The 62,536-nt window shown below is 47.0% G+C and overlaps 10 annotated features.

Moving 5' to 3' along the window:
- Nucleotides 22,403-22,987: an enhancer, noted in NCBI's record as "OCT4-NANOG hESC enhancer chr6:44588544-44589128 (GRCh37/hg19 assembly coordinates)". NCBI's record gives its function as "activates a minimal SCP1, AML or CMV promoter by ChIP-STARR-seq in primed H9 embryonic stem cells {active_cell/tissue: H9 hESC(primed)}" and the evidence as "EXISTENCE:reporter gene assay evidence [ECO:0000049][PMID:30033119]".
- Nucleotides 25,978-26,485: an enhancer, noted in NCBI's record as "H3K27ac-H3K4me1 hESC enhancer chr6:44592119-44592626 (GRCh37/hg19 assembly coordinates)". NCBI's record gives its function as "activates a minimal SCP1, AML or CMV promoter by ChIP-STARR-seq in naive H9 embryonic stem cells {active_cell/tissue: H9 hESC(naive)}" and the evidence as "EXISTENCE:reporter gene assay evidence [ECO:0000049][PMID:30033119]".
- Nucleotides 26,486-26,994: an enhancer, noted in NCBI's record as "H3K27ac-H3K4me1 hESC enhancer chr6:44592627-44593135 (GRCh37/hg19 assembly coordinates)". NCBI's record gives its function as "activates a minimal SCP1, AML or CMV promoter by ChIP-STARR-seq in naive H9 embryonic stem cells {active_cell/tissue: H9 hESC(naive)}" and the evidence as "EXISTENCE:reporter gene assay evidence [ECO:0000049][PMID:30033119]".
- Nucleotides 28,520-29,027: an enhancer, noted in NCBI's record as "H3K27ac-H3K4me1 hESC enhancer chr6:44594661-44595168 (GRCh37/hg19 assembly coordinates)". NCBI's record gives its function as "activates a minimal SCP1, AML or CMV promoter by ChIP-STARR-seq in naive H9 embryonic stem cells {active_cell/tissue: H9 hESC(naive)}" and the evidence as "EXISTENCE:reporter gene assay evidence [ECO:0000049][PMID:30033119]".
- Nucleotides 29,028-29,535: an enhancer, noted in NCBI's record as "H3K27ac-H3K4me1 hESC enhancer chr6:44595169-44595676 (GRCh37/hg19 assembly coordinates)". NCBI's record gives its function as "activates a minimal SCP1, AML or CMV promoter by ChIP-STARR-seq in naive and primed H9 embryonic stem cells {active_cell/tissue: H9 hESC(naive and primed)}" and the evidence as "EXISTENCE:reporter gene assay evidence [ECO:0000049][PMID:30033119]".
- Nucleotides 31,389-32,009: an enhancer, noted in NCBI's record as "H3K27ac-H3K4me1 hESC enhancer chr6:44597530-44598150 (GRCh37/hg19 assembly coordinates)". NCBI's record gives its function as "activates a minimal SCP1, AML or CMV promoter by ChIP-STARR-seq in naive H9 embryonic stem cells {active_cell/tissue: H9 hESC(naive)}" and the evidence as "EXISTENCE:reporter gene assay evidence [ECO:0000049][PMID:30033119]".
- Nucleotides 32,632-33,251: an enhancer, noted in NCBI's record as "H3K4me1 hESC enhancer chr6:44598773-44599392 (GRCh37/hg19 assembly coordinates)". NCBI's record gives its function as "activates a minimal SCP1, AML or CMV promoter by ChIP-STARR-seq in naive H9 embryonic stem cells {active_cell/tissue: H9 hESC(naive)}" and the evidence as "EXISTENCE:reporter gene assay evidence [ECO:0000049][PMID:30033119]".
- Nucleotides 44,259-45,458: an enhancer, noted in NCBI's record as "P300/CBP strongly-dependent group 1 enhancer chr6:44610400-44611599 (GRCh37/hg19 assembly coordinates)". NCBI's record gives its function as "activates an origin of replication core promoter dependent on BRD2, BRD4, P300/CBP, MED14 and CDK7 cofactors, with strong dependence on P300/CBP, by STARR-seq in HCT116 cells {active_cell/tissue: HCT116}" and the evidence as "EXISTENCE:reporter gene assay evidence [ECO:0000049][PMID:35650434]".
- Nucleotides 53,002-53,503: an enhancer, noted in NCBI's record as "H3K27ac hESC enhancer chr6:44619143-44619644 (GRCh37/hg19 assembly coordinates)". NCBI's record gives its function as "activates a minimal SCP1, AML or CMV promoter by ChIP-STARR-seq in primed H9 embryonic stem cells {active_cell/tissue: H9 hESC(primed)}" and the evidence as "EXISTENCE:reporter gene assay evidence [ECO:0000049][PMID:30033119]".
- Nucleotides 53,504-54,003: an enhancer, noted in NCBI's record as "H3K27ac hESC enhancer chr6:44619645-44620144 (GRCh37/hg19 assembly coordinates)". NCBI's record gives its function as "activates a minimal SCP1, AML or CMV promoter by ChIP-STARR-seq in primed H9 embryonic stem cells {active_cell/tissue: H9 hESC(primed)}" and the evidence as "EXISTENCE:reporter gene assay evidence [ECO:0000049][PMID:30033119]".

Here is a 62,536-nt window from a genome sequence, read left to right on the forward strand (position 1 = left end):
TTTTATTGGAATTTCATTAAATTAAAACATTAATTGAGGAAAGATTGACATCTTTTTTTTTTTTTACATTGAGTATTCCTATCCAAGACCCCATATAACTTGACTTTCCATTTGTTTGAAGCTTCTTTTTTGCCTCTCCATCAGTTCTAGTCCTGTTCCAGGTGGAAGGCCCTCAGGACATGGAAACATTTCCAGATCTGCCATGATTTTTAGCTGTTCACATTAACAGCAATAACTAAGGCCCCTGCTTCGTTCCCACTCATCTCCCTCTGAGCCAAAGCTCACTTGCTTTGACCTCAGGTGATGTTTGGATTGGGGTTTGTGGGGAGAGGGGAGGGTCTGTCACCAAGACATTGAAAAAGAGACGAGGGAGGGGACCTCAGAGGTGGGGAGAGAACACCATCTGTGTATCCAGAACTGAAAGTCGGCAATCGGGGACAAAGATAGAAAGACAGAGGCAGGCGCGGAGGCTGTGGGTTACCAGGGAGGCCTGTGGGAAGGAGGGGAGGAAGAGAAACCAGGAGGGAAGGGCAAGAGCAAGGTGCTGGGGAGGAGGAGGCCTCTGGGCAGGAGAGTGGTCCAGCAAGGCCTAGGAAGCAGGTGCAGTGGGGACAGATGAGACTGGTGGGCAGAAGGGACAGAGGAGAAGGGAGGATGGACAGGCTTCTCAACACTTCTCTTCCCTCTCCCTTCAGCTCCCCCTCCCTAAGGAGACTGCAACCTCTTCAAAGGCTGGGGAAATGTCTTCACTTTCAAATTTATTCTTTTTTTGTAATAAATAATATACATCTAGAAATGCATAAGCATATAAGCACAGCTTACTGAATGGTTACAAAGTCAACTCCTTTTTACCACCACCAAGTCCAAGAAACGGAACATTGGCCAGGCATGGTGGTTCATGCCTGTAATTCCAGCACTTTGGGAGGCTGAGGTGGGAGGATCGCTTGAGGCCAGGAGTTCAAGACCAACCTGAGCACTTTGGGAGTCGAAGATGAGACGACTCCTTGAAGCCACTAGTTCAAGACCAACCTGGGCAGCATAGCAAGATCCTATCTTTACAAAAAATACAAAAAAAGTTTAGCTAGGTGTGGTGGTGCATTTCCACCTACTGGGGAGGCTAAGGCAGGAGGATCTCTTGAGCCCAGGAGTTCTAGGCTGCAGTGCGCTATAATTGCGCCACCGCACTTCAGCCTAGGCAACAGAGTGAGACCTTGTCTCTTAAAGGAAGAGAGAGAGAGAGAAAAGAAAGGTGGAACATTTACCAGCACCCCAGAAGCTTCCCTCATGTATCTCCCACAGGTAACCATTGTTCTGATCAGAAGAAAATTGCTATTATAATAAAGAAAAAGACGTTGAAGAATGTAAAACCGGGACTGAAATGTGCTAGAACACAGGCCCAGATGAGAGACCTGGAGGGAAAGTCAGGAAACTGAGGCAAAGTGCAGACCTGCAGACAGGCAACTTTTCCTGGGAACATGGGCCCTCCCCTGCACCCCTGGCATCCCTGTGGGCCCCCAGCTGCCTGGTTCAGAGCATGCAGCCCAGGCCAGCCCTGACAGCTGTGGGGAGCAGCTTGATGCACAAGACTTTGGGGCCCGGGCAGGGCCATCATACAGATTATCCTGGTTTCAAGGACTAGAAACCCACTGAAAGCAGACCAAGCCAGAAGGCACCAAGGCCAGGCAGTGAAATCAAGAATATCAATTAGGTTTCTGGAACTCTCTTTCTGGGTTGTTGGTCTTCCTCTTCTACACTTTTCTGTCTATTTCTCTCTTGCTTTCTCAGGGACATCCTCCTCTTACCAAAGGCCCAAGAGAACCCTTCTTTCTACTCCAAAACATTTTGTTTTCAGTTCCTGATCCTTAATGTCCTGCATGTCTTGGTTCCCTTCCCCAAGGGAAGAAATCTGAGAGCTCCTCCTACACTGCATCCACCCTGGGCCTGTGAGTGACACCCATGGGCCCAGACAGCCCACCTGATTCCTGGGGAGGGACCATGAGGGGGCTTTCATAGATTGTCAGACATGAAGGGCACAGGCAAGCAGCTCCCATTTGGTTGGTCCTTGGTGTTCACAGGTAGAACATCTGTAGTTCCTAAGTTTGGTCATCCCCAGGAGTTAAGTAGGAATCTGCTGATCGGGTTTGAATCACCTCTGCCACGGGCAGCATGGAGGAAGGAGCCACCTGTGCAGCCAGCATCCCCTGTTCATCCCTTGTGGGTGCATCTCAGTCCTTTTGTTTCTGGAGAAAAAGAGATCTGCAAAAGAGAAAGTGTTACTGATTATCTAAAGGATGGTTAGCTTAGGGTGTAAAGATAGATTTGGAAAACTCAGGATTCTCAATGACTGGGGCCTGTAAAGACACCTGCTTTTTGGAGTTTGAATACATGTGAATGTCAAGGCCATCTGTGCTTGACCAGTCGGGAGTGAAAAAGGGCATGGCGTACATTAGGGTACAGGTGGAGGGGAGTATAAAGCTGGCAAATGCTGCCAGGTTGGCCAGAGCAGACAAGACAACAGTGAGGGTGCTGGGTGTGAAGGGCTCAGGGCAAGCAGTGAAGGAACGGGAGTGTTCCTGGGGTGGAGGGCCTGCTTGGGTGTGGCTGGCTCCACGGTGAGGGATCCAGCATCTTGACCTAAAAAGATCACAAGGAACAAGGCTGGGGCCCATGCTCTCCCACACGAGGGCATGCAGGAAGGAACTTTATAGTATGTCTTTATGAAACGGAAAGATCAAAGTCATGCAGTCCCTTTGTGTTTCCATGAGGCGAGGCACAATGGACGGTGCTTACAGGCAGGCTGTGAGGAATCTTTGTGGGGTGCTAAGAGCTTCTGTAGATCATCTACCATCTTCCCCATCATCTTTCTAAAATTCTGAAATGCCTATCCAGAGTGAAGTCTTTGGCTTGAGAATGTTACTAGAAGGCCCATCATGAACTGTTCCCATGCTCAAACCACATTGCAGTGAGATCTACCTTGACCATCATATTTAAAACTGCAGTCCTGCCACCCAAAACTTCCTATTTATTTATTTATTTGAGACAGGGTCTCACTGTGTTGACCAGGCTGGAATGCAGTGGTGTGATCATGGCTCACTACAGCCTTGGACTCCCGGTCTCAAGCGATCCTCCTGCCTCAGCTTCCCAAAGTACTGGGATTATAGGTGTGAGCCACTGTGCCTGGCCCCTATTTTATTTTTATTGTACTTTTCACCTAACATACAATATACTTTGCCTATTTATTATTTTCTGGCCCCTCCTACCAGACTGTACGTTCTAGGAGGACAGGCATTTTTGTTTGTTATTACGTTGGTGCGAAAGTAATTGCAGCATGGCCTACATTAGGACGTGGGTGGCCATTACTTTTAATGGCAAAAACAGCAATTACTTTTGCACCAACGTAATATTTCACTGATATAACCCCAGTATCTAGGAACACGTCTAGCATATGGTGAGCACCCAACAAACACCTGTTGAGTGAGCTGAATGTCTATAACTTGAGGATGCTGAGATTTGGATAGGGGCTGTGTGATATTTTAATCCATGATTCCTAACCTTTTTTCAGTAGGGAGGCCGCTTTAAGCTCAAAACATTTCATAGATGCATATGTGATAATAGCTGTACTTGGAAAATACAGTTCTTTAAAATGAACTGTACTTTATTAATCCATATCCATTTGACAAATAGGATGTTACATTCTCTATTTGTATCAATTTATGCAATATACTGACACTACCTGATGCATTATGGATTCACAAAGTGTTTGCAGTTTGTGTCCATTCTAAGGACACAAGGGACCCATAGTCCACAGGTCAGATACCACTGTTTAAAACCATTCTCAACTATGAACAACTTAGTGCTTATTAAGTTATTGGCTTTTTTAATTATCAGAGAGCTAGACTCAAAGGTTTAGAAAGGTTGACAGTTACATTCTGAGTTGGGGAAAGTAGGAAAGAAAGGATTTAAGATGAGCATGGGTTTTGGTGCTAACAGAGATTATTTAAAATTTTCATTCTTACAAGAGCCATCTGGGTGACCAGGAAGTTACCTCTCTCTCTGCATTTGGGTCATGGAGATTGAATGTGATGGTGACTGTGAGGTGCTTAGCAGAGTATCTGGGGCATCTAGCTGCTCAGCAAATGTTACCTCTCCCCAGAAAAAGTCAGAGGGACAGGGTGGTGTCCAGGAGGGTCTGGCACCTGGGGAAGGCACTGAAACAGGAAAGAGGAACAGCTGAAAGTTAGGCTGAGGGTGTCCTGTGCCAGGAGTGGCAGGTGATCGTCGGTGGTTCAGGGAATTAGGGCTCTGGGGAGGTACAGAGGACCAATACTTTCCTGGTTTCTAGAAGAATCAACTTCAGGCAGAAAGACGTAGTCTCTGGATGCATTTGCGATGGGCAAGGGGTACTGCTGTCCGGGCAAGTGGTAACCATGTGTTGGTTGTTGAGTGGCTGATGAGATGCAGTCCCCTAATGAGAGAAAGTCCTGTTTGAAGGCTCAAACTGAGATTCTAATTCTAATCAGCATTCTAATTCCAGTACATTTGGCAAAATGAAAACAGCTGTGAAGAGAGCCAACAGAAAAGACAAGGGCTGCGTCCCTGTCCTTGCCTTTCAACTCTCCAGCTTCCAGAGATGCTTGGCCATTTCCATTGCATTTCCTTTCCTCCCTTCCTTTTTAGACTTGCCACGGAACATGATACCTGCCCACAGGCCTGTGCTCAAATCCTCTCACCCCGGGAGCAAACCCCTGACTGATGCCCATTCTCTTCCTGGCTCTATGCTGGCGTGTGTCATTTCAGACTGACTCTGTGGCAGGACCAATCACACAGACGCCAGCCGCAGGGATGACAGCGGGTCTGTTTTCAAGAGACTGGGCTGTGAGCAAGTCACAAACAAAACCAAAGTACACGACCCAGTGCCCCAGAGTACCACTTTTCACCTACTGATGGGTTTGGCCTCTATCCTCACTGTTTTTGTGGGTCAGCAGAGAAGTGTCCACTTATGTAGGATATAATTTTAAGAGCTCCAAAAGGCCCAACTACCCTTTGGCCTAAAATAGAAATTCTCTTGTAGGAGATAGGCCTTCGGCTCAAGAGGCTCCTGTCAAAAAGCAATAGCTCGCTAGGTGGGGCAGCCTACTCTACCCACTACCAGGCAACCATACCCAAGCAGGCTTTCTTAGGGGGAAGGCAGGCATGGTAAAACCCATGTAACCCAGGACAGCTGCCTTCTATATGGAGGTAGGTACAGGAGAGATCTGTGGCTCTGCCTGGGAGAGATGGCCCAGGGGAGGAAGTTTCTAGTGGGAAGAGCAGTCTGGGGAAGCTGTAGTGAGAAATTCAGAGAGGTGATAAGACCTTAATCTCACTGAGTTCATGGTCTTGGTCAACTGAGAGTGGGTTCAAGGGTAGGTACACATTGATCCAAAATTTCCTGGCACGAATAATTCATTTGTCATTCTGCCAGTGCTCTCCTATTATTTGATGTTCTTCAAGGGAAGTGGAAATCATGCTTCCACCTTCTCTAACACAACCCATGCATCAGGAACAAGGCCTAATAATCCTCTGGAAATGCTCCAAGTTGGAGGGCAAGGAAGTCACTTTGCTCACTTGAACATTCATTAGGGGCTGGGGCGAGTCTGATGCATGCCATTTTCTCATGCTCTCCAGTTGACGAAGGACCCAGCAACATGGTTTTGCTCTGTTCACCAGGGACATTAATTCAATGCAGAGAGCCTAACGAGGCTACGTCCTTCTCTGGTGCTGTAAAGTAGAATACTCTCAAAACAATGGTTGTTTCTGTACTTGAATTGGTTGATAAGAGGAAAGTAAATTCATCAAGCAATAAAAATATTTATAGTTCTCAATATTTCGTGTGTGCAAAACTTTGTGCTATGTATGGTGGGGAAACAGAAGGAACATAAATTGGGGAACCACATGCCCTACTTGTCTGGTGCAGTCCTGGCTTGCACCTGTTGTACTGGTATAATTCTTACTGGCTCCTCCTTTTAGTCTTAGGAGCACCCTGGCTCAGACAATAAGTGATATGTTCACCCTCAACATAAAAATGCTATTAAAGCCTGGGTGAGGTGGCTCACGCCTGCAATCCCAGCACTTTGGGAGGCTGAGGCAGGTGGATCACCTGAGGTCAGGAGTTCAAGACCAGCTGGGCCAACACGGCAAAACCCCATCTCTACTAAAAATACAAAAAAATTTAGCTGGGCATGGTGGTGCGTGCCTGTAGTCCCAGCTACTTGGGGGGCTGAGGCACGAGAATCATTTGAACCCAGGCAGCAGAGGTGGTAGCGAGCTGAGATTGCGTCACTGCACTCACTCCAGCCTGGGTGACAGAGTGAGACTCCGTCTCAATTAAAAAATATATATATACTATTGGAGAGCTCACAATCTAGTTGGAAAAAACAAGCAACTCATGTTTTTGGAATAAGTGAAGTGAGATAAAGCTGGACTGCTGTTGAGGAGTGGCATATTGATATCCATGGGTTTCCAAAGAGTGAACCAATATTCTATTCTCCTTTGCTCTTTAGGTACCTGTAGTATGAAGTGGGCACTCTCAGCAGTAGATCCAGATGGCACAGCTATGAGGCATCACATGCATCCATCCTGTTGGTGTATATTGGTGACACCCTCTGGAGACAACCCTAAGGTCTACGGTAGGAAGGATGCTCCCAGAGTGGTGCAATGCATCACCCTGGGTCTTGAGTTTGGAAGGGGCTGATGTCATTGTCTTATTCTAGTTGTTCACTCTCAGGTGGGAGCTGGCAGGTGGGAGCTGAGGTTGACGGACATGTCTTGTTTACCCTCATGTGCCTTGGGACAGGTTTATGCCATGGAGCAGTCCTCCATAAATGTGGGCTGAACCAAGACACATTTAATGATCAACTCCTAATGTGAGCCCCTCAGAGACCTTTAATGAAGACAGTCTGACCCAGTGGTTCTCAACCATGGCTGGAGAGGCATTTAAGAGGATTCATGTGGGTGAGCTCCTCCTGGGTGTTGGCATCAGTATCCCTGTGGTGGAGCCTGGGCATGAGTGGGGTTCTAATATGTGGGCTGGAGTTGAAACCTCTGGTCTTTCCTCTCCTGGACCTGTAGACTCTGTGGTGACGGGGAGGTCAGAACCTCCTTGCAGGCTGGTTCCATGTTGGATGGCTCTCATGGGGGGTTCGATGACTTCCATTTGCTGAGTTCGCTTCAGAGGTGCTGACTCTGGGTATAGAGAACAAATTCAGGCTATAGGGCCTCTGCTGTGGGCAGGTTGCAATACTGGGAGTTGCTAATGAGAGGGGAGGGGCCTCTTTTTGGGAGAAGATGTGGCTGACAGCAGGAAGGGAATGGGATGTGGCTGTATTGTCTCCTTCAAAGTCCTCACTGAAGATCACCATCACCCGATTAAAATGTTTCCAGCTTGGGCCTCTCCAGCAGGGCCAAGGGCAGGCCAGAGGGGAGCCGTCTGGGAGTATGGGTCTCAGTCTTGGTCTCACACTTAGGCCTTCTGAGGATTGGTTGCAGAGAGATGAACCTTGGGACTAGCAAGGGTTATGAATCAGTTGAGAAAGAGAGCAGGGCTGGTGAAAAAAGGGAGAAGCGGAGACAAACAAGAGCATATCTGATTCCAGGAGAGGTCTTAGGGATACTAATAAAGGGAGGTTTCTCATATAAAGACAAGTGGAATTTGATAAAGCCTTTTGCACAAGATGAGTGGCAGAATCCATAGGGGAGGAGTGGAGCGGACAGAGGGCAGGCAGAGGAGGTGCAGGGCACCCTTTAGATGGCATGAGGCACTGCATGCAGGCCCAGGCTCCTGCCTGACAGAAGGGTGTGTCTGGGCCTCAATAGTTCCTCTCCCCAGCCATGAGAATGAGGCTTCCAGATAGGTCCAGCGAGGCAATGACATGGTGGGGCAAGAAGGAAAATCTGAGAACCAGTCCCAGTGTTTTGATTAGCTTATAAAAATTTATTGCTCTAATTCCCAAAGTACCCAGGGAGCTGCTTCTCTCTACACTGTATCATTTTACTGGTGGGAAGCAAGAAACAGATGGTAAAAGCAGACGAATTTGGACTGAGGGATTTTGGTTCTCCCTAACCTGCTCCTAAAAGTTACCATCAAATCTTATATGCTGGCTTTTGTTCTTGAGCCAAACGATGTGTCCAATCCCTGTTCAGTCGCTTCTATTTGGATGGCCTTGGGCAAGTCTTCCCACCTCTGAGCCTTGATCTTCTCAGCAGTGGACGGCAGGTCTGTGTGAAGCGTGAAGACAATGTGTGTACCTGGCTCTGTGCCAGTCATGTTGTCAGCGCTCGGAGTCCTCCGAGCCAGTGGCTGTGAATATTGGCCTGAGTGATAATAGGAAGGGCTGTCTCAGTGCTCACCAGCATCAGGAGTCCTGCAGAGCAACATCCACATCGCAGCCCATTGTCCCATCAGCCCATTTCACAGATGAGGAAACTGCCATACAGAATGGCCCAGTGGAGTACAGAGAGGTTCTGTATCTTGCCAGTGTGTGGCAGAGCTGGGATCTGAACCCAGGTGGGCAGCTACAGACCCCATGCTTGCTATATAAAATTTTTATCAAGGCTAGAAATAAATCCTATCCCTCCTTGCCCTGTAAAATTGTCACATTGACACAGTTTGCCATGGAGACCTAGTCCTCTCTATTGGACTGTCTGCTTTTCTGTGTGTGTGATGGTCCAGATACCCGGAATCCTTCAACTTCTCCACCGTGGTGCCCCTTGGCTCCTGCATGCCTTGCGTACATTGAGGCCCCCTGATTGCATCTTCTTAGCAAATCCTCCCGGCAGCTCTTCTTTGAATCACCCAACATGGCTTCCCTTCCTCAAGGGTCCTTTATTCTAGGGGAGATTATTCCATGTAAAGGAGCCGTGTGGGTAGAAGCTCTGAGGCATCAGGGCCCTTTGGGGAATCTTTAAGTGTCTCCGTGGGCTATGGTGATCCCGTTAGTCCTCATACCACCCTCACAAGAGCACCTCACACACCTGCCCTGGTTAGAAAGCCTTCTCCTCTACCTCTGGGCCTGCTTTTCAAGTGGGGTCAGGGAGACCAGGCCTTATTTTCCAGCCTCTCCTCTGGATGACAATGGGGGACCACTCAGTCTCCTGTGACTCTGTTTCCCTGGAATGGAATCAATGTAAGTGTGAGGTTAGGTGCTTACTGAGGAGGGCAGCTGAGATCATGGCAGGGGCTTCCTGGGGGAGAGGCGTTGTGTCCAGGTGGTTTCCAGGAGGAGGTGGGCTTACCAGGGGCAACATGGAAGTAACCTGGAGACATGCTGGAGCCAAAGAGGGCTTGTTTCTAAAGGGGAGGAGGACTCTGACAGGGGAAAAAAGGCAGTCACGGCTCCCTCCTCACTCCTACTCCTGGGGTCAGCAAGCTGAGTGAGTCCAAACCACCCGGTCCATTCTGGCCAGCTCCTGTTGAAACTGGTCTCTGTGGGTTTCCTTCCTGGCTCCCCAGAGAGAACTCTGGCCTAGATGGCAAACGTGAACCTGTATGGAATGACAGTGCTCTCACCTTCCAATTCCTCTGAGAATCTTGGCCTCAGCGAAATAGGGTCTCACACCCTAGAGCTGAGGTCCTAGATCCAAATTTTCCAGATTTCTGGTTGCCATTCCTCTACTTTGAGGCAGAAAAAGCTGTAGGTTCTGCAACTTCCAAAATGTCCACAGCCACCCCGCATCTTCTGTCTTGAATGAACACAAGAGTCAGAAGCAGTGGCCCTGGTCCCTTTATCTGGGCTGGGTGGGGCCCACATCCCTGGGGCACAGGCATCCTGGGTGGTGCCTCTGTGTCCCAATTTCCAAGAAAGTCTTGATTTCAAACAGTCGGCTGTGTTGGGAGACCACGTGTCAGGATAGTGCCAGACAAATGTGTTCTGATTTTTGTTTCAGAAAATATGGTCAGCATAATTGGGGAGAGAGAAATTGGAAAGGACAGTAATTGGAGCCCAGTTCTGAGTATGAGAAGGAGACCACAGAGAGGCTTCATTTCAGTTTGCTTAAGCAACAGTAGCTATCATAGCCGATCAGGGTGGAAGGCTGTCAGGGTCATCTGGTTCAGCCTCAGTCTTTCCATAACCATGTCCTGGCCATCCCACGGCATTTTGCACTGGCTCAAAGTCAGACAGATGTAGGTTTGAATCCTGGCCATCCACTTCCTAACAGTGACCTTGGGCAAGTTGCTTAACTTCAATCTCCACAATTGGTAAACCTGGAAAAAGAATGGTACCAATGCCAGAGGGTTGTTTTTAGGGCTAAATAAGAAAGTGAATGGAAACTAATTAGCCCAGCACCTGGCTCAAGGTGAAGCCTTCAATAATAGTGACCATCCTCCTTCTCCTCCTCCTCATGTGCCTGGCACTGTGTTGGGTGTGGGGGCATCAGACAGAACAAGACACAATCCCAGCCTGTAGTACACACTGCTCATTGCCTATGCTTTATCCAGTCCGTCTCCCTCCCTCCCTTTCTCCTTCCTGTTCTTTCTTCTTTCCATGATGAACCATGGGTTTATTCAGTATCCTTCTAAAAACTACATATACCCCCTTTTTTTTGGCTCGTAGAGGTGGCCATACAATACAGTTTGGGCCAATAAGATGTAGGTGGAAGTCATTGGGTGGGATCTACCAAGACTCTTCAAAAGGAGATGATGCTAGAGGTAGGGTATTCACCTGTGACAATGACGAGACAAGCATGATAACAAAAGCCTTATGCTAAGGCACAGCAGCAAGAGAGAGGTGTCCTTAATGGCAGGAGACAGCAAAGTAGGACTCATAGGTCAGATTTTGCTTGTCATCTGATTTGTCAATAAAGCTTTATTGGAACACAGCCATGCCCATTCCTTTGTGTATTATCTGTGGCTACTTTTGCACTACAATGGCAGAATGGAGTAATTGCAAAGAGAATGGGAACTTCCCAAAGCCTAAACTATTTACAATCTGGCCTTTTCAGAAAAAGTTGCTGACTCCCACATAATGGGATTATTGTGTCCTGTACCAACTCTGAATTACTTATCCTAAGTGTCTTAGTGATAAAATCTAAATCTTACTTAAGGTATTTAACTTAGTGTTTTGCTTTCTGATTCTCCAATGTAATACTAAAATGTGCACTGCCCTACAAGGATTGCTTCTGGTTCTGCCCTGAGACTGCAAGTTTCTGCTTAAAGATGCAGTGGGGAGGGTGTTGGTGAAGGGTTACAGGTTGCAAGCAACAGAAACATACTCTAACTGATCTAAGCAGAAAGAAAGTTTTTTGGACAGACAAGGAAAGGTTTGAAAACTGGTCTGGGAAAGGGCAAGAACTAGGCAGCTTGGGGGGATAACAGAAACCAGTCTCTCCCTGAGGCTAGAGGTGGAATGAATCATAGGGCTCTTGGCTATGGGAGGGCAGCACCTTCGTAAATAGTCTCATCTGACAGTTCCATGGGGAGAAAGGTTCAGTCCCCAAAAGGATGTCAGGTGCTACTGGAGTGCTGAGACCATGCAAGTTCATTACAGAGAGGAAAATACCTGCCTCCAAAGTAACCTAGGCAGCACTGTGCAAAGCCTGCTGGTTGCCCCCAGTCAGTTCTCCCCTCCTCTCCCAGGGTAACTTCAGGTTTTAGCAGGTTGCATGGCCACCCAGAATAAGGGTGAGTTTCCCGGTTTCCCTTGCAGCCTGGTGAGGGCATCTGATGAAGTTCTTGTCATTGGGATGAGAGCAAAAGTGGTATATGCATCATCTGGGATATAAACTTAAAGGCTGTGCCCTTCCCCTTGGCAGCAGCCTGGAATGTGGATGCAATGTTGCTCCATCTTGGAACATGTGGGCCACAGCAGCAACCTTGGGGAGGCAGAGCATCAGGGGAGAAGGAGCCTGGGTCTGTGACATCATGGAGTCATCAAACCAGCCCCGGCCTGCTCCCCTGCAGAAGCCATTTACCGTGACAGAAAGACACTTCTGTCAAAGCCACTGTTCACTCTGGTCTCTGTTATCCACGGTTGAATCTATTCCTAAATGATACAATGCAAAAAGCAATTACTTCCACTGAGCCGAGTGCTGAGCGCCTATAGCTCCCCACCTTAGTAGGTTCCCCTTGTGCCTATACACAACATTTCTAAATCCTCTTCCAAACACAGTCCATTGGTGGTTTCCCAACAAGCATGGCATCCCCCTAAGCCATATGCCCACAGCACATCATCTCTCAGCTCCCGATTCTCCACTGCTCTCTGTAGGACCTGCCACTCCCTATGACACCTGTGTTCCATCTGTTTTCCTCCTTTGAGGCCTCACACCATGTACACTCCAGGCCAAGCAGATTGGACACAGGCAGAATGTCACTTACTCTATTTCAGATTTTTCACTTCAAACTTTCACAACCAGCTTTTAAAAGTGGTCAGTGAATCACTTCAGGTCAGCCCTGAATGCTGTCATTTGCAACTTTTCTTCAGCCCCAATAGAATATATAACATATTGTATTCATTTTCTAAAGATGCTGCAACAAATTGCTACAAACGCAGTGGCTTAAATCACCACCATTTTATTGCATTATAGTTCTGGAGGTCATGTAGACCAGAAATCGGTCTCACTGGGCTAAAATCAAAGTGACAGCAGGGCTGAGCTCCTTTCCAGAGGCTCTAGGGGGGAATCTATTCCTTGCCCTTTCCAGCTTCTAGAGGCACCCACATTCCTTGGCTCATCATCTTCTAACATCTTCAAAACCAGCCATAGTGGGCCAGGTCTTTTCACGCCGCCATCTATCTGGTTCTGAATCCTCTTCTGCCTCCCTCTTCTACCCTGAAGGGCCCTTGTGCTAACACAAGGAGCTAATCCAGAGGGCGCCCATATGTTAAGGTCAGCTGATTAGCAACTTCGATTCCATTTGCAATCCTCATTCCCTTTTGCCATGTAGCATAACATATTCATGGGTTCTGTAGACTTCTTTGGGAGGCCTTTATTCTTCCTGAGGGATGTGGTTTAGATGTTTGTCCCCTCCAAATCTCATTTAGAAATGTGACATCCAATGTTGGAGGTGGGGCCTGGTGGGAGGTGTTGGATCATGGGGGCAGATCCCCGGATCCCTTGTGAATGGCTTTGCATCATCCGCTTGGTGATGAGTGAGTTCCTACTCAGTTCATGAGAGATCTAGTTGTTTACAAGAGTCTAGGACCTCTTCCTTCTCTCTTTCTTGCTCCATCTCACTGTGTGATGTGCCTGTTCCCACTTGGCCTTTCACCATGAGTAAAAGCCCCCTGAGGCCTCACCAGAAGCCGAGCGGATATTGGTGCTGGGCTTGTGCAGCCTGCAGAAGCCTGAGCCAATTAGACCTCTTTTCTTTATAAATTATCCAGTCTCAGGTAATCCTTTATAGCAATGGAAGAATGAACTAACACACTGACACAGATATTGATGATGGGGACAATGACTATTATTTATTGAGGCTTTCTGAAGGCCATGCACTGAACTAAGAACTTTATATGCAGTGTCTTATTTAACCCCATAGCAGCCCCAAGGTATAGATAATATTATCTCCTGTGATAGGCAGAATTTTAAGATGGCCCCAAGAGTTCTGCCCCCTGGTGTGCATACCCTATATAATCAATGCGCTCCTCTCAAATGTGTGGGCAGGGCCTATGTATAAGATGGAATTTCACTCCAGTCATTAAGTAACATGGCAAGAAGGCAAAAATGATGAGATAGGCTGGGCGCAGTGGCTCACGCCTGTAATCCCAGTACTTTAGGAGGCTGAGGTGGGCAGATCATGAGGTCAGGAGCTCGAGACCAGCCTGGCCAACATGGCGAAACCCCGTCTCTACTGAAAATACAAAAATTAGCTGGGCATGGTGGCGGATGCCTGTAATCCCAGCTACTCGGGAGGCCAAGGCAGGAGAATCGCTTGAAACCAGAAGGTGGAGGTTGCAGTGAGCCAAGATCTCGCCACTGCACTCCAGCCTGGGCAAAAGAGCAAAACTCTGTCTCAAAAAAAAAAAAAAAAAAAAAAGTGATGGGATAGTTGCACTCAAAATTAAGTTATGTAAGACTTCATCTTAGCTGACTGGGAGAGAGATTCCGCTGCTGGCTTGAAGAAGTAAGCCATTGTGTTGTGAACTACCTGTGGAGGGGACCACATGGCAAGGAGCTGAGGGCAGTCCAGTCCAAGAGCCAGCAAGAAAATGAGGACCTCAATCACACAGCTGCTACAAGCTGAATTCTGCCAATGCCCGAATGGAGCTTGGAAGCAGATTCCTTCTCAGACTGGCCGACACCTTGATTCTAGTCTTATAAATCCATGAGCAGAGAGCTCTGCCTGGATTCTGACCTACAGAAACTGTGAGATAATAAATGGGCTTTTTAAAGGCTGCTGCTTGTGGCAATTTGTTAGGCAGCAATGGAAAACAGGTACATCTCTATTTGAGAGAATTGGAGCTCAGAGAATTTAAGAAAACCACCAAGGTCAGAGAGCTAATAAATGGCAGAGCTGGGATTCCAACTAAAGTCTACCTCCAAATCTGCATTTTTAACCATTACACTCTACTGCTTCCCAACTGACAAGCATGAATAATACATTCGATGTTATTTTTTATTGTGAGTACTCCATTTGTGCCTGATAGAAGGTTTTTTTTTTCCTGGCATTAGGAGATGAAATTATGACTTTTATCTGTGACAAGGTACCTCGCCTGTTCTGTACCATGTGGGGTGCTAATTCTTGGCATTTATGAACTTCTTCTGGGCTTTCCATTGTAAAGTGATGCTGTGTTTTTTAGTGCCGTGGCACCAAAACTTAAATTCTGAAACAAGCTGGGTGTGTGACCAGTCTTAAGGTTAGAAATGTTCGTTGTTTCAACCAATCTTCAAATTCATGAAAGCTACAAAGCAGCAGCAATGGGTTCACTAAATGACTCCAGCATAAGCAGGCCCATGTTTTGATGGAGACTAGAGAAATACTGTTATTGCACTTAGGCACATGACAAACGTGGGTCCTGTTGAAAGCAAGCCACCATTAATCAGTTGAAACATGTTACTGAACTTTTAGTAGTTTTTCATCTTTAGGAATTTTGTCTACCCCAGATATAAAAAATATAACTACTATCAACAACTTCTGCATTGAAAATGGATCCTGGTAGTTGAAAGCTGGGAGCCCCGACTCCTCCAGGGGTGCTCTAAGCTCACCTCTGCTCTCACAGCCTGCTGCTCTTCAGGAAAGTACAGATGTTCTGACGATCTTGGGTTCTTCTCTCTGTGGCATATGCCTTTCCTCTTTGCAGACTACTTCTATAGGCCCTTCTGATACCAACAGCATCTCACAGTCTTCTAAAAGGGAGGTTTGAATGAAGTTGTTGGGTCATCCTGAGTGATTTGTGGTTCACCTGTCGGGCTAATTATAAAGCAGGTGGTGGAGCAAAGTTGCTGGGCTCCTGGCTGTCAAGCCCTATTAGGCAATTAATTGGCACTCTGGGTAATGGTTAATTGTTGGTTTCCAGCTAATTCTCCTGGGCCTGAGGAAGGGGAAGGTTTTGGGTCAGAGGTAGCTTACGTGGAGTCTTCTGTATCCAAGGCAGATCAGGCTAAACACTAGAGTAAGATTTTCCTGCTGCTGGGTGGTCAGTCTTTGATCAGAAAATCCCAGAATTCTTAGCAGAGAAATGGACTTCCACCACCCCAAGGAACTGAGGATGGGAGCTGCTTCCAGTGTTTACAAATTTACAGAGGAGGAAGACAGGAAGAGTGAATTCTCACCCTGGCTTTGACACCAGATATTTGTGTGGCTTCAGGCAAGTCATTCTACCCCATGAGCTTAGTCTTCTGGTGTACAATGTGGATAAGCTCTGTAGGGAGAATCTGTAGAGCTAATGTGCCCATATTTGTTCTCTATTACTGCATAACAAGACCCCACATACTTAGTGGCTTACAAAACACATTTATAATATCAGTTTTTGTGGGTCAGGAGTCTGGACATGACTTGGCTAAGTCCTCTGCAAAATTTCACAAGGCTGCAATCAGGATATTGGCTGGGGCTCAGTCTCACCTGAGGCTTGTTTGGGGAAGGATCACTTTCATTCAGCTCCTTGCAGCTATAGGAGTGAAGTCTTCAGCTTCTTGCTGGCTGTTAGCTGCAATCTATCCTCAGTTCCTAGAGGTCACTCTCAGTTCCCTGCCACATGGGCCTTCCAACATAGGCAGCCCACAACATGGCAGCTTGCTTCTTCAAAGCTGGCAAGGAAGTGAGAGACTCCAGCAAGACAGCTGTTACAGTTTTATGTAATGTAACTCTCGTAATCACGTACATGTAACCAAAACAAGCTATCATGTTTACTGTATTCTACTAGTTAGAAGCAAGTCGGCCAGGTGTGGTGGCTCACACCTGTAATCCCAGCACTTTGGGAGGCTGAGGCAGGTGGATCACCTGAGGCCGGGAGCTCGAGACCAGCCTGACCAACATGGGGAAACCCCGTCTCTACTAAAAGTACAAAATTAGCTGGGCATGGTGGCGCACCCTGTAATCCCAGCTACTCGGGAGGCTGAGGAGAAGAATCTCCTGAACCCAAGAGGTGGAGGTTGCAGTCAGCCGAGATCACACCATTGCACTCCAGCCTGAGCAACAAGAGCAAAACTCCATCTCAAAAAAAAAAAAAAAAAAAAAGAAGCAAGTCACAGGTCCCACACTGAAGGCGTGGAGGTCACCCAAGAACATGAATACCAGGAGGCAGCAGGCACGTGGACCACCTTATGAGTCTGTTCTCCATAGCCCCCAATCCTCTCCAAGCCAGGAAGTGTGTTCAAACACTGAACACCATTTCTTCCTGATGAAATCAAAGCCTGATCCTTCTCATCATCAGGCCCTCCAGGGACATGGTCAATAGTTACCATGGCCCATTCACTTGTTCATTTGCTGACCAGTTTAGCACTTACTGTGTGCCAGGCTGTGAGTAAGGCACCAATCCTAAATCCTTTTTTCCTACCTTCTCTTTCCTAAACTGAATGTCAGACAGAGTTGAGGAGCATATAGATCTAAGAACATGGGGACACAGTGAGAAATGTATCTTTTGGAAACAGAAACTATAATTACATGTATGTGATGGTTCATCTCGAGAAAATGTTCTCAGGAACAGCCCACCTTAAGATATGAATCAGGATTTGAGACCACTTTAGAACATTAGAAGAAGTCACAATTTAAAATGTGATTATTTTAAGATAAACTGTGGTTTACCTCATATTAATTAAATAGACTCAAGTGAAGTTATAGATTTTGATTATTTGTGGTAAGGATTATTTGTGGTAATTGATATTATCATTTCCAGTTATTTGCCACTTGCCTGTACGAGAACTATAAATCTATATTTGTTGCCAGGTGGCACACGGTGTCCCCTTTGGGAGAAGTATAATACCTGGCTTCGTTGTTGGGCCTGGCCATGTGACTTGCTTTAGCCAATGGAATGTGAGTAGGAAGTGGTGTATACTATGTCTGAATGGAAGACTTAAAAGGCATTGCCTGGTTTGGTTATTGTGTTTTTCCCTCTACCACAAGAATGGCATGTTCCAGATGGGGGCTTCTCCTTCAACCTGAGCCCTGGAATAAAGACATGTGGAGCAGGGCTACACCTGCAGGTACATGAAATGTGAGTGAGAAGTAAATCTCCTTGCTTTAAGCCAGTGAGATCTTGGGCCATTTATTCCCACACAAAACTTAGTAAAATGTGACAGAACATAATGCTGAGTCAATTGTGCTCTCCGTATACATAAGAGAGTGCTAGTTGATGGTGTCTCTGTTATCTCTGAGTTTCTGCAGATGCACTGGAGCAGAGAGGAAGAAAGGCAGAAGTTTGAATTGATGAGAAATTAATTTTTGGGGTTAGGTTGTATGGGATTTTTTAACAATTGAAAATGAGACTGTTATGCTTTCTAATGATTTCTTTATTTAAGGGATGGGGTCTCACTGTCACCTAATCTGAAGTGCAGTGGCATGATCATAGTTCACTGCAGTCTCGAGCTCTTGGGCTCAAGCAATCCATCCGCCTCAGCCTCCAAGTAGATGGGATGACCGGCATGCACCACCATACCTGGCTACTTTATTTTATTTTTTTGGAGACAAGGTCTCTCTCTATTGCTCAGGCTGGTCTCATACTCCTGGCCTCAAGCAATCCTCCCACTTCAGCCACCCGACTAGATGGGAAAGAGGTGTGCACCATTTTGCCTGGCTAATATATTTTATTTTACATTTTTAGAGACCAGGTCTCGCTATGTTGCCCAGGCTCCCGGCCTCAAATGATCCTCCCCACTCAGCCTCCTGGGTAGACGGGACTATAGGCTCAAACCACCACACCTAAGAGATTGGTAAACTTTCTAAAGGGGACAAGAAGAGCCGTCATCTAGGGTTGGAGTACTTAGATCTGAGAGACTGTGACTAAAGGCAATAGCAATGAGAGAAATGGAGCTCTTTCCTGATGGTGCCAAAGTTGGCTCATTTCATTTGCTACTTTATTTGCTATGTATTTCCCTCCTTATGGAGAACTGTTGGTGCAGCTGCAGTGCCCTACAAACAGGTGCCTTGTTCTAGAGAAAGGCCCCTCCACCATGTGAGGATGCAGTGAGAAGGTGCTGTCTATGAGAAAATGGGCCCTCACCAGACACTGGATCAGCCAGCGCCTTGATCTTGGACTTCTCAGACTCCAGAACGATGAGAAATTTCTGTTGTTTATGAGTTAAAACAATAAGAATGGAAAAGACTCTAGAAGCTGTAGAATAAACCCCTTTATTTTACCAGTGAGGAAATTAGGATTCTCAGAGTAGAGTTACTTTTCTTAACTCTGCTCATTCAGTGTCTTAGGAATTTGATTTCCAGAGCAGACCTATCCCCTAGGAAGAAAGGGCCAAGCCAGCTACCCTGCCATACAGGGCACCTTGGCATTCACTTTTGTGCCTCCCATCCCGACCTGATTCCCAGGGCCCCTGCGCCTTTGGTGCACTGACAGAATCAAAGTGTGAGCCTGACTGCACCGTGAACTCGTGGGCTTCCCTAGGAAGCAGTGTCCTCGTTTCTCCTCACTGAAGCAGGAATGGGTCACACGCCTTCATCCATCTCTAAGCTCTCCATCCACTTGGCTCTGTTATGTCTGATCTTCCAGCCTCTCTGTTTCATTTCCCTTGACTGTCTGGTGTGTTCCTACAGGATGCTGAAGTGGGAGAGACAAGCACAGGTGATGTCCAGGCCAGCCTAGGGGGACCCTCTGGAGGATGTCTCCCCCAACCCCAGGTCTCATGTTACAGAGACATTGCTTCTGTGGGTCAAGGAGGGCCTGGTGGATGTTCATATCACACACACGTACACACGCGGTCACCCTCGGAAATGTCCCTCCGGCCAGTGCTGGACTCACAGCCCTCCCCTTCCACAGTAGCACCTCCATATAGTCATTTTGTCTGCAGGTTCCTCAAGGACAAGTCACCTCACCAGGATGACTTGTCTGAGAATTAGAAAATCAGAGGTCACTGAACCCTTAGGAGAGGATGTCCTCAGTTACCGGATTTCACTGTTCACTGCTAAAGATTGAATCAATTTGTGGGTAAATTATGACAGCTGTGAGTGAAGACAATGTATGGAAGTTGTTACCTCTGGTGCCTTCTATTTCTGGATCTGTATTGACCCAGTCTGTGGCTCCATCCTGCAGGTATGGGCTTGTTACTTTGCACTTGTACATGATTTAGTCCCTGGGCTAAGTCCCAAGTGTGAGGCCAGGGCAGGTTGTGGTACAGGCCCCACAGGCAGCTCTCATGAATGCAGCCCAGTTCCTGGCACACAGCAAGGGCTCAGTAACTCCAGCTCAGGGGCTTAAGCTTCTTAATGTGAGTGAAAACAGAACGGAAAACGCACCTGAAGCACAACAGGCCCTGTCTTTCACCCACAGTGGGGTAAGGACTTGCTCCTTGAGGACTCAGAGGCATTAACGATAATGAAGGGTTCCAACCCAGCTGAGTTCTCTGGTTTTTGGTTCCTCTGTTTAGAAATGCCATGTTTGTGGCTTCAAATAAATCAAGAGATTTGAACCCAAAAGATGGGCAATTTGGCAGGGTTTCAAACCCACTTAAAACTACAGCTCCAAATTTAGATGTGATCTGGGAACTTGAGTTTCAAGTTCCCCTTGACTTGGGCAAAGCCTGAATTTCAATCTACTGCACATTTTAATTTATCCGTTCTCATCTTTTTAACTTCCCCAAATTTCGCTCTCCCTTTTTGGAACTCATCACTCTGGTTGTGTTTCTCACGTGGCTGTTGCTGTGACTTCTCTTGCGTTGTTTTCTGTTATCATCACACAGACCTTATACTCTGCCTTTCAGTCTTATCTCCTGGGCTGGGCTGGAGACACCTTCTGGGCAGGGGCTGTCCTCAGGCCTCTTTCCTTTCCCCTCCGTGAGACTTGCCCAGGGTCCAATACTCATGGGTCACAGTTAAGGACTGAGGGTTGCTCCGTTGTAAAGCTAGGAACTGGAGGAGGTTATGTTCCAACCAGATTTCCAGAGCCTTGGCTTCTGATTTGGTTAAGTATTCCTTGGAAATAAACAAATAAGCAATGCAAACATCTGAAGAGCAGTGGTTTGAGTTAAGGAGTGTACAAAATTTAAGAAAAGTCTGATGAAGACAAAGCCATGTGCTGGGCAAAATCGAATCAATCCATAATAGCTTTCTGTCACTCCTGCCATGCCAATACTGCCTGAATTGTTTGTCTACAGCTTGTGGGAGGCTAAAAGAGTCAAAGGTTAGAATTTGGCACATGAGATAGAACTAGAGTTCAGATCACATGCACCTTTTCACACCTTCACACTTTTGGAGAAACAGTGTATTTGTTTGGTTGGGCTGCCATAGCAAGGTACCACAAACTGGGTCGCTTCAACAACAGAAGTTTATTCTCTCACAGTTCTGGAGGCCAGATGGCCAAGATCAAGTTGTGGGCAGGGTTGGCTCCTTCTGAGGGCTGTGAGGGAAGCCTGTTCCTCGCTTCTGGTGGCTTGCTACGACCTTTGGTGTCCCTTCGCTTGCGGACCTCTGCCTTCGTCTTCACATGGTCATCTCCCTGTGTGTGTCTGTGTGTCTGTCTGTGTCTAAATTTCCTCTTTTATAAGGACATTGATCATATTGGATTACGGGATCATCATACTCTGTAGTATGGCCTCATCTTAACTGATCACATGTGCGATGACCCTATTTCCAAGTAAGATCATATTCTGGTGGTACTAGGGGTTAGGATTTCAACATTAATTTAGTGGTGGTGGGTGAGCATATTTAACACAGTGCAACAGCCTTCTTATTTGAATTTATTGTTCTCCAAATCAGGGTTTATCCATAGAATTCAGTCTGTGCCATACCTATGGATTGGATAATAAACATCTAGAAGAAGCTAAAGGCAGGAGTCCCTTTTCTCCTTTTCTACCCAGTGATCCATCCATCCATCCATCCGTTATCACACACGTGCACACACACACACACACTTTATATAGGTGAGACTCTAGGGGTTCCTTACTGGAAGCCCCTGTCATCCAGGGACACTACTTGATGTCTTACTTGCATGGATTTGATGAGCTGCCTCAGAGGAAGAGCTATAAGGACTCTGAAGTAAGGCCTGGGTTCAGAATCCAGCCCTGCACTTACTGGCTCTGTGACATCAGTGACACCTTCCTCTTTGAGGCTTGGTTCTTCATTTGCAATATAGCAAATACTAGAGCAGACCCTATAGGTCCCTGAAAAATGGTGGCATTTATTGACGTTATTATTGTTGAGTGAGCCAAGGAGAGAGGGACAGAGTGGAGGCATGGCCTATCTTCCAGCTTCCAGAAGCTCACCACCAGGCACTCCTGGGGGCGCAAGTCCAAAGCTGTCACAGAGACTGCCTCATCTGGACTGTCTCCCCAGTTCCAGAGCTGTGGTTCTTAATCTTTTGGGGAACTGGATCCCTCTGGAAATCTAATACAATCTGTGGACTCCTCCCCAAATAGCACCTGTGCATGGAGTGTCCTCAGAAGCTTGCGTGTGATTGTGGCAGGTTTGCGTCTCCACTTGAGACCACCCACGGAGGCTAAAGTTTCCACTTCAGAGACAACAACCTGAGAAATTCATTTGCTCATCCAGTAAACATTTCTTGTGTGACTGTCACATGCCGGGTGCTTTGTGGGGGACCAGGATGTCACGGAAAAGTCAGATAGGAGACCTTTCCCCAAACTGCTCACAGGCAGCAAAAACCATAATGAAAAGTAGAAATGATTCAATATTATAGCAGACATATGGCTATATTTTTTTTGTCCCAGTTCAGAGGAGGACATTATTTCTACCATGGAGGGTGTGAAATAATCAGGCAGGTTCAGTGGAAGGAAGGATATTTGAGTTGGAAAATAACAGGTGAGTTAAATTTTGTTCTTAAAGGACATATTGGTATTCCCAAGGTACCCATCCCGACAGTTGACACAAGTGCACGAATATCTGTCTGCTGGTGTTTGCCTTCACCTGAATGTAACTTAGCTGCTAGATTCCTAAAACGCTGCACCTCTGATAAGAAGCCAGTTCGTGTTCTTTTCTTCAAATATGGGCTTCCAATTGTATCACTTCTATAACACAAAGCACAGTTCATTCATTTACATGAAACAAGAAGACATTGACATTCTGCCTGTCTTCAGTCCTTACCTTTGTTATGAAGGAATCTTTGGTGTCTCTGACCCTCTAGGGATCCCAGTCCTCCACCCAGCTGTGGAGGATGGAATGGGAGGTGCACATCTGGGAGTAGTTAACCACTATCTTCTACTTTCTTTCTTCCAGGGGAGGTGCTTCTTCACCCCACTCCTCTCTATCCACATCACTAATAGCCAAGAGCTCAGCCTTCCCGGGGTCAGACAACGTTGTGATCTGCTGGATCCTGTTCTGCTTCAGCTGTGTTGAATGCATATCCATTTGGTTCTGGTTCATAATTCTTCACTATCAATTTTTCTGAAAGACTTCAGTTCCTTTTGTGGTTCAGTGAAAAGTTTGGTATTTGGGGTTGGGTACAGATTAGGTTTAGCCTAGGGTTGAGATCTGCTGTGGTTTGGGTTTTGCAGGGTGGTCATTTCGTAAATGCTATCTCAACCCTTCCCAGGTGGAAGGGGCAGGGAAATGTGGCCTGGGAATCCACATCATAAAGAATTTTCAATAAATGATCTGAGAGGAACACAGTGTGTTCTCTCCCTGGCAGCAGCATCAAGCAGTCTCTGGAAGACACACTGAGCATCATTCTACGCTGTATGGTTGTAGGTTCACTGTCAAAATGAGCTTGATCCAGCAAGAATTTAGGAAAGTGACAAGTGGTTCAGGCTTAGCCACAGACTTGCAACGTGACCCTGGGTAAATCAGTTCCCCTCTCTGGGACTCAGTTTCCTTATGTGTAAACAAACAAACAAAGGAAATTGGACGAGAAACTAGGTGATGGTGAAGGTGACTTTCAGAGCTTAAATGTTATGATGCTGTGAACACAACAACTTTATTTTAAATTAACTGTGCCTCTAAGGAAAGGATTCAAAGGCTCTTTCATTCATTGAACTGTATCTCTCCCACGTTCCACTCCCTGGTCATTGCTCAAGAACAAACATGAGAGCATCCAGCCCTCCTGGAGAACGTACATACTTCAATGGAGGCCTTGGCTGCCTGCCTGGGGCTCCCTCAGCAACCAGGCTGTGTAGTAGCATGGTGGGCCCATGGGGTCACAGAACCTTCTCTCCCCTTCCTTCCCTCCTTTTTTCCTTAGAGGGAAGGAAGGGGACAAAAGAGGACAGTATTAGACCATATCCACACTTCTAAGGCTTTAGGCTCCAGAAGGGAATGTACCTCTTTAAGGTGCCTGCAGGCAGGGCCTATCCAGCCAGCAGGGTAAGGCAGAGGCCATCCCAGCCCCTCAGGATCCCCGTGGGGTGTGTCTGCTGAGGTTCTAAGGAACTTAATTAACATGGACTTTCCTCACTTATTCACCGCCTACCCCTATAAGGTGTGCTAGCTAAGTAGTTTTTCCACACACCTGAATTTTACCCTTTAAATAATAAAATAGTTTTAATCATTTGAACAATTTTATTTATTTATTTTTGAGACAAAGTCTCACTCTGTCACCCAGGCTGGAGTGCAGTGTCATGATCTCAACTCACTGCAACCTCTGCCTCCTGGGTTCAAGTGATTGTCATGCCTCAGCCTCCCGAGTAGCTGAGATTTACAGGCATGTGCCACCACGTCAAGCTAATTTTTGTATTTTTAGTATAGTCAGGGTTTCACCATGCTGTCCAGGCCGGTCTTGAACTCCTGACCTCAAGTGATTCGCCTGCTTTGGCCTCCCACAGTGCTGGGATTACACGCATGAGCCACCGCACCTGGCCCATTTTCACCATTTTAGATGGGAATAGATACTTTTTGTTTCTTGCTTCTCAGCCCTCTCAGCTGGGTATCATGAACAGAGTCAAATCTTCATCCTAACGAGTATCAATTGTCCTGCCTCAGGTTTTCATGGGTAAACTGAGGAAAAGCATATCTCCCTCACAAGGTCCGTGTGATTATGTAAACAAAGGGCTAGCCTGGAAAGAAGGACATGCTTAGTTAATAGCGATTATTATTTTAATTGTCAGTTGATTACATGGTGATATATTCAGAGAAGATTGATTTATGAAGAGCAATTTGCCTTTCCAGGAAATGGCCCCTGGACTGTTAGGCATTTCGATTTCTTGGGCATGAATTAAATAGTTTCTCTTCCTCTCCCTTGTCACCAGTTGCATGGCTGGCTTGCACCTGACTTAGTGACCCTCCCTTCCTTTCTCCCTCCCTTCCTCCTTTTTCTTCTTTCTCTCTTCCTCTTTCCTTATTTCTCTTTTTAAAGTTTATTGGGAACTTTTCTCTATAAAATGCTCATTACAGAAAATTTGAAAAAAAGAAAACAAAAAAACAGAAAGAAAACAAAATCACCTATGACACCTTGAGAAAACTACGTTTTGATATATTTCCATTTTATCTCATTTTTCAGTTTTGAGTGTTGTTTGTTTATTGCACATGTTGAAGTTACACCATAGATATAATTTTGCACCCTGCTTCTTTTTAGTTATAATGATAACATAAGCACTTCCCCATGCTAATTTTCAATTCATCACCAACAACATCTATATTGGCTGCAAATATGGCTGGTCATGGTCCCGTGGTTTAACTTACGCATTTCTTTAAGATTGATATGAAAAGATTGGCATGAATTTCTTTCTAGTTTGTTGTTTCTAAGAGGGTGTGGCAGGGAGACCACTCACCAAGTGTGTTAGAACTGTACGTTCTCAGGAAGAGTTAATCAGTCTCAGAATCTTGTGGGAAGGCTGGAGAGGTTTTCCTCAGGAGCCTTTGGATATGAATTTTTTTGACGCCTCTTATACTTTACTCTCTCAAAGGATCCTTTTACTTGTGTTTTCGGTTCTTGATCGAGGTCTGAATAGTTGAGATTATCAATTCATGGACTTCTTGATAAGTGAGATATGACTGCACTAGTAAAAATGATAAAATCTACTTTTCTACCAGCAAGGTAGAATGGTGTCATTGTTCAGAGCTGCCTGCGTTCAAATCCCAGTTCTCCCTCTTTCTAGTTGGGAGCCATCAGGCAAGTTTCAGTCTCTGTGCCTCAGTCCCCTTGCAAAATGGAATCATCATAGTGTCCACCTCACAAGACCGCTGTGCGTATGAAATGAATGAATGTCTGGAAAACACTTAGGACTGTGTCTGGCCCTTGGTAAGCTCTAGTGAGTATTTGCTATTTTTATGTTCTAATTATGTTATGAGGGCATTTTAAAGTTTCTTTGAAACATTTTTGACCTACTCTTTCAGAATTTTTGTCTTTTACAGAGGCTCAGGAGCAGAAGGAGACGGCTAGGGCTGGAAGGGACAGCAAGGGAGTGGCACAGCTGAGAGCAAGGCTGACACCAGGTGCCCAGGCACCGCCTCCACCCCCAAGGCCAGGGAGAGCCGGCAGGGCCCCCCAGGCACAGCCTAGCTGGGCCAGGAGTGGGACAGGAAATGAGAGAGAAAGTCCAGAGTGGGGGTGGTGTGGAGCTGCAAATGAGAACCTGAAGGAGGAGGGGGCTGGCGGGGGGTGGGGTCACCTCTCTCCCCAGATCCCAGCCTCAGGGGTAGGGCCATGGAGTCCGCAAATAGAACCTTCAGTTCCTGAGGGGAAAAAGAAAGTCTAACTTTAGAATTTACAGTTTTCCTTAACAAGAGGTACAGCGCAGTTGCGTTCTGGTAACGGAAGCAAAATTAAAAATATGAGCAGGAAATAAATTAATTTTAAAATATCTAAAAACATGTATTCTGTGGTTCCATCCACCTGGCCAGCATTGACTGGCTTGTTTTTCCCTGGGAGGGACTGATTAATAGGACAGAAATGAGGAGGTGTGAATTTATTTTGGACCTGGGTGGGGAGCCAAGAGAGGTTGGCATCAGCCCACTTAGGCTAAATCTGCATTTTAAAGTCCACAAGGGTGACCACCTACTGGATGCCCTGGAGGGTGGGGAGTTGGGAAGGGAGGTATTGCAGGCTGAGCTCCTTCTCAGCAAGCTTCTAAAAGCAGTTTATTTTCCCCCCTTTTGAAAGTATAGTCATGCAGGCCCAGAGGCAGCCCTATGACCAGGGGACTCTCTGGGCCTTTGTCGGGAGAAGCCAACGACACAGAGCAGGCCTGGGACAGTGAATGCAATGCGGGTTTTTGAGCCCAAAGTGTTCCCTGGGAAGAGGTAAGAGGACAGAGCCCAGCACTCAGAGAAATAAAATCCCTCTGGGCTGTTTTGTGCACCAAGCATGGAGAATCATTTAGCAGGATGAAAGGTGGTTGAGAAGCAATAAATAATCTTCAAATGGGGGAGAGGCCACTGTCTGGGAGGTAGAGAGAAGGCTGCAACGCAGAGCATTTTATCTGAGTTTAAAACGCAAGAGTGAGGCCGATTTCACTGTAGTTCAAGACATGGATAATTAAAAACAAAGACATCTTTAAGACAGATCTAAGGAGGCCTCCCATCCCATGCCCTCACCCTATAAATCCCCCATCTCCGTGCCCTTCCCCCATCTCCTTTTCCCAGAAAAGGCTGGGAACACCCTGAGAAGTAAAATCATCCTAACGAGAGAAGACATGTTCTTGAAGAAATTTTGACTTATGGCTTGCAGCTTTATAAGCATTTCAGTAGAAAGATGTCCCACACTCAGGCACTAAGTCAAGGACGCATAGTTTCAATGCTAGCTTGGTCTTCTGTGTGATTATTTTTACAACATTTGCAATTAAATGCAGATTTTCTGCTGCCAGATTCTGACTGGACAAGGGGCTTCAGTGCTGCTGGGTCCCCCGGCACACAAGCTCAGACACACCAACCTGCACGAGGACACACACTTGGGTGGGAGGAACAGCCCGCCGCTGCACGCACACCAGTGTAAACCACCCAGGACACACACGTGCCTGTGCAAGCTGCCTTTCCCCAAACTTTCTTCATTAGAAACAGATCTGCTCTGCTTCTCTGTTACTTTATTTTGATGATTGAAATTTTCCTCAACCAAAAGTGTAGGCATAATGACCTTTTTCTTAAGACTTCAGAATTGTAGAAGAAAATATGATTATATAAGTTCATATATTTTGGTTTTGAAAGGAACTGATTGCTCTGTGTGTGTGCGTGTGTTTGTGGGTGAGTGAGCGTGCTTGTATGTGTGCATGTGGGTGAGTGTGCATGTGTGTGCTGGTGTGTGCATGTGGGTGTGTGTGCTTGTGTGTGCATGTGTGTGCATGTGGGTGTGTGAGTCTGCTTTGTGTGCATGTGTGTGCATGTGGGTGTGTGAGTGTGCTTGTGTATGCATGTGTGTGCATGAGTGCTCAAGTATGTGCATGTGTATGAGCATGCTAGTATGTGCATGCATGTGCTGTGTGTGTGTCAGTGTGCTTGTGTGTTCATGTGTGTGCATGTGGGTGGGTGTGGGTGTGTGGAGGGTAGGGATTCTGGGAAGGAAATAACAAGGAGGCTCTGATGAGATGAGGAGAAACACAGTGGGTCTGATAGCAGGCACGAGGAAACAGTAGTTGCCACCTTAGAAGAGAAACAATGACAGGAGATGAAGTGTGGTTTGGGGTACTCCAACAATCCCCTGTGAACTCAGGAATTTAGTGGGTTTCCAGAAAGTTCTATATTGCCTTTTCTCCTGGGATGGCCAATGCTGCCCAGCATTGGTCAGGAGCAACTTGCAGGAAGAGAAAAGGTTGATTTTTAGGCCTGCAAATACCCACCTCTGCGTAATTTCGCCTATTGTGAGATTTACGTTGTTATTTGCTTCTTCGGGTTGGTTTAAGAGGCGGTAAGGAAGGCAAAGCTTGCGTGAGGTCAGAGTCCACTCCACCTCACCTCAGCAGGCAAGCAGGGCAGGTAGAGGAACAAAGCAGGCCTTGAGGGAGAGAAAGGCCTGAACTAGAATCCTGCTGACCTCTCTCAGCCTGAGTTTTCTCATCTTTAAATCGGGGCCAATGACCTCCTTGATGTGCAGTCCTTGTGAGGCTGCAAGGAGGCAGTGTGAGCACAGAGGCTGGTACGGGCGGGTGCTCAGGGGAGGAGAGGGCCCGTGCTCTGGCCTCCCACCAAGGCCTCCTGTGTGCTGTTGGAAATGGACTTGGCACAAGCAAGGCTTTGTTTCCTTTTAGAAAGCCACCCCAGTGCCCCACTCCCAGGCTGCCTCTCCGATCCTCCCCTCAGCACGTGGAGCTGGGGCTTGTCACTCAGCCCAGGAGGGACCTAGAGCAGGTCTTCAGTACTGGAAAGAGGAAGAACTCCCCTTGCGGGGAGGCTCCACCCAAGCAGGGCATGAAGCAGGAGGTGGTGGGCCGGGCACAGGAGACAAACCCCGCCTGCTTCCCAGTTTTGCTCCGAGAGTTAGCCTTGGCTAAGTGGAGCTCACCAGCCTCCCACACAGTGAACCCAGAAGTCTTCAGCCCTCAACATCCCCGTGTGTGTGTGTGCACGTGTGTGCGTGCGCATGCGTGCGTGTCCATATGCATGTGTGCACGTGTGTGCCCGTGTGTGCGCATGTGCATGTGTGTATGTGTGCATGTGTGTGCCCGTGTGTGTGGCGTGTGTGTGTGTGTGTGTGTGGTGTACTTCCTGCTTCCTCTAGAGCTCTTTCCTTGTTTCACTCTGACACTGTCTTTGACCGCCCTGAGCCGCTCCCCCTCCCCCTCCCCAGTGGTTCTGATGCTGCCCCTTAGCAGGTAGCTTTTTCAGATTCCTTCACTCTTTTCCTGGGTCTGCCTCTTTGCCTCTTGCCTGATTTCCCCTGGAGCCCCGGGGGATCTACGCTCCTGCAGGGCTGTGCCAGCCCTGTGAGAAGGAAGCCAGAAGTAAGAATCACCACCTAGTGCTAAGGGCAAAACATTGCGCCCAGTAGGTGCTCAGGCCAGGTCTGTGAGGGCGGATTTCAAGGATGAAAGCGGAACCGTGGACATTGAAATGTACATTGTGATGTATTTTCAACTCTTCTTTCTTCAAAGAAAAATAATTGGATGTAAAACGCTCCTCTCGCCCCTCACCCAGACTTCTCCTTTGACGCTGATTTTCCCAGCTCAGAATCAAGTATAGCATCGCTGAAGATCACCAAACTGCTACTTAGACATTTTAAAGATGCAATTTGAGTTCCAGGCAGGGAAAAGGGGTGGATAAAAGAGATTATATGATAATGACATGGCTGTGGGAAGCCTGTCAAATAAAGTGCATTTTCTCTGGTGGGCAGGCTATTTCTGGAGCTGTACGTGGGTCCCTACACTGAGGGGTGTGTTTATCCTAATGGGAAGCAGGACTGAGCTAAGCCACAGCTCCCTGTACAGTTTTTAAAGTCTTAAGATACCACAAGAGACATTTGCATTGTCCAGAGGACACATTTAGTCTGCCCTGGCCCGTTTAATGTGTGCTGACTTGGCTCTGACAGGGGCTGGAGGAAGGCAAAGGGAATTCTTACAGCAGAAGTGGGGAAAGGTGCATCCATCCAAATGTGCCCATTAGGATGCTTTTAGATACAAGAAAGAGAAAAGTCAATACTAACTGACTAAAATCGTAAGGAGTGCATTAGATCATCTCAAAGTAGCCCAGAGTTAGGGCTTCAGGTAGGGTTTGATCAGGGTGCCAATTCTGTTTTCCTGTGACCTTGTCTGCTCTGCCCCCTTCTAGTTCTTTGTCCTTAGGCTGACTTCCCTCATGGCTGCAAGATAGCTGCTGGCAGCAACTCAGGCAGTTGCTTCTTTGGTCACGTCCAGGGAGAAAGAGAGGAAAACATTTTCCTTTTGGTCTGAATGGGTCAACTGAAGCCACGAACTGGACAATTGGAGCCACTAGGCTAACATCTTCTGCCCTTGGCTTGCCCAGAGTTCTGAACCCCACCCAAGCAAGGAGGTTTGAGTGACTCTAACTGCTGGGATTGGATTCCCACGAGGCACAGGTGTCACATAGGAGGGTCAGGCCCAGGCCCAGACTGGACTCTGCTAGGAAAGTGGGGGAAGGTGGGTTGGAAATGAAAGCAGTCAAGCAACTAACAGCTTTTCCAGCCAGAAACAAGGGAGCCCTGTTGTAGCAGAGCCTCTTTTGTGGGCTGAGACACTGTCAGCCTGGCCTTTCTGCCTCTCAGAGCTGTTGGGGATCATGGAAGATGATGGAACGGTAGCAAGGCAAAATAGACATATATATGTATGTATAAAATATATGCCTATAAATATCTCGTGCCTCAGTTTTCTCCTCTGTAAAATGGACATAGCAATCCTGCCTTATCCTTCACAAGGAGAAATTTCATGTACTATTTTCAGTGCTCCTAGAGACCAGCTAGGCTAGCCAGATTGGGCTTGTTTTCCCCCAGAGAGGAATGATGACAACTCCAGCCCCTTGGTACCCTCTCCCTCTCCTCCCATCTCACCCTGTTCTAGGTTGGTCTTGGCAACATTTCCTCTGGAAAATAAGAAAAACAAATTTTCCCGGGGTTATCAATCACTGCCCCGCTTGACACATTGGGGCTGGGCTTCCTAGATCTGAAAGGGAGCACATATCGAAGCCCACCTGAGCTTGTGTGCCAGGTCTCTCCAGGAGCCCTGGGGCAGCTGGTCAGGGACAGTCAGAGGGGTGAAGCCTGCCTGGCTGGAGCCTGAGACAGGAAGGGAGAGGATGGGGTTGGAGCCTGTCCTCCAGGCCAGGGGCAGACCAGAGGGGTGGGTGAGCAGGGGTATTCTAGAAGGAACAGGGTCTGCTGGGGTGCTGGGGAGACACGGTGGGTTTCTGTACTCTGCTGTCACAGACAATGCAAGTTTCACCTGGAGCTGAAACCTCGGCCTTGAGGCTGCCGATTTCAGTCCGGAGGGAGCCCTTGGGAAGCGGAACTGATCATTTCCCAAGGCCTGGCCTCACTTTTCACGAAGATAAGGCAGCACTTCAGCTTCCTCTGAGGCCGGCAGCCCAGGAGCTCCTCTGTCCCCCTCCCTCCTTCTACAGGTCTTGTCTGCAGCCTGTCTCTTCTAGTATGGAAAAAGACAGAGAAACATGCAAGCCCAGAAACACACATGCAGCACATGCATCTCTTTCTCTCTCCCTCCCTCCCTCCCTCTCTCTCTCTCTCCCTCCCTCCCTCCCTCCCTCTCTCTCTCTCTCTCTCTTTCTCTCCCCTCTTCCAGGCCTTCTGTGCCTGGGCCCTCTGGCCACATGTGGAAAGGCTGTATTCTGTCTTAATGTAATGGAGGCAAGGCACAAAAAGCCATTTTCCTCTGCGGGCCCTCTTGCTCACTAAGATGGAGGAACTGGGAAATGCCCTGAGGAAGGGCCATGGGGTTCCTCCCCACTCAGGCCCGTTCAGAGCACATTCCATGCCCAGTGCCCTGCGGGGAGAAGCTGCTCCTGGTCCCCTACAGTGCCTTAAACAAAATAGTGACTACATACATAGCATGTAAGAGCTGGAAGGGATCATAGGGGGTTGGATGGTGAGGCCAGGACAAACCTGAAGTTTGACAGAGGGACAGGGGCCCAGAGAAGACTCTGCTGCAGCTACACAGGGCCCAGCCTCCCAGGAGACATGTCTAGCAGCCTAGGGAAGGGCTGTGTTCCCCAGAGCCCTCAGGAGCCCGCTGAGAAAAGCCTGAAGTTGCCAGAGCTCAGAAGCTCACCCCTGCTGACCACAAGATGGCAACAGAGCTTTGTATGAGCCCCAAGCTCGGGCGGGGGCCGGGGCGGGTCCAGCTTGCTGGGAGGAACGGACCCACATCCTTACCTCCATGGTCTGAGTATTCTTCTGATGCCTTCAGATCAGGATGAGAGTTAATTTAATGTGGGTCTGGGTGTGTCTCTTTTCCTGTTTTATTGCCTTGAGCTCAGTTCCAACTGTACCTGATGAGCGGTTCTGATCTTTCCTCTGTCCCTTTTACCTATTCTATAAGCTCCATAGGAGGGTGGGGGTGGTAGGAAGATGCCATTCAACTCACAGCACTCTTGAGAAGCTAGGTGGAGGTAAGCCTAAGATATTAAAAACCTGTTAGACAGTATAGATGAATGTGCATAATTTGGTGCTATGTGTGGTGCTGAATTTATATTTTTCATTTTAGAAGAAGAGCTAAAAGTGGCATTTCAACCTGGAAACAATATTGCCTGGAGCACAAAACCCTCTCTCCGGCAGCCTTGCAGGCTCCCTTCACCCCACCCTGTCTGGTGCTCTTTCCCGTCCAGCCATGCCTGGCCCCTGGGTGGGGCTGGCAGCTCTGGGAGAAGGTTGGGAAGGGGAGTGGAGAGTTGGGGGTTCATACCATCCACTGGCCAGGATCCCACTCAAATTGCTCACTCCATGCCAGCGGACTCCTGTGACGTGGCCAGTCGGGTATCCATTCAGGAACTAATTCCCATCAAGCTGTTCAAATAATGGTCATGGCTCCAACTCAGCCTTGGAAGGCTGTGGTGCCAGGGAAGGGAAGAACAAAGCAGAGAAGCCACCGTGCCTCTCAAACCTGCCCTGGTTAAGGATTGATGGAGAGAATGCGGGAGGAGAATGAATGCATTGGCTGCGCGAATGAATGGTGTGAATTAATGAGTGGTATAAATGAAGAAAAGGACGCCGTAGTGAGGAGAGGCAAGCTCTTCATCATATGCCTCTGGCTGGCCTGTGTGTGTTGCCAGCATTTTCGTGCCTCACAGATGGCCATGTGGCTTTGCAGAAAGTGTTCATAGACACCCAAGAAGTCAGCCATTGGATGATAGGACGCTGTGTGAGGAAGGCTTAACATGTTCTCTGCTTTGCTGCTGTCTCTGCCCTATGGAGGTCCTGTTGAAAAGTTGACTCACTCATGTAAAAATGAACATTTCGACCATGTCTGCCTGTCAGAGGCATTGGTTAGAGACCCTCTGCATGCTGCCCAAAAGACAACTTTGGAGGCAGCTCCGTGCATGGTCAAGGGCAAACATTATACATATTTTTATTAAGTATAGAAACTGTGTGTGTGTATATATATATATATGTCTCACATGCATAAATGTACAGTTGATCCTCATTATTTGATAATTCTGTACTTGCAAATTTGGCTACTCACAAAAATGTATTTGTAACCCCCAAATCAGCACATGTGGTGCTTTTGCAGTCATTCTCGGACATGGGCAGAGTAGCGAAACATTTGAGTCACCTAACCGGTGGGTGCATTTCCAGCTGGGGACAAACAAGGTGAAGCTCTGCTTTCTGTTCCAGCTCTCAAACTGTAAATAAGAGTTCTTTCTGTGGTCTATTTAGTGCCACATTTTTCACATTTTTGTGCTTTTCGTTGGTGACTTCACTGTTTAAAATGGCCCCTAAACATAGCACTGATGAGCTGTCTGTGTTCCTGCGCCAGAGAAGGCTGTGATGTGTCTTACAGAAAGTAAGACGTCTTTAAACAGAAACACACTGAAACAAGGTTATGTATTGATCCGTTGACAAAACGTTGTGACCAGAGACTCACAGGGGCCTACCTTGTATTTCCCCTGGAAGCAATGGTTCAGTATTTGCTATTCCAGTGCTTGTGCTGATTTTATAGAATATTGCTACCACAAATAACAAGAACATAAATATATATATTCAGTATCCGAATGAAACAAATATAGGCATAAATAATAAAACATCTCCTATCTACCACTCTCCAGCTCTGCTCCTCTTTCGTAGGGAAACATTGTTAACAGTTTAGGGTGCAGCCTCTGACATCTCTTCTATTAATTTACATACATAAAAATTAATATATATTACATAACATGCATAATTTTTATGGGAGTATTCTATGAAAGGAATTATATATATATAAACTATATATATATATAGTTCACCTTTTATCACTTAGATTAGGGGTTGGCAAACTTTTTCTTTTTCTTTCTGTATTTTTTTGGCTTATAAACAACAGAAAGGTATCTCTCCCAGCTCTGGAGGCTGGAAGGCTGAGGTCAGGTACCAGCACGGTCAGGTTCTGGTGAAGGTCTTCTTACTGGTTGCAGATGGCCAACTTCTTGTCGTATCTTCTCACCAAGACTGGAGAGCAGAGAGACTGGCAAACTCTTTCTGTGAAGGGCTGGAAAGTGAATATTGCTGGCTTTGTGAACCCCATGGTCTCTGTCACATGCGTTGAACTCTGCTGTTGCAGTGCAAAAGCAGCCGTAGACTATATGGGAATGAATGGACATGGCTGTGTTCCGATAAAACTTTATCTGTGGGCATTGAAATGTAGATTTCATGTAATTTTCATGGGTCATGAAATATTGTTCTTCTTTTCATTTTATTTCAACCATTTGAAAATGGGGAAGCCATTCTTAGCTTATAGGCTATTTAAAAACAGGTGGCAGGCTGGATTCAGCTTATGGGGCTTAGTTTGATAACCCCTGATTTACATGGTATCTTGGAAATCTCTCCCCGTTATGACATGTAGATCTACCTCATTGTTTTAATGGCTGCCCAGTATTCCATTGCATGCATTTAGCTCAATTTATATAACCTTTTCCTTATCAATGGACAAGTAGGTTATTCCAAACATTTCACTTAACAGAGTATCTTTGTGCGCATACCTTTATGGATATGTGTATTTCTATGGAGTAGAATTCTAGAATTGGAATTGCTGGGTGAAAGGGTTAAAAGGTACGTACACTTTGAAAGTTGATACATTCTGTGAAGACAGAATGAATACATTCTGGAGTAGGCCAGAAATTTTTTTTTTCTAGATTTATTATCCATCCATAGAGCTGGGCTTCTTGTGAGAAGTAAGTGGTCCATACTCTCTTGCTCTGTCCCAGAACGGAGTACTGCACCTAAGACCTGTCTAAATAAACTCATGTCACAGGGGTGCCGTGGCTCATGCCTGTAATCCCAGCACTTTGGGAGGCTGAGGCGGGTGGATCACTTGAGGTCAGGAGTTCGAGACAAGCCTGGCCAAGATGGTGAAACTCTGTCTCTACTAAAAAAATACCAAAAAACTTAGCTGGGTGTGGTGGTGCTCTCCTGTAGTCCCAGCTATTTGGGAGGCTGAGGCAGGAGAATCCCTTGAACCTAGGAGATGGAGGTTGCAGTGAGTCAAGGTCACGCCACTGCACTCCAGTGTGGGTGACAGAACGAGACTCCATTCTCAAAAATAAAATAAACTCATGTTTATTTTATTAATATTGCTCCATGGCTGCCCTTATTATAGGGTTGGTCAGGAGAGAGAGGCTAATAGCATCCAATCCTGCAGAGATATTGAGTAAGAGTGTCCTGGAAATGGGCCTTACTTTGTTGAAGTAGGAACCAGAGGAGCTCTTGGGGAGCATAGCCTTAGGAAAGAGCTCCAGTGTCCTGTTTTCAGGGTTGGGCAGCTTAGAGGAGCCTGTTTATGGGGTCACACCAAACAGACTGGCCTCCCGTGGGCTGGATGTTTGCCTCAGGGAAGCACAAGGAGCAAAGTCAAAGACTAATAATTCATGCCCAGCTGCTGGACCAAGGGTAAGCTGAGGCCACAAACGGGAAGACAGCCGGGTGAGTGAGGCAGAGGCAGATGGGGACTAAAGTGGGGGGTTGTGATGAGCAATTCAGGGATTCAGGACGGAGGCCGTCAACCCAGGCGAGCAGCATAAGCCATGCCCAGCAGGGCTGCAGCTGAACTCAAGCCAGGTGGCAGGGAATCATGAGTGGGCCAACAGGAAATATCGATAGTGTGGACAGGGCTTCCTTATGAGAAATTCACCTGTGTTAGGACAAAAATATGGCAAGAACTACGTAGGACAGCAGGGCGAGAGAAGATTTCTTTTAACTTCTGTACAGGCTGAAGGAAGCAAACCAGCAGAGAAGGGGAACATGAACGGTCAGGAGCAAGGAGAAGGGGTATTTGGCACCTAGTAGATAATCAACAACACTGGATCATTCATTCAACAAACATTAAACTACCAGGAGCCAAAAAGCACTCCAGGCTCTGGGAAGGCTGGAATGAATATGCCGTGCTCCCACTCTCTGGTTCCCAGTGGAGTGGAAGCAAACAGGCTCTGACACCGAGAGGTTTAATGCATTGCTGCAAAGGCTCTGACCATAACAGGGCAGGGGTGGAGGAACCAAAAAAGGGCAGGGCCAGTTGCAGGGAGGGGAGTGGGGCAACTGCCTGGAGAAAGATAGGTTTTTTGATGTGTTTGTTTGCTTTATATAGACTTTGTTTTTTAGAGCAGTTCTAAATTCACATAGTTACTGAGCTGAAGGTACAAAGTTCCCACATGCCCCCTAGCCCCTCACACACACAGCCTCCCCCACTGTCAACAGCCCCCACTGGAGTGCTACATTTGTTACAATGGATGAACCTACATGGATACATCACTATCACCCAAAGTCCAGGATTTATATTAAGATTCACTCCTGGCGTTGTACATTTAATGGGCTTTGACAAATGTACAATGACATATATCCATCATTATAGTATCCTACGGAGTATTTTCACTTCCCTAAAAATCCTCAGTGTTCTGCCAATTCCCCCCACCCCCCATCCCCTTAACCCCTGGCAACTACTGATCTTTTTACTGTCTCCACAGTTTTGCCTTTTCCAGAATGCCATCTAGTTGAAATCATACAGTTTATAGCTTTTTCAGATTGGCGTCGTTCTCTTAGTAACATGCATTCAAGTTTCCTCCATGCCTTTCATGACTAGATAGCTCATTTCTTGTTGATGTTGAATTCTATTGTCTGGATGCACCATAGTTTATTTATCCATTCACCGCTTGGAACATCTTGTGGCTTCCAAGTTTGGGCAATTATGAATTAAGTTGCTGTCAACATCAGTATGCTGGTTTTTATGTATGTGTGGAAATAAGTTTTCAACTCACTGGCATGGAGAAACCTTTTGTAGAGAAGATAAAACCTGAGCTGTCCTTAAAACAGGAACTCTGTGTTTATTGACTGGTGGGGATGAGAGGACAGAGAAGACTCTCCAGGCAGAGAAACAACGTGAGTGAAGGCGCAGACTGGAGGTTGCTTAGCGGAGCCCAAGGTAGTTGGTGAGGGGTGGGGGGATGGCAGAGCTCTGTGGCTAGTGGTACAGGCTGGGCACAGACCATGGAAGAGCTTATTCAGCCAGCCCAAGAAATCTGGACTTTATACTCACCTGATGAGGAGCCGTTTGAGGATTCAGCATGACCAACTGTCTCTGCATCCCCAGAGTCTTTCTTTTCACTTGCTGAGGAATGGGTCTAATACAGCGAGATTGAAGTGCTACCATGCATTGCTTTCTCCTCTACATTATCCAGTCTTCTATGCAGCAAATAATTGTTGGTCACCTCCAAGGTGGCAGGCACTGATGTTCGTGGGACACACGGCAATGGGTTCCACCTGCCACCCTTGAACATCTCCAGTTCTAGCCTGGTTTTCCCATTACACAACCCCCACCAACTTCTACTGCCTGCGAGTAGGCTAAAACAAAACTTCACTCCTTAAAAGAAGTCCAACACGAAAAGAATTTTCACAGCCTGTCCTTATTGCTGCCAAGAATATATATTACCAATTTCCAGTGGAAGCTCAAATGTCCATTTGTAATCACCCGGCCTCTGAGCACTAAGTTCAAGGGGGTCACAAGTCGAGGCTTCACCTACAAGGCTTGACTGCCTGGCTGCCCGGAGAGAGGTGTGGAGGGGGAGTGCGCCAGAGGCAGAGATGGAGCTTGAGACCCAAGGGGTCTAGATGCATGCTCCCTTGGGTTACAGCCCAGGGTTAAGAAGAAAACATCTAGAGAAATCCTGGTTGGCATGTTTCTAGCCCAGATGGAAGAGAAATAGGACAAGCTCCTAAAGGGTTCCAAAACCAACACATGAGAAGTACTTGCTGCCAGCAAATTCGAGGTATGTTGGCATGCACAGCAGAAGAGAAATGTATTCACCCTGTTGGAAAGGGGAAGACAAGAAGACGGACGGCTGTTGAGAGAAGGCAGAGTGCTCCCTGCCAACTGCGAACCGCCAGCTCTGTGAAGGAAGGCTGCTTCCAAACGACCGAGTGGGGCTGGGGTGAGCCAGGAGGAAGGGGCGCAGACAGCCAGGCGACAGGCATCTTGAGATGGGGGCTCGTGGCCCATCAGTCTGCCTGCCATCCTCTGTGCCTGCAGCCACTCCGCCTGCCTCTCTGCACCACTTAGGGGAGTCAATCTCCTGTCCCAGATTCCTTGCCCCAGACCCTCCTTCACGTTTGTCCCCTTCCCCCTCAGCTTCGCCTCCATCCTGTGTTTATTCTAACTCTACCCATCTTTGGGGGACATTTGTCACCTGCTGGGACCCATCTCTGCATACCCTCCCTGCATTTCAGATATCCCCCACATTATGAACCCCACATTATGAAGGGAGAAGCTAGAAAACTCACATCTCTAGACCCCGTTGCCATGTATTGCATTGTGACATGTCCACAACAGAATTCGGTTTGGGTGGCAAGGGGCTAGCAGAGATACTTGGTTCCTGAGGACATAGAAGGGATCCAGCTTCTGGTTTGCAGGGCAGGGGTTCCTAGCTCCCAAGTGGTGGTGGTGGGGGATGGGGAGATCTTTAAGAAACTCCTTTGTTTGGTTGGGCACTGCTTATGGCTAATAACTTCAGCATCTGGTTCTCCTGGAAATTTTGTGAGCTCTCCAAGAGTCTTGATTAAACTTATCTTTTCCCTTAAAGAACCCAATGGATTCTGTTGTTTGCAACTAAGAATTTTACTATTACACCATTTGTCTTAGTTCATCCTGCTGTAACAGGTACCATAGACTGGGGTGGTTTAAACAACAAAAATTTATTTCTCACAGTTTGGAGGTTGGGAAGTCCATACCCAGGTGCTGACAGAGTCAGAGTCTGGTGAGAGTTATTGTCCCAGTTTACAGACAGCTGACTTTCCCTTCCATCTTCATATGGTGAAGAAAGGTATCATCTTTTTTGTATCTCTGCTTATAAGGGCACCAATCTCGTTCAGGAGGGCTCCACCCTCATGATCTAATTACCTCCCAAAGGCTACCACATTGGAAATTAGGCATCAACATGTAAATTTTAAGAGTTCACAAACATCCAACCAATAGCACCATCCTTCAAGAGTAGCTGAAGATGCTATTTATGATAGCAAAGACATGGAATCCACCCAGGTTCTCTCCAATGGTGGACTAGATAAAGAAAATGTGGTACGTATACATCATAGAATACTACACAGCCATAAAAAAGAACAAAATCTTGTCCTTTGCAGCAACATGGATGCAGCTGGAGGCCATTATCCTAAGCAAACTAACACAGGAACAGAAAACCAAATACCACCCATTCTCATTTATAAGGGGGAGCTGAACACTGGCTACACATGGACATAAAGATGGGAATAACAGACACTGGGGACTACTGTGGGGAGAAAGGGACAGGGGGAAGGGCTGAAAAACTACCTACTGGTTACTATGCTTACCACCTGGGTGACGGATTCATTCGTTCGTACTCCAAACCTCAGCATCACACAATACACCTTTGTAACAAACCTGCATGTGTACCTCCTGATTCTAAAGTAAAAGCTGAAAAAAAAAAAAGAGTAGCTGGAGAAAGTGAATTTTCTGCTACTCTCTCTGAGGCCTTCAGATTCTGCAGCTGTGCCTGTCTTAAAATCTGCCCCACCAGCCAATTAAAAATTAAATTGCCTGTTGTCTTCAAATTTCTGCAGTGCTCGGGACTGCCTCTTCGCTGGGTTAGAAACTCTGGAGGCAGAGATCCTATCTTTTCTTCTTTTTGTCTTTTTCACACCCTAGCCTCATAGGTTTGCAGCATCCTACAGTTGGAACGGGACCGAGAGTATGCTGACCAAGCCACCCATTTTATAGGCAAGGTGGGACTCGGAGCAGTGACCAGTGAGGTGACTGGTCTAAGCAGGAGGAAGGGGAGCATGAGCTGGAGAACAGGAACTTGGCCTTTTCTGACTGTTGCCTCTTGGGAGAGTGCTGAAGCCATGTAGGGCTTTTGTATGGAAGATGCATCGTGTTATGACTTGAATTTAAACAGGGCCTTCTGAGGAGTTCAAAATGCTTCATCAACTTGAGAGTTCCAGGTTGTGTAATTTACACTCTTGGGAAGTACAAGGACAGGAGAAAGGCTCGTCTATTTGCAGTGTCAAAGTTAGGAATCTCCAGCTCCTTGCACTTCTGTGTCTGTTTCAGGAAGATAATGGGATATGAGTTCTGGTAATAGAAACACCTCCCGGGATGCACGTGGGGCCGCTGGAGGCCTCCCGAGTAACACTGAGTTCAGGCGTTCCTTCTGGAGGAGATGATGGAAATTTTCCATTTCAGGTATCTATTGCTGCTCAACAAATTACCCCAAGACTCAGTGGCTTAAAACGACACCATTCATTTGTCATCTCTCACAGTTTCTGTGTGCCAGGAATTTTGGAGCAGCTCAGCTGGTCGGCACCTCTTTATAGCTTACAGCTAGACATGCCTGTGGCCAGGGTCATCCTGAAGGCTGTGTTTGGCAGCCGGGAGGGGAAACTTGAATGGCTGGGGCCCCTCGGGTATCTCGCTCTATCTCTCAGTGGTCTCTCCAGCAGGGTGGCTTCAGAGTCGCCTGAGTCCTCCACATGGCTCGGGGCTCCAAAGATGTGTGTTCCGAGAGAGGGCACCAGGCCTAGCCTTAGACGACACGCAAGGCCACTTCTGCCACACTGTGTATTTCAATTAGTTAGAAGTGAGTCCTTGAGGAAGCTGTATTCAAAGAGAGGGGGAATTAGGCATCCTGTCTTTATGAGAAGAGTTTAAAGAATTTGTAGACATGTGTTTTTTTTGTTGTTTTTTTTTTTTGTTTGTTTTTTCCAAGATGGAGTCTCGCTGTGTCGCCCAGGCTGGGGTGCAGTGGCATGATCTCGGTTCACTGCAACCTCTGCCTCCCAGGTTCAAGCAATTCTCCCTGCCTCAGCCTCCCGAGTAGCTGGGATTACAGATGCCCGCCACCATGCCCGGCTAATTTTTGTATTTTTTAGTAGAGACAGGGTTTCACCATGTTGGCCAGGCTGGTCTTGAACTCTGAACCTCAAGTGATTCACCCACCTTGGTCTCCCAAAGTGCTGGGATTACAGGGGTGAGCCACCGCGCCCAGCCTGTGGACATGTTTTTAAACCACCACAGACCCCAAGTTCCAGAGGAGTGAAGTGATTTTCCCCAGGTTACATGGCTAATGTGTTAGCAGGACCAGGACTGGAACAGGAGACTCAAGGCTCATTGTCTTCTTCATGGCCAGCATTAAAATATTGAGGGAGTCAGATAAGGGGGTCTGATTTGGGGGATTTTCTCTAGAGTGTTACCTCATTTTTAAGCTGTCCTTAATCCTTGGGGGAACAAGATGGCTGAGGATAGCTAAACAAAAAGAAGCAGACAGACAAACGTAACCTCAATTAATTACTGCTGATAATAATGGGCAGAGTGTCCCTTTATGTTTGTATAACATTTGGTCCAGAAACACACTGAACAACTTGTCAAAGATCATATAGAAAATCAGGTCAGAAACAGAATTAGAACCAGACCCCAGGTGTCCTTATTCCTGACTCATCTTTGCTCTGCTGTGCTGGCACACCTCCCTGGATAACTTGTCTGCTTCTTTATGAGAATAGTCTCATTTCATCTTTCAAATAGCAGTGGTGTTACCCATTATTACTTCTGGGCAGTGGCAGGACAATATAAGCAGGCAACTTGGCTCTGGCTGTTGCTGGGCATGGCAATGTTTTGCACGGTTAGGAGGAGCCATAGCAGTGATCGGGTGCAGCTCCCCCATTTCATAGATCTAGAAACCAAGGCAGGGCAGGCTGGCAGGATGTTGCATAGGTCCTTTGATGAGCCATGAGAAGGGTGGCCTTTGAATCAAGGTCTTTTTATGTAAAAATCTAGTTTGTTTCTTCCCTTCATGTCAGATTCCTGTGTTTTTCTGAAATGAAAAACAAACTGGTTTTGAAAAAATGGCTTGAATTTAATCACCCATTGCTCCCTGCACAGACCCTGGAAGGATTATTACTTTGGGTAACTTCCCAAATCAATCAATCAATATGCAATTATTGAGCACTCTCTATTTACCCAGCATGGTGCTAGGTATGGATGATATTGAATGTAAAAACTGAATTTATACCAAGTTTATATGATGGTTCCTGGCTTCAAGTACCTTTATGAACCAAACCACACAGAATATAACATTTAACCAAATCTTGATCACATGGATGACACAAAATAACCTAATTTCACAGAAATCACACCTTAACCAGTACTTTCTAGGAAAAACAAATGATTAATAGCAGTGTGCTTTTATAAAAAACACACATACATATGACGGCAGTGAACTTAAGCACTGCTGGAAAATCTGAAATGTGCGGCAGGCTTCTAATTAAAAAGATCATTTCCTGCAAAGCCAAATGGAATATTCTTCCCCTGCTTCTATTTTTTTCCCCCATAAAACAAACTCTCTGCAAGAAATGTGAAATTTCTTACGAGACTGAACATGCTAACTTTTCAAACATCCCAGTCAGTCTGAGGAAACGAGGCAATGACGACTTGGAAAACACCTCCCTTTACACACACATCCATGCACGTGTGTCCAGGCCCTGTTCATCAGCTGGGCCTGAGTCAGCCCCTCAGCAGAATCTGACAGCAGGGGGGAAATGTCTGGAGAAGCAGAGCCATGTCGAGTCAAGTCGCCTATTGGGTCTTCTGGTCCTACCACCAGACTGATCCAAACTCCAGCTTTGTCTATTGTACATCCTCTGTGACTTTTCCCAGCCAGAGTTTAAATGACTCAAGCTCCACCGTCTTCCCTAGAGGGGTTATACTGCAGCCAACTAGAACGAACTCACCATTTGGAGTTGTATGCCTTTGATTGAGTCTAATTTTCCCTTTCCTTCTTTTCCCACTGTCATGTTTCTGCTGGATCCCTTTGGACCACCCGTGGTGCCTGCTCTTCAAATGTGTAGACCAAGATTTCTCAATGTATTGTGTCTGTGATACACTTTTGAATTTCAGCAGTCACAGCTGTGGTGGTGCAGAAGGTGGAACAGGGCACAGTGGGGTCTCAGCCCTTAGATCCAGACAGGCTCTGGGTCGGGCCATCTGTCTAACCACACCTTTGTTCTGTATTACACACGCATCTAAACACCATCATATCTCCCTCTGCTAGGGCCCTGCCATCTCTACTCTCAATCCCCTAAGCCAAATCTAGCACGGCAGAGTGAGGAAATCCAGAATGTGGCAAACTAGTAAGAAAGTCTTTGGGGCCAGGCACAGTGGCTCACGCCTGTAATCCCAGCATTTTGGGAGGCCAAAGCGGGTGGATCACCTGAGGTCAGGAGTTCAAGACCAGCCTGGCCAACATGGTGAAACCCTGTCTCTACTAAAAATACAAAAAAATGAGCTGGATGTGGTGGCGGGAGCCTGTCATCCCAGCTACTCAGGAGGCTGAAGCAGGAAAATTGCTTAAACCCAGGAGATGGAGGTTGCAGTGAGCCAAGATCATGTCACTGTGCTCCAGCCTGAGCAACAGAGCAAGACTGTCTCAAAAAAAAAAAAAAAAAAAAGAAAGTCTTTGGAACCCAGAAAAAGGGTGGCCTGCCCCCAGTTGAGAATCACTGTCATATATAGATCTAAAGGAAGTGAAACCTCTAACTAATTTACTCCCCACTCCCTACCCAGTTTGGCATTTTTATTCTTTCTTACGTCATTCTTGCTACTTCATTTTGAAATGCTGTGACAATTCTCTGAGTCCTCTTTTAAAACCTTAAGCCAAAAGAAACATGTATAATTACAGACAACTTTAATTCTTTGGCTATTTAACTCAATCATAATATGAGATTACTAGAAATAAGCCTGATAACTACATTCGTCACTTATTGATAAACGTACCAAAACACATAGTCTTGTTTAATTCCAAGAGCTAGTACAGACTCCATCGTACAGGTGAGAACACTGAGGCTTAGCGGTGTTAGATACCTTGTGAAAGTCAGAGGCCTGGAATTTGAGTTTGGATGAGCTGGAAAGCTGAACCACAACCAACACTGTCTCCTGCTCTCCTGGAACGACCAAGGTGAAGGTAGAGGGGAGGCGGAGGTGGGGACCAGGCAGACAGTTTGGCGCTGTGGGGCTTGGTCTGCTGTTTCACCACATTGCGCGTAGGACAGTATGTGTCAGACTTGTTTTCAGTTTTCAGTGATAGCTCTGCTGCTCCTAAATTGACTCATGTGCACGTCACACAGATGTGACAACACTGCCCCAGTGGAGTCTAAGTCATCAGGTTGACACAGCCGGAGGTCATTAGGACTTTGCCTGTGGGGAAGGGATGCAGACCTGGGTCTGGGAGAGAGTGCGACACGGCAATGTCCTTTGTTCGCTTTTGCTTCTGAAAATCCCATCAGGGCTGGAAATGATGCCAGTGGCTCCATCCATGCTTTGGCTGACTGCCAAACAGGTGAACTGGAGAATCTGTTAGTTACCCAGAGGGGCCTGCCCTGGGGACCAGAGGAAAGAGCTCTGATCCCAGGGCTGCTGTCACTTTCTTTATGGAACTCTGTTGTTTGTGCTTCAATTCCCTAATCCATACAATGGGTATATTAACATCCCTTCTCTCCCTTTCCCAGAAATGTCTCCAAATGACGCCACAGAACCACCTGCTATTCTTGCTGTGTCATCCAGGGGTAGGGCAAATTTTCCTGATGTTCCTCCCCTGGGAGGCAGGGCTCAGCTTTGTGCTGTGCACATTCCCCCAAAGCCCCCTGGAGGCTCTGGATCTGCTCTCTGTCCCAGAAGGCCAGTTCCTAGCGTGCCGCCCTCCCAACACCCTCTGCAGACAAACTGCTTCTCACATACCACATTGTGAGCATCCAAAGTCCACGCTTTCCATCTTCAGGACTCAGCTCAAATTCTTAATCTGTGGACTAGTGGCAGTCATCAGTTCTAGGAAATTCTCAGCCATTAGGCCTTCAAACTGCCTTAGGCCCTTTCCCTCTTCCCTCACTTTTTGAAACTCTGATTATACACCAGACCATCTTACTTTATTCTCCATGGCTTTTAATCTCTTTTACATTTTCCATCTATTTATCTCTCTGGGCTACATTCTAGATCACTTCTCCAGTTCTGTCCTCCAGTTCGCAAAGTCTCTCCTGAGTTGCTGTTGTTGTTGTTGTTTTTGAGATGGAGTTTTGCTCTCGTTGCCCAGGCTGGGGTGCAATGGTGCGATCTTGGCTCACTGCAACCTCCGCCTCCCAGGTCGCACCATTCTCCTACCTCAGCCTCTCGAATAGCTGGGATTACAGGTGCCTGCCACCACGCCTGGCTAATTTTTTGTATTTTTAGTAGAAATGGGTTTTACCATGTTAACAAGGCTGGTCTCAAACTTCTGACCTCAGGTGATCCACCTGCCTCAGGCTCCCAAAGTTCTGGGATTACAGGCGTGAGCCACCGTGCTGGGCTGTCTCTCCTGAGTTTTAAATTTTTATTTTATTTTATGTCTAGACTTTCACTTTCTAGAAGTTCCATTCTGTTCTTTCACAAATATGCTTACCCTTTACTCATATTTTAAAGATGCTCTTTCATTTATCGAAAACAGTTATATTCGGTGTTTGATAATTCCAGAATCAGAAGTCTTTGTATGTGAATTCTGTTGTTTCTGCTGAATTTCCACATCTGTAAAATGGGAAGAATATCACCCACTTTGCATGGTTATTGTCTGGATTAGAAATAATACCCGTAAAGCAGCCAGCCCAGAAGTTGGTTTGTAGAGGGAGGTGTTTAATAATTAGTAGCCATGATCACCGATGTGGTTGCTATTGTTAGAAACTTCTACCACAAATGTTCACCAGGGCCAGAGATAAAAAATTAAGAACAAAAGAGAAAAAGATGGCATTGGGCAAAGACACAAGGAATTATTCCCCTCAGCTCTGCCAATTAAAAATTGTCCCATGAGAGACATTGTACCTTGCATCTCTCTTTAGGGCCTTTGTAGGATCTGGAATTGTAGCAGCAACATCAGATCAAACCCACTGGGAGCTATTTGTGCAGATATTTCTGTCAAGACCTGCTGCTCCTGGCACTTCCTGGGGCCTCCAGGGCTTCCTGCATGTTCCTGATTGACAGACATGGAGGGTTATTTTCTTTTCTAGCATGAGCCTGGAGGCTGTGGTATCCTGGGGTCATCTTGGGTCTTCAAAGCTGGGCTTCCTGGGATGAAGAGAGGATGGATGAGAAGATGGGCACAATCTTCAGATCCTGAACAGATCTGGGTCCTCCTTCCTGAGACAGGAGCAGAGGAAGGGGACACAGCCCTGCTGAAGCTGCAGGTTCCGCAGCAGATTCAGCCTTGGGGCAACTTCCCAAGGAATGATGGTATAGGGATAGCAGGCAGGTTTCCCAGACACTCAAGCATCCCACCCAGGCGCCAACAGGGGGTGTCCTCTGGGTGGTCTTGGTCTGAAAAGTAAAGGTGAGTGCAAACGCCAAGATGCTGGATAGGACATTCAGAGTGTCCCAAGAGACTGAGGGCTGCTTCTTTTGCAGAGGAGTCTTTCCCTTCACAACCAGATTTGTGTCAACGGTGAGCGGGCCCTCTGCAGTCCATTTAGAAAATTACTCATACGGTCCTCTTTGTCCTCTTTCCATTCCTTGTGTCCTGACAACTCTTCACGACCCCCAGTTATTCTTTGGAAATGTTTCTTGGATCTCTCCTGGTCTTTTTCTTCATCTGCAATGTGAGGATAATGATGATAACACCTTTGCAGGTGCTTAACACAACCCATAAATGGCTGAGCTGAGCTTCAGTCCATGCTTTGGGTCCCCAGACTGTGCTACTTCCAAAACCAGGCTTGTCTCCTCAAAAAGACAGTTGCGGCCGGGCGCGGTGGCTCACGCCTGTAATCCCAGCACTTTGGGAGGCCGAGGCGGGCGGATCACGAGGTCAGGAGATCGAGACCATCCCAGCTAAAACGGTGAAACCCCGTCTCTACTAAAAATACAAAAAATTAGCCGGGCGTAGTGGCGGGCGCCTGTAGTCCCAGCTACTTGGGAGGCTGAGGCGGGAGAATGGCGTGAACCCGGGAGGCGGAGCTTGCAGTGAGCCGAGATCCCGCCACTGCACTCCAGCCTGGGCGACAGAGCGAGACTCCGTCTCAAAAAAAAAAAAAAAAAAAAAAAAAAGACAGTTGCTCCTTGAGGGTAGGGACTGTGTCTGCCATGTCCCCTGTAGCCCCTGGCATAGCCTGCTGTTGGAAACAGTCAGCTCACGAGGATTTTCCTCATGCCTGTTCATGGTGGCTTCAGCCTCTCTCGCCTGGCATAGAAACCCAAGGGTCTCCCTGCTCCTTCTCCCAACAGGACTGCTGGGCAGAGGAAGACCCCCTTAGTTGGAGGTAGCCAGGCTGGGTTCCCTCCTGTGCTTGAGAGTGTGCTCCCATTGACATGTCCACCACTGTGGTTTCTAGGAGCTGCTCTGTGGATAGTGTATGTGTATCCCAGCCTCTTCTCCATCTTTCTCACCCCTCCTCCTCTTCCTCTTTGATAGTCTGAGTTCCAGGTCCACATGTGGTTCATTTAGTTATTTTTCAAAAAATTTCCTGGCCAGAGGATTTCAGCTTCCAGGAAGGCTCTCCCGGCAGAGCGTGGGAGTCTGAAGCTGCCCCGGGGGGGCCTTCTTGTGGTCAGGCTGTCTGCTCTCTCCACTCCTGGACACTATTTGTCTTTGACTCACCTCTTCTTCCACTATGAGTTATTCTTGCCTTGACCAGCCAGACCATGTGGGGAGAAGTCTTGGAGAAGCCCACAGCTTCAAGTTAGCTGGAAGGACACCTCGAGAGGACCTTAGGTGTGACCTCGACCAAGATCCCCTCAATACCAGCCCTGTTCCTGCACCTGCCCAAACCCAAAGGTTGAGCTGGGTCTGAGCTTCCACACTGATTTGTAACCCATTTCACCTTCTGATAAATATAAAAATTCCACGACTCCTTCTTCTGCCACCCGAAGATAATCTGAACAACTCCAATGAAGAATTACAATTATTTATATACCTGGCCTCATTTTTTGCTTTTTTTTTTTTTTTTTTTTTTCAAAGACAGGCTCTCACTCTGTTGCCCAGGCTGGAGTGCAGTGGCATGATCTTGGCCTACTGCAACCTCTGCCTCCCAGGTTCAAGCAGTCCTCCCACCTTAGCCTCCTGAGTAGCTGGGACTCCAGGCTTATGCCACCACACCTGGCTAATTTTTGTGTTTTCTTGGGGTAGGCAAGGGGTTTCACCATGTTGCCCAGGCTCAAACTCCCGGGCTTAAGCTATCCGCCCGCCTCAGCCTCCCAAAGTGCTGGGATTATGGGCATGAGCCACTGCTCCTGGCCTACCTGGCCTCATTTAACCCTATAGACAGACTCTAGGCACATGACCCCCAGCCAAGAAGATTTTGTAGAGCTGTCCTTTCTGCCTCTTAATTTATAAAACTAATAGGGAGGGACCCTTTTATTTTCCAATAGGAAGTAATATTAGGATGTTTAATGAGTGTTACTGGAAGGGACAGGTGTTCTTCCCTCACCCCGTGCCCCCTCTTCCTAGAGAAATACACATAAGGAAGCCAGAGGAATGGAGGAGGCCCTGGGTCATGTGACAGGCAGAGAAGAGCCCAGAGCCTTATGATCCCAGAAGCTGTGCTGGGCACAGCCAGCTTGGCCAGGGAAAGGCCTGGCCCTCTCAAAAGAGGTCTTCTCACAGAATCCAAGGCCTATACACCTCCTTTCCCCACTCCTTCCTTCTCCACCCCTCCCCAGGGGGGCCAGAAGGAGCAGAGGGAGCCCAAGACTCCTCATGGGGGGTTAAGAAAATGAAGAGGCTGGACTGTGGGGGAAGGAACAAAGAGCTAAAGGCACCGTGAAGCCAAGGAGGGAGGGTGAGTGTCTTCCACACTCCTGTGGACTGTGTTCAGGACAGATGCTAAGACACAACTTCGAAGTGAAAACTGGTGCATTTGGTTTAAGACTCCCTGTATAAGAGTGACTGAGTAACCACAGCAGGGCTGATATATCCCTTGTAATGTCATAGCCTATGATTACATGTTTTTCACACCATGTTTTATTCCTCACCCCAAATACTGGTGGTTTCAACATGCCTGTTCCTCCCTCCCCACAAATCACACAAAAATCCAGCAACTCTGACAGTCTTTGTTCTATGATCCTTGAGAAAGTCCTACGTTTCCAATGTCAACTGCTCAACCACATCATGGCCTTGATTTCCCCAGAATTGTACAGATGAGAAGCACATCTAGATCCTTCTCCTGCATCCCTCACTCTTGAAGCTCTCCCTTCCACAACACTGGCAGTGGTCTTCCAAGGAACCCCAGCTCCGTGGCTCCCAGGCTCTGAGTGGGCTTGCTGCTGGAGAAGTTGCTAACCCTGTGTGTGATGGTGAATTTTATGTGTCAATTTTCCTGGGCCGTGGAGTGTCAGACATTTAGTCAAATACTATTCTGAGTGTGTCTGTGAGGGCATTTCTGCATGAGATTATGTTTTGAATCAGTAGACTGAGTAAAGCAGATGGCCTTGCCTAATGTCCGTGGGCCTCATCCAATCAGCTAAAGGCCTGAATAGAACAAAAAGGCCAAGTGAGAGGGAACTCCTCCTGCCTGACAGCTTTGAGCTGGGAAGTCAGTCTCTTTTGGCCCTTGGAACTCGAACTGAAACATCAACTCTTCTCCAGTGTCAAGCCTGCTGGCTTTTGGACTGGAACTTACACCATCAGCTCTCCTGAGTCTCCAGCATGCTCACTGTAGATCTTGGGACTTAGCCTCCATAATCATATGAGCAATTCCTTATAATCTCTCTCTGTCTCTCCCCTGCTCCTTTACACATGCACATGCACACACTGTTGCTTCTGTTACTTTGGAAACTCCTGACTGATATACCATGATTCTTACAACTTGAGTTTCACCCTGCCTTGTGCCTGGACCCCACTCATACACATTCCTCTTCTCTGCACCTTTACCACGAGTCACACAGCCTCTGTTCTTCCTGCTTCCCACTGGCCAAAGCCTTCTACAGAGGCCAACAGAAACCAAAAGACCCCCGCTCACACTCTGTCTCTGGGTTGGAGTCCCTGCTCCACAAATGAGCCTTCCACCCTCCCAGTCCAGGGCCTTCCCACTGATGAAAGTGAAAATCTGAAAGGAGATAAGTATTTGGACAACAAAATAAATAGCACAGTATTGGATTATAAGCCAAAGTCTAATATAAATATCCACGAGTCCGTACTGATATAAATACATGACAGAATAAACAAATAACTGTGGAGAAGAGACCCATCTTCTGCAGAGGAATTCCAAATCCTGTGTAGATACTTCCTCCACGAGGACAAGGAGCTCCCTCTTCCTTGAGTGGAGACTGCACATAGCCACTCGCTTCCAAAGAATAGAGTGTGGTGAGGGTAAGGGATGCAGGGAATTGCTTTACAGCAGAGAATTACAAGTCACCTGGCAAACACTACCTTGGCCAGGTGATCAAGTGACATCAGCAGTGATAAGTCCTGTTCATAGCATGTACTCCCTGGTATGGTACAAAGAGAAGGGTGCTTCACCTCTGTGGTTGTCACCTAAACCCATAACTCTAGTCTAATCAAGAGAATATGTCACACCCAAATTGAGGGGTGTATTGCAAAACACCTGGCCAGTACTCTTCAAGGTCGTGAAAAACAAAGAAAGACTGAGAAATGGTCAGCCAAGAAGAGCTCAGGGAGACATGATGACTAAATGTAACATGATATTCTGGATGGGATCCTGGAACAGAAAAAGGATATTAGTTAAAAAAAATTGTGTGAAATCCAAATGGAGTCTGGAGTTTAGTTAATAGTAATGGACCCATGTTTCTTAGTTTTGACAATTGTACCGGGGAAACGTAAAATGATAACACCAGGGGAAACTGAAACTGGGTGACAGGCATACAGGAACACTCTGCACATCGTTGCAGACTTTTGGTGAATCTAAAATTGTTCCAAAATAAAGAGTTCATTTTAAAAGATGAGGTAGGCTAAACTAGAATATTTCTTTCTTTTGTGTGCATGTGTTATTATGCAATTGACATATAAATACATTGTGCAGGATTCAGACAAACAGAAGTTTACAGAACAAAACCAGGAAGTCTCCATCTCTCCTCTACCCCTGCCTTCCATTTACCTCCTCAGAGCTAATAATGTTCATTATGGCTCAAACCGGGAAACTGCTTACTATGTGCCAGGTTTTGCTAGAAATGCTTTGCCAAAACCGAGTGACTGAACTTAATCTTCATAACAACCTATTGGGATAGACACTGCTAGACTCATTTTACAGATGGAGAAACTGAGGCACATGGAGATTATGGAAACTGGCCAGGGAAGGTAGTAGGTGGCAGAGCTGGGATAAAAAGCCCAGGACAGGCCAGGCACAGTAATCCTAGCACTTTGGGAGGTCGAGGCAGGTGGATCACTTGAGGTCAGGAGTTTGAGACCAGCCTGGCCAACATGGTGAAACCCTGTCTCTACTGAATATACAGAAATTAGCCGGGCATGGTGGCGGGCACCTATAATCCCAGCTACTCGGGAAGCTGAGGCAGGAGATGTGATTGAACCTGGGCGGTGAAGGTTGCAGTGAGCCAAGATTGCACCATTGCACTCCAGTCTAGGCAACAGGGCAAGCAAGACTCGGTGTCAAAAAAAAAAAAAAAAAAAAAGGCCCAGGTGAGTGAGTGCCAGTATTCATGCTTTAACCACCAAGAGAGGAGGCACCACTTCCGCTTTTGGGCACAATCCTTGCGCGCACACACACACACACACACACACACATCCGTTTTATTGGGACTAACATCCATGTTGTTGTGCAACTTACTTTTCATTCTTAACACATCTCAATGCACCTTTCATGTCAGTATCTAGGGCCTACCACCATTGTTCTTAATTGTTCTATGCCAGTGCCTCTCAGCCAGGGGTGCTTTTGACCCCAGGGAACAGCTGACAAAGTCTGCAGACATTTTTGTTTGTCACAGATGGGACAGGGGATGCTACTGGCATCTGGTAGGTGGAGGTCAGGGATGCTGTTGAACATCCTACAATGCACAGGGCAGCCCCTAACAAAGAATGATCTGATTCAAAATGTCAATGGTGCAGCATGGTATCCTGTGGCAAAACTAGAAGATTCCTAAGCACCTTCTAGTTCTCACATGCCACAAGGATGTGTCACGCAGGGCCTTTCCCTCTCCCTCCCAGCTCTCTATGCTCAGTCCGTTTTCATCCCTTCCTGCCATGCACTCACCTCCTCAGCTCTCCTCCCAGCACACTCTTGTGTCTGGAAGCCACACTTTGCGGCATCTCCTGTTATCGCTCTTTTTTCACCTTGCAGATGCCATATTGTTCCTCGATGAATTGTCCCTGGAGAGCAATAATGGTATCCACTTCTGTAACATCCTCAGGGCCCAGCATGCTGTGCTCGGTGGGCAAATCGGAAATTACATCACTCCCATTCAGAAAGAAGTCTAACCATTCAAGATGATATTTGTACCCCAGGGCCTCTTAGCCCTGGCTGCACAGTAGAATCACCTGGGGAACTCTAAGTAAACACAGATGTCCCAGCCCCTTCCCAGACACCCATTGAATCACAACCTCTTGGGTAAATTCTGCACATCAACATCTTTTAAAACTTCCCTCGCTGATTCCAACGCCCAGTCAGGGAAGAGAACCACCACGCTAGTCAGTTACTGCTGCAGAGTTATCACAAACATCTGAACCGAATTCTCACAGTTCTTGAGATAGAGCCTGGTGATAAATTCCTGTCAAAGGAAGGGTCACGTCTAATTTCTGTTCTCTAATCCAGGGCTTCGCTCACTCTAACGGGCACATGAATCACCTGGGATCGTGATAAAATGCAGATTTGGGTTCAGAACGTCTGAAGTGGGGCCGGAGGTGCCGCATTTCTAACAAGCGTCCTGGGCTGCTGCTGCTGCCGCTGGTCCCGGGACCGCATTGTGAGCAGCAAGGCTTGGAATGTTGCTTCAGGGTGTAGGGGCCTTCAGGCTCTTTCCCAAACTTAGGCTCCGAAATGTTTGCTTGTTACTTAGCCAGGCAGGCACCCGGGTCATCCTCTTGGGAAACAGCTTCAGTGCAGGTGAGCTGAAACAAAAGCTCTGAAGAGAAATGGTAAATGTTTACTGGGAGTTAGGAAAAAACAAACAAACAAACAAAACAAAGAAAGAAGCAGAGGAATGCGACAACTCCTAAAACTTAGAAATAAAAAGATAAAACCCCAGAACTTCAGGGCGCCTTCCAGTTTTAACAGTCTTGGTTTGATGTCCATTAGAATGTCAGCTAAGATCCATCAAGGCTGCAATTTCCTCCCACAGACTTGGGACCTCATTTTTGCTGCTTGAGCCGCACTCTGTTCTCCATCAGTGGGATTTACGCATATGGAACCGAGTGTGGAATTGGGCCCATTACATTTAACTTCCTATATCTGACATATTTAATACCTACTTTTCAAATAAATGAAATCCCTGTTTAGTGCCGGCCTGGAAAGGTGCAGTTGGTTAAGGAATTTTTCATGGGCCTGCGCAAGGCGACTCTGTCAAACCCGGCAGCCTCTTGAAGAGGGTGCAGTGACCGGGGTCTCTCAGAAATGGGGGGACAAGGTTATAGAATAATGGAACAGCTGTTACAATAAATGGGCAAATGCATTTTTTTAAAAAAGTCTTAAGAGCTGCTTTGTGTGCAGAATTATAATCACACATAAAAATGTGTGTGTCTCAGAATTGGGGAAGGAGAAGCTCTCAGAAGGCATCAGTTCTAAGAATCTGCTTTCATTATGTGCCATTCCAGAGGGATGAATGGACCTTGACTCTGTGAAGTATAATAGCAAAGTCACAACTTGGCCTAGCTTTCACTTAGCCTCCACATCCTCTCAAACAACAGCAAAGGGGGCTGGGGCTTGGAAGGGGGCAGCCAAGGCTAGGGGGTGATACCTACTCTCACTCCACCCTTACCAACCAGCTACCTGGTGGGACATGTCGAGGTGAACATGCCACAGGGCATCTGAACTGGGCCAGAGCTGGAACTCCAGAAGCTGGAGCTTCTGGGGTGAAGCTTGGGGCAACCCCACACCCTGTCTTCTACCCTAAGGATCCATTTGCAAGAGTTTCTATGCACAGCGTCCTTGGTTTGGGGCTAATGGAGAAGTGGTACGTGTGTGAGTCAAGGGGTACCTAAAGAAGAGAGAAACATAAAGATAATGCAGAGGATAGTGTGTGTTCCCTAGTCTCAATGGAGAAATAGAGAGAAGTTCTTTTCACGAGCTGCCCTCTGAGCTTCCAGGGTCCAAATACTGCTGCTTTGCAACCCAGTGACAGGATGGCAGCGGGGGCCAGCTACTTTCCCTTCTTGCTGACAAAACCCAGGCTCTCTGTCTTGTCACTGTCCTCAGTTTTAGAGTATGTGTCACTGGGTGTTGGTGTCACTGGACTTTGGGTCCTGGAACTGGCTGAGTGGAGATGAGGTGGGGGTGCCATTAAGTGTGCAGGTGGGGTGGGGACTGTGTGTGTAAAATTCTTTTCTCTATTCTATAGGATTCCCCTTTGGCTACTCATCTCAGTCCTGCACCCTCCAGAGCTTCAAGGAGCAGAATACTTAGAAAAGCAAAAAAGGGAATCTGGGAAACAAACAACAACAACAAAAAACCCACACAGTTGTTATGATGGGGTTTTTTTTTTGTAAATGTCTTCAAAATCTCAGTTCAGGTTCAGGGCTCAGCTCACCTGCCATCCAGGCTGGTTCTCTCAGTTCACTCAAGCCTATGTCATGCTGTGGCCACCTGGATGTGAGTATTCAACCAGGACTGGTCCCATCCCTGTTCCTTCTGCTACCGGGGCCATCTGAGCTGCTCCTCACCCGGAGACAGAATGGATGCAGTGCCTCTCTGCACCCCCAGCCCCACCCCCAGCTCAGCCCGACACAATAACAAACAGCCCTGTGAAAAGCACTTACATTTATGAACTGTTTATAAATTTACCGACATTGATTTATGACTCTTGGCTAGACCTGATGTGAGTCTCTTTAGGGGTATTTCTTCCTTTCTTTCTTTCTCTCTTTGAATTTTTTTTTTAAGTGTTAATGTTACGGTTCACATTCTTAATATAGCCACACGCCAGGAACTATCCGGAAGACAGCTGGGAGCCCGACCAATGACCCATGGGCAGGAACCTAGACTTGATTTATGCCGGGGCTGTGGCTGGTGGAGAAAGCTGTTTCTGGTTGGTTCGGGGACAGGCTGTTCTTTCAGAAGAAGACCCCTAAGAGAATGCCTCAGCTCTGAGGGGCAGTTGCAAGAAGCAGGAAGAGGGCAAACTGGATTTGGAACTGTGTGAACCTCACTGCTTCCTAGATATGTGACTTGAGACACCCTGAGCCCCAGTTTCCTCATCTAGGTAATAGGGATAATAAAACTGACCCTGAGTGGCAGCTACAAGAGTTAATGGGGCCCTATTGGTAAAATACTTAAATGTGGCTTCCCCATAGTAGGTGCTCAGTAAATGATGATGAGGACTTTCCAAAGCTTGATCAACAGTGATTATTTATTAGCCAGTTTTGTATACAGTTTGGAATGGAAATGTGCCACTAGCCTCTTCAATGAAGTTATAGTCAGGCTCCCCACACAGAGCCCAGACTCCCTTTCTCAGCCATGAAAAACGCTGGAGGGGCCTGGAGGAAAGTATGAATGAAGAGCTCCTCCCTGCCGCTGCTCTGCCTGTCACTGCACACACGAAGAAAATTGGTATCACTCTGGCCAGGTGCGGTGGCTCACACCTATAATCCTAGCACTTTCAGAGGCCGAGGCGGACAGGATTACTTGAGCGCAGGAGTTCGAGACCAGCCTGGGCAACATGGTGAACCCCTGGTGGCATGCACCTGTGGGAGGATGACGCAGGAGAAGCACTTGAGCCTGGGAGGCAGAGGTTGTCGTGAGCCGAGACTGCACCACTGCACTCCAGCCTGGGTGACACAGCAAGATCCTGCCTCAAAAAAAAAAAAAAAAAAAAAAAAAAAAAAAAAAAAAAGAAAGAAAGAAAAAGAAGAAGAAGAAAAAAGAAAGAAAGTAAGGGAAGGAAGGAAGGGAGGGAGGGATGGAAGGAAGGAAGGAAGAAAGAAAAACAAAGGAAGAGGAAGGAAGAAAAAATTAGTATTACTCTCATTGTGTCACTAACTTTAATTACTACCTATATTATTATCTATGACTGTCTTTGCTAAGGAAAGAAGGAACTAACATTTATTGAACACCTTCAGTTGTCAAGAACTTGGCAGGACTTATTTTAAGTCTCATATAACCCTCTGAAGTGGGTGTTGTTATTCCTATTTTACAGATAAAGAAACTGAAATTCAGAGAGATTAAAGTAATTTTCCCATGATCCCACAGCTGGTAAGTGGCTGAGATAAGACAGAAACCCAGCCTCACTCCTAAACAACCCATTTCCCCCAAAACTCTTATCTACCTTATCTACCTACCTACCTACCTAAAAAAACAAAACAAACCCCTGAAATCCTGACTGAGGGCCTGAGAACCTCATGGTGAGGTGTGAAAACCCGTGCAGAGCACAGCATGTCCTGTGACATGAATATCAAGGAATGTCCCCAGGCAACCCGTGCCTGCTCAGCCGCTGTAATTGAGACAGACCCCACCTCTTGCGACAGAGCCTTTCTGGGTCTAAAAGAAGCAGGAACAACAAAGAAGCAAACAACTGGGGCTCGAGTCTACCCGCAGGGACGCCCGCAGACACCAGGTGGCGCCCGAGTCTGGCCGAACGCTGAGCTCCCCTCGGTCTGATTTCTGAGGGGGCACAGCGTCCACCGACTGTCAAATAGAGTGGGTGGAGGTGATGGCCAGCCAAAGAGAGGTGTCCTAGCTATGGTTGGGTGGCCTGTGGGGGAGATGCTACGTGAGGGTGCCCTATCCAAACACTGAGCACCGAGGGGTGATCCTGATGTCCACCACAGTGACCCGGGGAGGAGTTGTGAGCTCATGGTCCCAGGGTCCTGCCATGCAGGCACCAGGGACAGAAGACGGAAGTGGGGGTTCCTTCAGTTCCTCCAAGAGAGCCGTTTTCCATTCCCCGGCAGAGGCCACCTCAGCCCCTCCGCAGCTCTGTGCTTGGCCTGGGTGGACCCCGACCAGTGGATGTGGTTGAGCAGGAGGAGTCCTTAGACCCCAGCTTCTGGTCACAGGGGAAAGGAGTCTCCCGCGTTGGGGATCCCCATCCCCCTGGAAGCCAGGCCCTTCTGTCCAGGGCCCTGTGCCTTCTCTTACTGTGGACTGAGCCTCCACTCTTGGTTTCCACTTGGTAGAATGTCTGGATGAAAACAATCACACTTGGATTCCAGGTGACACAGACATGCCCAAAACCCTGGTGACATAGCTCAAGCAGAAAAAGGGACGACTTGATGTAGCAGTCTCCTACCTTTGTCTGCCCCACCTCCTAATTACCGGGACCATCTCAGTCTTTCCAGGACTTGCCAATTTCATACATCCCAGTTTTTCTTATAAGTCATTGAAAATAGTCTGGAAAGCCCAATATTCAATGTGGCATCTCCCAAACAGCTTCTCTCAGCCAGAAGTGGGACAGAACTCTAAAAGTGCTGGGGTTTGGTTTACATACTAAGGTCACCCATGGCCTATCCTATATTCCTAAGGTGAGGCTGTTGGAAGGGGAGAGGCTCCTTCTACCCACGCAGAGCAACATGGAAAGGCAGCCACCTGCCCCCTCAGCTTGCAGCCTGGAGGCCTTTGCGTTCCTCTCCATTTATATGTCCTGGATTCCAGAGCCAAAATCTTCTACGCCCATAGACAGAGAGTAGGTTCATTCAGAGGCTCATTAATTACATGGCTAAGAGAAGGAAGGGGAAGAAAAGACTCATGAAAATGTTCATTTAAACTTAATTGCTGCCCATGCTCTTGCTAATTGAAGTAGCTCCGTTGCATTTCACTTATGTACCTGAGTGTATTTAAAATGGGATATTGCACAGTATAAACTAAGCCACATCACAAACTAACGATCTGGAAAATCTCAGTTAAATAAACAAAGCTGGCTTTAAGTTACACAGGAGAAACATGTAGTCTCCCGTGCGTACACACACACACACACACACACACAGACACACATACAGCCAAAGCACCAGGATCTCAGACCTTCGGTTCATATCTTCTCCTTCATAGTTCAAATTAAACACAGTCTTAGTCTCTTGCTCTCTCTTTTCCTCTCTCTTTCCCTTATTAAATTTATTTTTAACAGTACCTTAAAAAAATAAACTCACCCCTCTGTGCCACTCCTATGCCAGGTGCAGCCAGGGGCAAATTTTTACAGCTGAATTACATGACCTGAAAAATACGGAGCACATAATGAGAACATTGAGAGACCCCATCTCTAGCACCGGGCCAGTGCTGGTGTAATAACATTCCTGGAGAGAGCAGTAGCCGGGGCAGCTGTGGAGTCAGGCTGAAGCCCTTACTCAGCATGAGGAATTATATATATCTTGGAACTCTTTCCTGAACCTAAACATTATTGCTGAGAAAGGGATAACAGTGTGAGTGGCCATCGCTCGCCAGCCAGGGCTCACACACTGCTTCGAATGTGAGTTTCCTCCCAAGGCTGAGGGGAAACGTTCCAGACCCAACTTTGCCTAGGGCAGGGATGAGGATGGGGCTGAAGGCCTGGGAAGTCTTTGACTCTGGAGTGGTGTTGACATGGCAGTCGGATAAAGCTTGGCACTCCACAAGCCCAGGCTCCGTCGCCCAAGGACCTCTAGGAGGTGTTGTGGGCTGCTTAAAAGTCTAAGTCTACTTCCCTGTAACAGCTCCCTGGGCATTATCCTGGAACTCCCCAGTTATCTGGACTCAGACCAGAGCCCCTCAACCTCAGCTGTCTGCAGCCATGGCAAGAGTGAGGGAGGGCAAAGCTGTTGAGCTACAGGAATCACAGCAACAAAGATGGCTCTTAGGCTGGGCACAGTGGCTCATGCCTGTGATCCCGGCACTCTGGGAGGCCAAGGCAGGTGATTGCTTGAGCTCAGGGGTTTGAGACCAGCCTGGGCAACATGGCAAAACCCCATCTCTACAAAAAATACAAAAATTAGCTGGACATGGTGGTGTGTGCCTACAGTCCCAGCTACTCGGGAGGTTTAGGTGGGAGGATCACTTGAGCCTGGGAGGTGGAAGTTGCAGTGAGCTGTGATTGTGCCACTGCACTCCAGCCTGGGTGACAGAGTAAGATTCTGTCTCAAAAAGCAAAAAAAAAAAAAAAAAAAAAAAAAAAAAAAGATGGCCCTTAAAAGGTGACCATCCTAGATAGAATTTTTTTTTGAGGTACAATTCACATAGCATAAAATTGACCATTAACTAATTTAAAGTGAACAATTCAATGGCATTTAGTGCACTCATAATGTCATGTAACCATCACCTCTACCTAGTTCTACCCAAAAGGAAACCTTGTACTCCTTAAGCAGTCACTCTCCTTTCTCCTGTCCACCCAGCCCCTGGCAACTGCCAGTCTATTTCTGTCTCTATGAATTTACCTCTTCTGGATATTTCATACAAATGGAATCATACAAGACATAAGTAAAATATAGATTTTTAACTCTTTTATTGGTATATAATATGTATAAAGTACACAAACACTACAGTTGGACAAATTTCTGTAAACAGAACACATCCAAGTAACTACTGCCTAAATCAAGAAATAGAGCATTACATGCACCCAGAAACTCCACCATACTACCTCCTAGCCCTATTTCCCCCAGAGAACCACTCTCCTAACTTCTGTATCATGGATTACTTTTACCTTCTTTCCTACCATTATGTCTGATTGCAGTTTGCTCATTTTCCATTGCTGTATAGTATTCCAACATCTGATGACACCACAATTTATATATCCATTGGACTGTTCATAGATATTTTGGGTAGTTTCCACTTCCAAGCTGTTTATTTTTAATTGACACAATTCCAACAAACCTGTCAAGTGGACTTCTCAGACAATTGCTGATTAAAAACATCAAAATAGAAGAAATGGGGACATGGGGCGGTGTTGGGCTAGATGTCTTCTGGGAGTTTCATTGGTTCGGACTACTGTGATTTGAAGCATGGTGAGGGCAAGCAGAATAGAATCAAATCTCCTTTCTGTGTTCTCTTAGGGGACATTTATGGATAAAAAGTAACAGAGTCAGAAAAGACCAGATGAGTTTCTAAGCTTCAGAGTCATCTGCCCCCCTCCAGCTCCCCCAGCCCCCATTTTGGACCCTAAACAGACAAATAGCTGCTTCCTCTGCCACAAGGGCACACCTCAAATCCCACCTGACTGCCATCCTTTGTAATCTGTATCATGCAAAGGGACAGAAAACTGGGCACACAGTGGCGGCAAGGTCTGACCGATTGGGTAATTGGTCTTGGGCTCCCAGTCCAGGGACTGTATTCCACCTTGAGCCAAAGCCTGGCCACTGTGGAGAGAGGACATGCCTTCAGTCTGTTGTCCGACTGACCTGTGGTCAGACCCAGGAGAGACATGAAATAGGCTTCCAATCCATCCCTCTACAGTTAGGCTGAGGCACATTCTCAAATTACTCCTCTTTAGAAATCAATAACAGATAAAAGTATATTTCCCTGTACACATATTGAACAGTGCCTTTTACCATTATACGGTCTTACATTATCTCACTACACACACAGCTAAAACAGACTTCTTCACCTGCAGATTCTGCCTTGGTCAGCTCTATTTCTGGCGTAAAGTTTTGGGGTAGCCACTTTGAAAACAGAATTCTTACAGTTTATGCAGCTAAGATCAGGGACTCCCCGATCCTTTCATTTCCACCCTCTGTGCTAAATTCAGTCTGTGTGGGGAAATGGATAAAATGCTCACACACCAGCAAACTTCTTCCAGATACTTCCTTTGTGGGAAGAAAAGATGCCTTTGAGTGTGGATTTCTCAAGCTTAATTTCCTTTCCTATTATTGGATGCTGTTAGGACAGCCTCACCACCCAACATCCCCATGGATATTGCATCACCTGCAAAATGGGTTAGGAATGGAGCCCATTGCAAAGAAAACACAGCCCAGAAGGAGAAGGGGCTCGCTTATCACTCAGGAGAGCAGCGGGAGAGCTTAGGGCAGGGGCCTGGCTCCGAATGACCTTGGCTTTTCTGGCTGTTTTGTCTACTCTGCTCATCCGTCAAGGCTCAGCTCAAGTCTCCTATTCTCTGCCCACTCCATGCCACCTCCACCTCCATTTGCTGTGGTCTGACTGTCCGTGATCTGGCCCTGGTGTCAGGCTGTGGCTTGTGTTTTCCTGTAAGTCTCCTCTCCCTAATCAAATCATAAGCCCCTTAAGTTGTGGAAGAAGCTGGGTGAGTGGGCCCTGTCTTCTCTGTCTTCTGCCTGAATCCCATCATGACACTCAGCAAGTAGAAGTTCTCCATAACCTTTGGATGTGAAGTAATTGTGTGCTTGGGTTTTCTCTCTGTGGATGTGTTCTTGGTCAGGGATTTTTAAACTCACTTAAAATTCTGGGACATTGAAGGCCAGAGATGACAAGTACGTTTGAGGCAAGCATCATTTCCCTCTGATGGATTGCGTGTGACTGGAATCCTCCACTGAGTAGGCCCGGTATGTCTGGGCTCGGTGTGGAAAGGTGCTTAGCTCAATTAGCAACGCCTGTCTTCTTGAGCACAGAGTGGTAAGGAGTGGCAAGTGTGCCACAAATTTGCCATGCTTGATCTCATCCAACTGCTTCATCTTACAGTGGAAGAGACTGAGGTGCAGAGAGGGAAGTGACTTTATCCAAGGAAAATCAATTTCCTAAAAGGACTTTGCACTTCGGGCGGTGAGCTAACACATTGGCACCATTCAGAAGCAGCTGCCTAGAGCATGGTCTCCGTAAGACCATCTTCTGCTTCCCTTTGAGGTGGTGGATTTTGACATGGGAAGACATATTAGGAAAAGGCATGAGTCAGATCTTCTGAAGCCGCTAAAGAGCATATTAAGCCACCGACA

Source organism: Homo sapiens, chromosome 6 (assembly GCF_000001405.40).
Source record: "Homo sapiens chromosome 6, GRCh38.p14 Primary Assembly".
NCBI lineage: Eukaryota > Metazoa > Chordata > Mammalia > Primates > Hominidae > Homo > Homo sapiens.